This window comes from Cornus florida, unplaced genomic scaffold (genome assembly GCF_030987335.1).
Source record: "Cornus florida cultivar Cherokee Brave unplaced genomic scaffold, ASM3098733v1 CherokeeBrave_3.0.0_Hap2_Chr11, whole genome shotgun sequence".
Taxonomy (NCBI): Eukaryota; Viridiplantae; Streptophyta; class Magnoliopsida; order Cornales; family Cornaceae; genus Cornus; species Cornus florida.
In genome coordinates this window covers 78515468-78587556 of record NW_026775581.1, presented here as the reverse complement: position 1 = coordinate 78587556, position 72089 = coordinate 78515468, and the positions used below count along the sequence as shown (strand labels likewise).

The following is a 72089-nucleotide window of genomic DNA, read 5'->3' as shown; positions in this document are numbered from 1 at the left end:
ACTCAATTAACGAATATCACTTTCACGCTCCGTAGTGTCACGGGTTTAGAGTTTCAACACCACTCTAGCTGCTCCTGTGCGGCACCAAGACGTTGCTTCCACTCTCGCAAGTACTTGGTCAGCCTAACTCCCGTGCACACCTTAGCCAACACACTCCCCTCATGCGCTTACTAGTGTTGTAGTTGCCCTCGCCCTCTCCTCACTTGACTTGCACACTCACACACACTACACTCCCCTCATGCGCTTACTAGTGTTGTAGTTGCCCTCGCCCTCTCCTCACTTGACTTGCACACTCACACACACTAAGGCACTTAAGTTGGCAAGGAAAGAACACTTCTATTACTTCAAAGAATGTTTTGTACAAGGTTAACACTCAAGCTCTCTACAAGGCTCTCAAGACTCACTCTAGGACTTGTTTCCTACAAAATGAAGTCCTACCTCTATTTATAGGCATCCACATCCCTAATGAATGATTAAGATGCATTCTAACTAACGGTGGAGATCGATTCTCTAGAATCTTCTCCCACCTTCTTTACACTTCCATACTTATCTACAAGTATTTACAATATTTTAGAACTCTCCATACTACTGCACACAATTCTAGAAAAATCTAGAATATACTACACATATCTAGAATCTTTCACACAACTCTAAACAACTCCGAAAGACTCTAGAAATTTCACTCGTCATGCAGTTGCCATGCAGCATCTTTTTTAGCGTCTGCGTGTGACTTGCGTGGCACAACCTCCGTAAACAGGGCGTGACAATAGGCTCTCTTAATCCAAATTTCTCACTCAATTTTTACTTTATGCGACAGTCCCCAGTCAGCCCACTCAAGTGACTCCCCTTCTCTTTTGTATTGAGATATTATCACAACCTCATCATTTTGTGTGGCAAAGAATGAGATAGCATTTGTCACTCTCATTCCCACACAAAATTTCACAACCAGAAACAAAACTGAAAAAACCACACACACCAAAGGAAAAATAAGCAGAAACACAAACGCAAATACATTGATTACTCAATCAGTCATGGCCAACATGATCATGGCCTCCTCCAAAACCCTAATCTCATCGTCCTCCATTCCCCCAACCCCAAAACCCAAAACCCATTTACCCCAAATCTCTCTCCCCAAACTCCCGCTCCCCAAATTCCCCACACCCAATTCCCTCTCTCTCTCTATTTCCTCCTCCACCACCCTCAAATCCATTGCGGCCATTCTCGCCACCGCCTCTTTCTCCTGCCCGCCTCCCTCCCTCGCCGCCGAGATCGAAAAAGCCGCCTTGTTCGACTTCGATCTCACTCTGCCCATCATCGCGACGGAGTTCTTGATCCTCATGTTTGCACTGGACAAGATTTACTACTCCCCACTTGGGAATTTCATGGACCAGCGTGATGCGGCGATCAAGGAGAGCCTGAGCAGCGTCAAGGACACGTCGGCGGAGGTGAAGCAGCTGGAGGACCAGGCGACGGCGGTGATGAGGGCTGCGCGGGCCGAGATATCGGCGGCGCTGAACAAGATGAAGAAGGAGACCCAATTGGAGGTGGAGGAGAAATTGGCTGAAGGGAGGAAGAAACTGGAGATAGAGTTGCAGGAGGCTTTGGGTATTTTGGAGAAGCAGAAGGAGGAGACAATGAAGGCTTTGGACTCTCAGATTGCTGCTCTCAGTGATGAGATTGTCAAGAAGGTCCTCCCTATCTAAATTTTTCCCCTTTTTTTGTTTTTGTTTTTGGAAAAAAAAAAAATTTGATGGGCTTATAATGACTTGAATTTATGTTGTGTATTTAATTGCTTTGATGTTAATGAAAGGTTCTATAATTGTAACATACTTAGTTTTGGAATGTTGTCTATACTATGTGGGTCTTTGTATCCAATTTCTTCTTCTTAGCATAATTCATGGTACTTTTGTTGGTGAACTTTTAGCTGTTACTCCTTGGTCAAGTACATATATATGCATTGATGTTAATGTAGGGTTAAATTATTGTACAGTAATAATATACTTGGTTTTGAAATGTTGTCTATACTATGTGTTTCTATGTATCAAATGTCTTCTTGCTATCATAATTCATGGTACTTTGTTGGTGAACTTTTGGCAAATTCATTAACACATGTGACTTTGGACTTTTAGTTGTTACTCCTTGGTCAAGTATATATGAGTGCCCAATATTTTGGTTACAATAGAAATTTATAAGATGACATCGTGTGAGACTCATATGAATGTGTCTTTCGGTAACCTTTTTCGTGTTGGTCGTCTTATTTTATTGGTTTGAGTAGCGTCTTTGGTTATGATCCCTTCCCCGTGGACGTGAGATGGGGGCTACTAAACTGCCATATATACTGCAGATTTAGCAACTTCTCTTTTTTTGTCACCAATCACAAAAATAGACCGGCTCATTCGCTTGTGACGAATGGGTATAAGCTTTGATTACTTAGACCTGAGAATTTTGAGTGACAAAGTTGATTCTGGAAGTTTATTAGTTTTATATGGTCATTGCTACCCTTTCAATACTTGCTTCATGCCCTGATTGTCATTTGGACATCAAGTGTAGTGTCTGAATTGCTTGTGTTTGTGTGGTGTCAGATTTAGTGAGGTGAAAACACACGCACACAAACATAAAATAGAAAGGAAATCCTTTTCTTTCATTTAGTTGCCTTTGATAATAGGGGAGAAAGAAAATATGAAGGGAAGTAAGGAAGAATTTTCTACTTGTTTAAGCTTGAGGGAAAAAAAAAAAAAAAAGGGAATCCACCTTCTTTTCCTCTTCATTTGCATTTATTTTTCCTTTCCCTTTCTCTCACTAGATTTGCCACCCAAAAAGAGCCTACAACAGATTGTTGCTTACAATCTACTGGTCTTAAAAGCGTAAGCATGTGCAAGCACCTCTGCTAACTATTTGTTATGTTCATCAATGCAAGTTCTCTGACTTCATTCTTGCCCTTTTACATTGCTTTGTGCCTGTAAGTACACTAAATACATCAGGAGTCTATTGTAGATTTAGTTTGTTTGTTTATCTTGAATCAGCTGTGTCACTAAGATTGTCGTTTGTCACTGCCGGTGTGAGATCATAAAGCCTTTAGCAAGAAACTCGAGAAGTTGAATCTCAAAAGTTCCCAATCTGGAGACCGGCCTTGTTGTGGACAAAACCAGAATGGCTAAACAGACGTGTCCTCATTTGATTCAAATGATGGTTAAAGAACAATTTTAAAGAAGCATACAAGTAGTAAAAACATTTGCGTTGATGATCAGAGGCCGAAAAAAACTGTCATGTTTCTTCTGGGGTTTCTATAATTCTTCATCAGCTGCTATTCACTTCCATTTGCAGGCCTAACCCTCTTCGCAAGAACAACTTTCTTGATACTTACAACTTGACAAACAGTTCACTGAATTTTAAGCTGCATGGCTGTTCAACCATTCCATTCTTAGTAAGTGGATTTACTTGATTCGGGTATTGGGATACCTATTCATTCACTCTTTTTAAGTAGAGAAGTGTTAATTGCAGTCGCGTGTCACAGTCGCAGTTAGGATTGGTTAGTTTTAAATGCATTAATTAGTTTAAGTTTTTATTTTTATGGGACTCTACAAACATTATTTTTTGGACAAAAATATCCTTTTAAATTATCTAATCTTTCTTCTTCTTCTCTCCTCATTGATAGGATAATTCATTCACAAGAGATGGATGGATTCGGAAAAAAAATAAAAAAATAAAAAATAAAAATAAAAGGAAGAAGAAAAAAAAAAGAGCTAGAAAAAAATCCAAAAAGAATAAAAAGAAAGGTCAAAAAAAAATTGATTATATTTTTCTTCCTTCTTCTTTTTTTGTTTTTCCCTATATATATATATATATGTTTCTTTTTGTTTTATTTTTTTATTTTTACAACTATCCTTGTATAAATGGATTTTAAAAAAAAAAAAAAAAAAAGGGAAATAATTCATTCACCAAAAAAATATATATATACGCATATAAAACTAATTTTGTATATATATATTTTTAAATCTCGGAATCTATCTTGTTCTTTTCTTTTTTTTTTTTTCAGAATCTATTTCTTGTGAATGGATTATCCTATCTAATTTTTTTTTTTTTTTTTTCCTTTTTCAGCATCCATTCACATCACATTAGTTATTATTATTATTATTATTATTATTATTATTATTATATATACACACACACGTACGCATTTGAATCGATTAAAAGAGGAGATAAGAAGAAAAGCATAATTTAAAAGGATATTTTTGTCTAAAAAATAATATTAATAAAGTCCCATAAAAATAAAAACTCAAAGTAATTAATGCATTTAAAACTAACCAATACTGTGAATTGACAGTCGCTTATGTGACTGCAATTAGCACTCCTCTTTTACGTAGCGCGGCCTCACATCCTCAATCATTGGATTGAGAAACATTGTCTCTTGTTGGACTTGCTCTAAGAAGTAACCTTGTTCACATGGTGGTTGCTTCTTTCTGATCATAAATAATGATTTGAAGTCAAATTCAGGTTGACATTATCACGACGTCATTAATATTATTGATGACATCAATTTCTACTCAAATAAAATTAGTTCAATTTATTCTACTGTCCCTATCATTTACTCGGGAAACACATATGGTAATTACATGTATAAATGAAAAGAGAAGAAGAGAAGTCTTCCTCAGACTAACCACATTGACATTCGGGCTACAATCGGTTCGACTTGGACTTTGTAACAAGCTCAAAAAATAGTGGTCCGCTCAACTCAAGTTATTCATAAGTTTCCTCAACACCACAAGTGAGCTCTGACACTTAATATTTTATTTTATTTTTTGTAATATTTTATTGTTTTGCTTTTTCTATTATATTTTAAATATTCTATATCAATTAATGGTTATGAAACCAGAAAAATGGAGAAAAAGGAACAGAAATAAAGAAAATAAACCTATTAAGTTATTAATGAGTCTAAAAAAATTGAGTCCGTAACACTGTTAAGCTAAACTCAATTGAATAATTATCATTTTGAACTTGACTCATCTATTAAGAACTTGACTTGTTTACTAAACGAATCTGAAGCAGACGCAGCCTTAGAACGCAGCCTTAGAACGAAGCACTCACCAATTTATATTCTCCTTTTTATCAATTGTAATGGAAGCATAGCTCTTGGAACATAAGATTGGACACAATGAGGCCAATCTTCAGAGCTTCCAATCGCAGAATTTTATATGGGCCACTCTCTGAGGCTTCAAGTCATTTTTTTCCCAAGCCCAACTGGAAATGGTTTCTTTTACTCAATGCTATCGGAATTTTTCAAACGAGTAGTGCTAATTAAGCTATAATTCCTTGACCGAACACTTCCTTAGTTCCTTGTATCTTGCATACATGAGCGATCAATAGTTTTCGGTCAAGAAATTCTCTTTTAACTCATGTGCTTTTCAGGGGTGACAAAATGGGTCAGGAACTATCAACCCGCCCATATTCGCCCGCTTTTTAATGATTATGGATGAACCATATTTAATTTGAGGGTCAAGATGGGTTGAATATAGTTAACCATATTCAACCCATATTTCACCCATCACATAATAAACACACAACACACATCTATTTTATATTGCACTCAACAAATAATCATTTCGTCTCCCTCAACCAGAAAATCTGGTTGCATACGCTGAGAGCTGCATGTACAGCCCCAGTTATCGAAAGTATAGGTGAATCAGTGGAATATTGTGTACTTTTTAATCATTTCGGAGTTTGTCATATGGGATTGTCATTTATTATATCAACTTTTTTTCTTTTTCTTTTTTCTTTTCCATTTTCATTTCCATTTTCTTCCAACTTGTAAGTTATATAAATTGTTGGCGGGTAGTTTGAGAACCATGGAGGGTGTTGACCGTGTTGCTAGTCAGATCATTAAAGATCAATTTTAGCTTTATACACGTGTGGACTGATGAAAATTATACTCGAAATAAAATACTGTCTTAAACAGGATAGACATATATATATATTTTTAATTCAGGAATTTTTATGGTAAGCACCAAAATTAACTCAACAAAAAGTTCAAGCTACATCGGATACAACATTTTGACACAAAATTTTCAACTAGAACACTTTTTAAAATTTAAAAAATTAAAAACAATAAAAAACTAAAAACTAATTAAAAATAATAATTAATGAATTTACGGGTCATAACGGGTTGACCCTGTCCATTTTCAACCCGTTCTGAATGGATTGAATATGAATCTTGACCCATATTGACCTGTCCATTCTCAACCCAATCCGTCCATTTGCCACCCCTATACTTTAATAGCATTTTTCTTTTCAAAAATAGGTGAAGTATTCGAGCTGGATTTTTCAGTCTAATTTCAATTATAATTGTTACTGGGGGGGCTTGGATGAACTCTGAAGAGCAAAATTTGGGCTGGGAATTGTCTTCACCAGGTCGTTTTCAGCAATCTTTCTGCTAGCCCAAGCCCACCCTGGTATCTAAAGTTATATTTGGTCCTCTGACCATGTCCTGCTTAAGAAAATACTTAAAGTAGAAACTAGACTTTTATTTTATTTATTTATTTTTTGTATAAAGTATATTAAATCCATATGACTCAGTTTGATTATGAAAGAATAATATCAAAAAATTAAAGTTAAAAAAAAAAAAAAAAGGGTTAACTGAATTAAAGGAAAACTTATAATATTGCATGTAGGTTAGGATAAATTTTTTTTATAACTTGAAAAACATGAAAAATGACAAGAAAACACACCTTCCTATATCGTTTGGAGAGTTTTGGGGAAAAATAAAGTAGTTAAAATATATATATATAAAATTCAGAGTGGGCATCTTTCTCTCTCTACAATTTTTTCTCGCCTCTCTCTAAACCCGGCCGCCCCCTTCATTCTTCCCTCTGTTTTGCTCCCCACCACCATGGGCCCTCCCATGGTGGTGGAGAGGTGCCGATCATCGCCTTCCACCGCATAATAAACTTAGCGTGTTGTACGGAGTCACTCGGTGGGTGGATTTTTACGTCGTTTTGTTATTGTTTTGTTAGATCTGCTCCTGTTAAGCTTGTTTCTGGCTTGACGGGCGGGGTAGATCTGTTTTTGGTTTTCCGGCTAGATTTTCAATCTATGTCGGGTCCCCGCCTCTATGTGGGTTTTGTTGTCCCTGCCTTTTGTGCGGGGTTGATTTAGCTTCTTCGGGCAGTTTAGGAGTGTAGTTGACGGACTCTTTCAATTCAAATTCATCCCAATCGTTCGCAACAAAAATTGCCATGTTGGTGGGTGCTGGACGGTCTTTTACTCCAAAAACTGTTTAAGCTTTGATTCTCATGACGATGGTCATGTTTTAATTTTTACTTAGGTTTCTTTGGAATCGTTACTTGTTTAAGTTTTGTGGGTCTTTTTTATGTTGTTTGCTTGGCCTGCTTCTTGTTGTTTCTGTAATGGCCTTTTGACTCTTTCAGACAAATAATAATAATTATAATAATAATAAGAGTTAGTGACACTTTGACATGATCACAATATCCCTGGAGGATTTTGAAAGATTCCACAATCAACAAACCATCCTACTCTTCTATCTACTAGATAGTGTTAAAGACAATAAAATAATAATAATCATAATTTAATTCCAAAAAATGGTAATCTTGTCTCAACTGATGATTGAGTGCACTATCATTTTAATTGACTAATGAGTGAAGCTATAATGAGGTTAGCGGATAAAGCAAAAAAATAATTGATGAAGTAAGAACCCGAATAATTTAATATTTGAGTTCATCCATCTCTTAAAAGTATAGAGAATAGGGTAGAGTCTAAAGTTAAAGATTTGATTAGTTGAGCTTAGGTATAACTGATATGTGACAGTGAATGGATCAGATTTCTATTTATTTTATTTATAAAAGAAAATAAGTTGATGACATCTTCATGGTACGAGGTCACTGTTATTTATAAGGAACAATTATCTATTATCATTAGTTACATGTGGGTCCAATTTCCACATTTTTTTAATCTACACCAACAACTTATGAAGCTAACAGTAAAGTAGTATCTCATACATTAGTGTATGTATCTGTATTGTGCATGCGAATTATATGTCTATATGGAGGGAGAGAAGTAGTACATTAGTGTATGTAGTACAACTACTTTACGTCAAAGTAAGACGGCAAATCAATCGAGTCCAAGTTATTATTTTAAAAAAGAATAAAAAAATTTAAACGAGCAAATAAGTTTAGATACGTTTAAATCGGACACGTAATTTTAAAAATTGTTTGGACTCAACTCTATTTTAATGAGTTTGACGATGCCTAAGTCTGTGTTTGAAAATCTTATTTGAGTTCAGCTAATTTATATATCTAAAAAAAAAAAAACACACGAATGACAAATACTAAATGAATGGAGTCCATAGAGCTCGTAAATATTTGATTCAATTTCTGATGTAATATAAATTCAGCTACACGTGTCTTTATCGTTACTCAAACTAATAATACATATAAAACAAGTTGAATATTTCATGTGCCTGTATCGCTACACAAAGTATGTGTATTGTGTATTGGCATATATTAAACAATTATAAGAATTGAAAACCTTATCTCTTCTTACTTCTATATGCCACAGATATGTTGTTGTGTGTTACATTATGAAAATGAGAGACACCTATTCTTAATTGCAACTCATACGTTGCAAAAATATTAATCAACTCCAAAAAAAATTGTTGGTCTTAAAATAAGGTCACTGGCATGAGTTGTTGAAATGGTTTAACCTGCTTGCATATAATCCTCCTATTCTAAATGCTGATATATAATTGGAATAACAAATTGAAAATGTTCCAATTTCACAGCTAATGTTATGTTTGAGAGCACCAAATCGGTGTCTTGAATTTAAAATTGGAGGAAGTTTAGTTAAAATTTGTACTAAATTTTCTTTAATCCCAAATTAAAAGCGCCGATTCAATGCTGCAAAACATAGTATAAGCCTCATTAATTAATGTGGTTGTTGTTATTGTTTGTTTTGTATTTTTTTTTGGACATCAAGTGTAGTGTCTGAATTGCTTGTGTGGTATCAGATTTAGTGAGGTGAAAAAACACACACACACAAACATAAAATAGAAAGAAAATCCTTTTCTTTCATTTAGTTGCCTTTGATAATAGGGGAGAGAGAAAATATGAAGGGAAGGAAGGAAGTATTTTCTACTTGTTTAAGCTTGAGGGGGTACAAAAAAAAAAAAAAAAAAAAAAAAATGGAATCCACCTTCTTTTCCTTGTCCTTTGCATTTAGTTTTTCTTTCCCTTTCCCTCACTAGATTTGCCACCCAAAAAGAGCCTGCAACAGATTGTTGCTGACAATCTGCGAGTCTAAAAGTGTAAAACTAATAGCGGTAAGCGAGTGAATTAAAAAAATGAAAATAAATCTTATAATGGGCTGTAATGCAGCTTAGAGAATCTAAAAGGCATGGTTCTTACTGGTTGTGGATATATGGCCTGTGCAAGGTTTCTATAATTCTTCATCAGCTGCTATTCACGTCCATTTGCAGGCCTAACCCTCTTTGCAAGAACAACTTTCTTGATACTTATAACTTGACAAACAGTTTACTGAATTTTAAGCTGCATGGGTGTTCAACCTTTCCATTCTTAGTAAGTGGATTTACTTGATTATGGTATTTGGATACCTATTCATTCACTCTTTTTACATGGGAATGCCCATATGTATAAAAACTATCACGAGCACGGCCTCACATTCTCAATCATTGGATAGAGAAACATTGTCAGGTCTCTCGATCCCCTCGTGCTGGACTTGCTCTTATTAGTAACCTTGTTCATATGATGGTTGCTTCTTTCTGATTATGAATAGTGATTTGGAGTCAAATTCGGGTTGACATTATCACTACGTCATTAATATTATTGACGTCACAATGACATCGGTCTCGCATAAAATTAGTCCAATTTGTACAACCGTCAGACTCCTCCCTATCATTTACCTAGGAAACAAATATGGTAATTACATGTATAAATGTAAAGAGAAGAAGAGAAGTCTTCTTCATACTTAGGGCTACAATGGGTTTGACTTGGACTTGTAACAAGCTCAAAAAATAGTGGTTTTCTCAACTCTAAGTTGTTCATAAGTTTCCGTAACTTGACAAGTGAGCTCTGAAACATAATATTTTATTTTGCTTTTTGTAATATTTTATTATTTTCCTTTTTCTATTATATTTTAAATATTCTATATCAATTAATGGTTATGAAACCGGAAAAATGAAAAAAAAAAAAATTAAGAAAAGAAACCTATTAACGAGTCTAAAAAATTTGAGCCTGTAACACTGTTGAGCTAAACTCAATTGATTAATGATCATTTTGAATTCAACTCATTTATTAAGAACTTGACTCGTTTACTAAACGAACGTGAGGCAGCCGCAAGCCCTTAGAACGAAGCACTCACCAATTTATATTCTCCTTTTTATCAATTGTAATGGAAGCATTGCTCTTGGAACATAAGATTGGAGCATCTGAGGCCAATCTTCAGAGCTTCAAATCGCAGAATTTTATATGGGCCACTCTCTGAGGCTTCAAGTCATTTTTTTTTATCCCAAGCCCAACTGGAAATGGTGTCTTTTACTCAATGCTATCGGGATTTTTCAAACGAGCAGTGCAAATTAAGCCGAAGAGTTGGATATAATTCCTTGACCGAACACACTTCGTTTGTTCCTTGTATCTTGCATGCATGAGCAATCAATAGTTTTCGGTCAAGAAATTCTCTTTAACTGGTATGCTTTAAAAGTATTTTTCTTTTAAAAAATAGGTGAAGTATTGGAGTTGGATTTTTCAGTCTAAATTCAATTATAATTGTTAAAATAATTATCTAAACCTAAGTCACATAAAGTGGAAGCGAGAGTGAATTTGAGAGCGGGGGCGTAAGAGCGGTAGAATTAAGTCATAAATAGTGAGAATTTGAGTAAGAGCGTGCACGGAGCGTGAGCACAACACCTGTTGGAAAGGATTTTATGACTTAGATCTAAACTCATTGAATTAATTTCAAATTTAGTTCAAATTGTCCCACCCAAGTTGACTAAGGTTAACACCTTATATTATTAATGGGGGGCTTGGGATGAACTCTGAAGAGTCAAATTTGAACCGGGAATTGTCTTCACCAGGTCGGTTTCAGCAATCTTTCTGCTAGCCCAAGCCCACCATGGTATCTGTCCTCGGACCATGTAAACTACACTTTTATTTTTATTTTATTTTTTATTTTTTTGTATAAAGTATATTAAATCCATATGGCTCAGTTTGATTATGAAAGAATAATATTAAAAAAAAAAAAAAGTGAACTGAATTAAATTAAAACTTATAATATTGCATGTAGAGGTTAGGATGAATTTTTTTATAACTTTATAACTTGAAAAACATGAAAAATGACAAGAAAACACACCTTCCTATATCTTTTGCAGGAGAGTTTTGGGAAAAAAATAAAGTAGTTAAAATATATATATAAAGTTAGTGACACTTTAACATGATCACAATATTCCTGGAGGATTTTGAAAGATTCCACAATCAACAAACCATCCTACTCTTCTATCTACTAGATATTGTTAAAGACAATAAAAAAATAATAATAATTTAATTCATAAAAAATAGTAATCTTGTTTCAGCTGATGATTGAGTGGCACTGTCATTTTAATTGACTAATGAGTGAAGCTATAATAAAGATAGTGGATAAAGCAAAACATAATTGATGAAGTAAGAGCCCTAATATTTTACTAATATTTGAGTTCATCCATCTCTTAAAGCTAGATAGAGTTTAGAGGTGAAGATTTAATTGGTTGAGATTAGGTATAACTGATATGTGACAGTGAATGGATCATATTTCTATATTTTTATTGTATAAAAGAAAATAAGTTCATGACATCTTCATTGTACGAGGTCACAGTTACTTATAAGGAACAATTATCTATTATCACGCGTTACATGTGGGTCCAATTCCCACATTAATTTAATCTACCCCAACAACTTTTAAAGCTAACAATAAAATACATCTCATACATACATTTGTGTACTGTGTGTGTACTGAGTGTGCGTGTGATGTGAATTATATATATGGAGGACCAGTGGGGTGTTAGCTAGTTCCTTTGTTAAAGTAAGATTGCAAATCAATCGAGTCGAGTCATTATTTTAGAAAAGGATAAAAAAATTTAAATGAGCATATATGTATAAATTAGACACGTAATTTTAAAAATTGTTTGGACTAAACTCTTTTCTACTGAGCTTGACGGTGCTACGTTTGTGTTTGAGAGTTCAGTTAGTTTATATAACAAAAAAATGCATGATAAATATTAGATGAATTGAGTTCATAAAGCTCGTAAATTGTTTGATTCATATTGAAATGTAATATAAATTCACCTACTCGTGTCTTTATCGTTACACAAACTAATAATAATAATACATGTAAAACAAGTTGAATATTTCATGTGTCTTTATTATTACACAAAACATGTGTATTGTGTATTGACATGTATTAAACAATTGAAAGAATTGAAAACCTTATCTCTTCCAAATTTTATATGCCACAGATATGTTGTTGTTGTTGTGTTACATTATGAAAATGAGAGACATCTATACGAATTGCAACTCATACGTTGCAAAAATATTAATCGAACTCCAAAAAAATTGTTGGTCTTAAAATAAGATGACTGGCTTGAGTTGTTGAAATGGTTTAACCTACTTGCATATAATCCTCCTATTATTCTAAACATTGATACATATAATAAATTGAAAACGTCCCAATTTCACAGCTAATGTTATGTTTGGGAGTATTGAATGGGTTCTTTAAACTTAAAATTAGAGGAAGTTTAGTTCAAAATTTTTACTAAATTTTTTCTAATACCCAATTAAAAGCGACGATTCAGTACCGCCAAACATAACATAAGCCTCATTAATCTAACAATTGATTAGTAAACCGTGCGATAATTCTTTTTTTTTTTTTGGGTGGGGGGTGTTTCAACCGGACGACTCAATATAATTGGATGTGCAAGACCAAAACTTTAAATGAGATCCCAATCTTTATTATTACCTTTACCCTTTTTTTTATTTTTTTGTTAACCTAGGGTTTCCCGAGTCGGATAAGTCTTGAATATGATAACTGGAGCGGGATTCTAAGTTAACATAAATTCCTAATGCCTTTACCATCCTTCTTGTTATATTATTGTTGTTGTTTATTATTATTATTATTATCTGAATAACTCCTTTAACAAAGAGTTTCAAACATCATCAGTTGTATTGAAAAATATTATAGACACTGATGCAAATTACAACACCACAAATATACAAACAATTAAACTAACACAAGCTATACTCTACACCTGCCCAAAAATCTATCAACCACCCGTACATTGTATCATATTACAATAATGTTATTTTATTTTTTTACATTTGTAAGGAAAATGAAAAGTATTTAAAATTATCTTTATGATTGGCACTGACATACATAAGGTTTTTACAAGAAGTATAACTAATTATTTTTTCTTCATAATTTAAGTTAAATTCAAGATTTTATGTTTTTTCAAATCAAATACTTAAGTTGGATAGATTCATAATCCTACGTACGAAAAATTTTACATGAACAAGGAAATGACTAATTGTTCATTTGACTAAATTCTCAATTTATGTCAAACTTGGACAGCTTTCTGCCAAGCAATTTTGAAATAAAAAATTAGTACTTACTTTCGACATCCTTGTAGTTTTGGGAAACATGTTTATAGAAAATGTGTTTATAGATAACAATTTCATTGTTTGTGTAAATACAAATACGGTTTTATGTGAATAAGCTTTCAAAAGAAAATGATGAATATGGACGATAAATTATTAGGTATTCTAGGGATAGCGGTTATTAAACACCATTGTCAATCACAGAACCTCCATTCTCTATTATTCTCGATTATTAGGATGAATGTGGTGTTCTGATTGGCCGGAGATGTGCAGTACCTGTTATTCCCAGGGTAGTGTGTATTTTTTCCGCATAGAAGATGAAAACCCACATTTTTATTCACCAAGAAAATAATAATCATGTTACACAAGTAAGGTTACTAATGAACCGAGCCGAGATTCAATTTGTTTGGATTGAGCTCGAGATTTTGACAGGCACGAAAAACTAAACTCGGACTCAGTTCTTTATTTTGAAAAACTCGAGACCGACTCATTTAATAATAAAAATCATTCGGACTCGATTTGAACTTATGCTCAAAATCACTTTGACTCGTTCGTGAACCCATAGGAACTTACACAAGTCTATGTCACAAGCAAATGTTTATGAGCCATATTCATTCATGAACCTACACATATTTATGCTTATAAAAATATTCACGAGTCTAATTCAGAAAACACATGCGAGTTTACACAAGTTTAATGTTTAGAATTTTACACGTGCCAAATATAAAAATATTTAAAAAAAAAAAATTAACTCAAATTTATCTCGTTTGCTTAAAAAATTGGTATGAACCAAATTTTAAGCGGGCTGATTATAAACTATTCATAAACAGTTTGGTTGAAGGTGAAATGACAATATAATAGGTTAAATAAAAGCAAATGACCATAATTCTTGGAAAGGATGCCTAAATTCGGTAATACAATATAATGGCTAGATTTTAGAAGGCCCACGAGTCCAAAGATAAAGCAAAAAGTTATAATTTCCTATAGTTTTATATATATATATATATATATCCTAGAAATGAAGCTTTGTAGACTACCATTACTCCACAAAACAACAATACTCAAATTAAGACTCCAATTTCTACCATAATCTTTGGCAAGTGATCCTCATTTATTGTAATTGGTAAGTTGTCCATAAATATGATGGTGGTGTAGCTGGCAAAAGTAAGCTTATTCTTTGCCTAAAACTAGGATAACTTTTACTTTTTGCGTACCCCTCTATCTTTCTTTTATATATATATATAAAAGAATGTTGGGTAACATGTTACAGGGAATAAGACAGGAACACGAATTTTTAAACACTTAAGCAATTTCAACAGAACACTTTTCAATACCATTGTATTTGAACATCCGCAGATTTTTTCTTAGAAAAACACTAAGAATAAAAGAAATAAATTACATACCACTTTTATCTAAAATATAAATTTAACCCCAAAATTTGAATATAATTGCAAAGCATAGTCAAGTGACTAAAGTTTTGCTTGGGTCAAATTTTCAAAAATAATTATCAATAACTCAAAAATCAAAAATTATTTTAGATAATAATGAAAGGCACTCTTCTTTTTTAAAAGAAATCTTTTTTTTAAAAAAAAAACTAAGTTTTCAAATAACAGTTTCAAAAACCGTGGACTTGTTTACAAATTTATATTTTAAGTTCTTTAGAAATAGAAAACTGAATCAATAGATTCTTAATTTTTTTACTGAATCAAATAGGTTCCTAATTTTTTTTCAAAAAAATAATTATAGTAAATGTATAGCAAGTTACTCAAAAAATAGTAGAGATATTGTAAGTTGAGAGTAGTGAGAGTGGATATGTTTGGTTTTATTTTCTAAAAATACTTTTCAATAATTTAAAAAATAAAAAATGTTTTTCAAAAAATAATAAAATAAGTTTAATTGATTCAAACAGTTTCTATTTTTATCCAATAAAAAAATTATTATAATAAATGTATATCAAGATTTTTTTTTTTTTTTTGTTAAAAATGTATATACATATATATATGTATGTATATCAAGATTATGCTAAAGTGCGTGTGATCATAACTGTGCCCTTTTCAAATTGACTTTACAGAAGTGGCAAAAAGAGGTGAAGATCTTGTATTTTCATTGCGGAACGCCATTTTTAACGGTCCAGATCTCAAGTACCTATCCAAAGGCTGATCAGGACCATCAATACCGTGTACCCCACTTGAGGTCAGAAACATGTGATGCTGAAAAATCTTGAGATGCGAGATGTGAGGCTTATCTACATCGATCTTAATGATCATGTTATCATGTTCTCTTTTACAGTACACGCGCGTGCATGTGAATAGTGGTCTCGTAAGTTGATTTTGGTTCTGTGGGACCCAATACACTCGATCACCCTCACGCGCGTGTTCAACACACTTGGGAAATTATAGCGTGAGCGTGTAGTCACGTGCTGTGATGAGCCTGTGGTAGAAGTGGTCCATTTTAATGTGATGTTGTCATTCGTATCTTGTGGGGTCCACCATATTAAACTATAAATATATTGTCAATAGAGAAGACGACAAATTTATAGATCTTGTATCCGTAACGTGGCTAATTACTATTAAGCCCTTTTTACTAAGCCCCTTAAAGGGGTGTTCAGGTGTGGAACGCACTTGCTATATACACACATCAGGTGGCAGGGGATAATTTTGGAAAGGCCACGTGGACGGCCGCGATGGGATGCAGTGCCACGTCATGAGGGTTGAAAAGTAAAGGACGTCTTGGGACCAAAGCCAAATCCCAGAAAGGTCCTGCCACATGATTCTCTGCAATCAGTAGCCGTCAATTTCAGTTAAAAGTCCAAAATGCCCTTACCTCGTTTTTATCAAAAGTCCATGCTCGGGTGAAGTTACAGTGTGATCATACTTATTGTATTTTCATAAACTGTGATATAATCTCTTAATTGATGGTTAATGCCTTAATTCATGATTATTACTATTATTTTTATTATTAGGTTATAGAAATTATAATTATAATAATACTCCTCCCTTCTCAATTTAAGTGTCGTTTAAGTAAATTGTAAATCACAATTCTCAACACTTAAATTAGAACGGAGGGAGTAACTCTCATGTACATGCAGATTGTGTAAAAAATTTACCTTCAAATAACTTTTTCGTATTTTTTTAAATTGAGTAAATAAAGATATTTTATCAATTTAAAAATTAAAATACCTAAAATAACATTAAAGGAAATCGGAAAAAATTAAAAAATTGGAGAGTTCTTCTTATCAATTTTGGCGTGGACCACTTGCATTAAATGTGTGTTTGCCATGTTTGTTGGGTAAATAATGTGATACTAAAGAATCCAATACATATTGGGTTTTAATGAATTTTAATTTTTTTTTATTAAAATTTTAAAGATGATTTAATATAAGTAATTACTAATAAGCTTTACTTTATTTTTTAGTTGGTGCAGTATTACCCATAAATGCTTAATAATTTAGACTTTTTACTAAATTGATGAGTAAAAATAGACATTAACAATATCGTGCTATATTTAGTTGTTTAGGTGAAGAAAAATAATAAAAAAAATATAAAAACTCACATATCAAGTCTTGGAAAAAACATATTGACTTAAGAGAGAATGTCGGTAAGGTGAAGAAAATTGACGAGAAAGCTAGTGAGGAGAAGAAATAAAAGATTTAACACGTGTTTTATAGTGATAGTTGTTGACTCCGCCAGGTCGAGCCTGACTCATCCTGATCCCCCATTTTCATGGCATTAAATCTTCTTGCCATTCTTAAGTCTTCCCCTATAATAAAATGGATCAAAAGTCTAATATGAGATACATTTAATTAAAATTTTATGTTATTACGATCAAATTAACATAAACACAGTATATTTATAGATCACGTGAATTATAACATGAAAATGACAAATTACACAGTATATTTATAGATTACGTGAATTATAACAAAAAAAATGACAAGTTAAACTAACACGTTCTATTAAATTCATTCTTTTTAACTTTAATTAAAGGGTTAATTTTGCTTTTCTCTTTTGAAGTTTGTCACTAGACCCTCTATATTTTATAATCCCACATGCCTCATTTGTCAGTGACTTCTTTTATCATATTGTCCATGAATTTGCTGTCATTTCATATATTAGATGAGTAAAATGATTTGCAAAAAGAATTTATTACATAAACTAGAACATTAGGAAAAGTAAGTAGAATTATAAACATTAAGAGGTCTACATGATATACTAACAAATCTCAAAAGAGATAAATGGGATTAACTTTTAGAATACGTTTGGATATGATAGATTTGAGGGGTACAGAGAAAACAAAAGAAATGATAGTGAAAGTGTGTTTGATTAATTAAAAAAGAGATTAAAGAAAGAATATGGAAAAACGTAAATGAAAAGATAAGAAGAGAAAAGATAATGTTTAAATAATATTTTCATAATTTTGAAACTACCCCCGACAATTAAAAGGAGGAAGTTATTCTTCCACTTACATCTCATATATTTAAAAGGATATGATAGTCATTTTATTATTATAATTTCTCTTCTTTTTTTTCTTTTATCATATTAAAAAAAAATATTATCATTTTTTCTTATTTTCACTTTTATCTGTTTAAACATTAATAGAAATTATTATTATTTTTTCTGTCCTACCATCTCCTGACTAATACGAAATACTACATACTATGCTTTATTTTCTTTCCTATCATGTGCATCTTCCTATTATGTGCATCCAAACAAAACCTTAATTAAATCGACCCAATTAAATTATAGTACATGAATTAGCATATGAAATAGTACAAAAACCACACGTTTAGCAACAATCCCGATTAAACCAAACTCAAATCAAACCGTGCAAGGCTTGTCATGAATTGCCAGCCCTCTTGTCTGAATAGGAATGGACAAAAAGTGAGGGTGATAGGAACAAAGTGGAGTAAAAACAACTTCATTGGACAAAGCATTGGCATAAGGGAAACACGCCCCACGTGTTACACAACCATTGGATCACTTGGATATTAGTAAGCTTGGTTGGATCTCCTGAATTTAGTTTTGGATTTGTTCGTGGCAGTATTTTACACGCGCCCAAGGATAGCGTGATCACAGACTCTTTCTCTCTCCCATCTCTTGGCCTTGTTTGGGCAACTGAACAATGTTACTTACAACACTGTCTCACACTGTCACACACAGGATATATAGAACACACAAAAGATTTTGATCTTACCTGTGAGTTTAGTTTGGGAGGGAAAAAATAAACCCATCTGTTGCAACCTGGGACTTAGAACCCAAAGCCATTGAAGAGAGAGAAAGTTCACAGCATATAGAGAGAGAGAGAGAGGGGGGGGGGGGGGGGTTGTCACAAAATTTAACTCAACACCCAATAGTCCAACAACCTGAGAGAGAGAGAGAGAGAGAGCAAATCGAGAGAGAGAAGAGGGAAAGATGTTTGCAGCAGAGAATGGACTCAAAGGGGACCCAAGGCTTCAAGCCATCTCTGAAGCCATTACAGTCGTTCCTGACTTCCCAAAACCAGGTTTTTTTTTTTTTTGGGGTCTATTTCTTCATTTTTACTCCTATTCCTGTTCATATATATACACATATATCTATTACCCACTTCCCAAAACTAGTTTTTTTTTTTTTTTTGGGCAATTGCTTCATTTCACTACTATTTAAGTCTTAATTAGTACATATATATCTATTTTTTATTTTTAGGAATAATGTTTCAAGATATCACAACTTTGTTACTAAATCACAAGGCCTTCAAGGACACTGTGGACATTTTTGTTGATAGATACAGACACATGGACATCTCTGTTGTTGCTGGTATTGTGCTTCTTTTTCTCTTCTATTCTCAAGAATTTTTATTTTTTGTTTTCAATTTTTTTATTGGTTGTCTCTGGCTTTAACACTTATTCATTCATGTGTTTGATGTGTGGGATAAGATTGAAATGCTTGGAATTTTTTTTCTCAAGATTTTCACTATATTTCTTTTTCTTTCCCCTTTTCCTTCCTAGATTGGAAAATGATTGTGGGTTGTTTTATTTCATTCTCTTGGATTATTTGGGGTCCATACAGAGAGGGCCGGTTTAATGCTTGAAATACAAAAGTTGGGTCATCTGGTCCGGAATTGTTTGATGTCCCTTTTCTTATTTGGGATTCATTTGTGTGTGTGTGTTGTAGCAGAATTTGAACTGGTTATAATGTCTCTTTTCTTATTTGGGGTTCTTATATATACGTGTGTGTATATATATATATACTGATTCATTTTTACCATGATATTATGGATTTGTTTGAGAATAACTTTTTTTTTCTTTTAATAAATTTATTTTGCTAATGTGAAATAATTTGTTCAAAGATTCAATGTTTCATTTTTCCAAGAATTGTTTTTTGAATTATGATTATCTTTCAAACTTACATATTTATTTTAAATCTATTAGTTTCCCAATAATTTTTTTTCAACTGAAAAAAATTAATATATTTTTTTAAAATTTTAGGACAACAGTGTAGCCTTCTGACTTTTCATTCTCTTAGAAATTCAGTCTATTGCCATCCAAATTTCTTGGTATGATTGGACAGTATTAACCTTTTACCCTGACAATTCTGCTGACGTTAGTCAATTTATTGCAAAATGTTCCTGTTGTTTTCTCTTATGATTATTTTTTAAATCTTCTTTCTTTCACTATTTACTTTTTACTTCATTATTTTCCCTGAATGGAATTGTGTTTCATCTGTTTTGTTACCTGAACTTCTCCCCCAAAAAACTACTATTATAATAAGCTTGCTTCATAAAAATTGTTTCTTTTTCCAAGGGCTCGGGCATATTGGTTACATTTGGCCAATTTTGCTTGTGTATTATCGACTTTAGATTATGTGGTATGGCCAGTGTGTTTGCAATCTGATTCTTTTACCTTGTGGTATGCCCTGTCTCCCATTTGATGTCCCACTATTTTATTTTCTTCGTTTAAGATGTTTTGACTAACCATGTCTAGACACTTGACTAATCTCACACTCTTTGCTTGACGAAGACCTCAATGCAAGCTAAAACGTTCTTGCTTGGCAAAGTGACTGGGGCCTAATGTTGCCCAAGACATGCTTTAACTAGTTGTGTTTGCACGCGCAATAACTCAATTTGTAAAGTATATGTTGTCCATTGCTAAATTGACTTCCATGTCCATAAATTTTCCCCGGTACCTAAGTTATTCTTCATGTATTTTTAACTCTAAGATGAGGGATAGCAGTTTTGAGTAACAAATTTTTATACATTTGGCTTTTCGGTTTGAAGTTAGGTAATTTTTCGTTGTTCTTTTCCTTTTAGGAACTATGCCATCTCCATATCACACAGTAGTTTGTAAGGCCTTTAGTGTGTTGTGAGGGTATCTTGGTAGAAAATGAACTCTCAGTTTGTTAGGCCTTTAGTGCATTGGAGGGTTCTTTACACGTAGAAGCCCTAAAACTATCATGAAGTACCTTCCCGTTAACAACTCTATCTGCTTAAGCTATTAGAGAGGGTGGAACTTTAATATTTAAATTCTTCAACTCAACCTCTCACGTGGCATTCTTGTTGGTCCAACACATGTTTCAATTTTTAATTATCAGGGTGCCAGTGAGGTTTGAAATCAATACTTTTATCTCTGATACCATGTTAACAACTATTTACTCTAACAACTTAAGCTATCAGAGAGGGTGTAACTTCAATATTTAAATACTTCAACACATACAATAGGGTCACCATTACTAATAAAATTGTAAAGTAGGACGATAGTGATCTTTGGATTGATTAAGAATTGATTCTTTTTGTGGTTTGTTTGAATGCTTTCTTACTTTAGCAAATTTATTTGTAGGAATTGAAGCTAGAGGATTCATGTTTGGTCCATCTATTGCCTTAGCGATTGGTGCAAAATTTGTTCCATTGCGTAAACCTAGAAAGCTGCCAGGTATGCCTATAACATGTTGAATTTTGAAGTTGGCTATTGTATTCAGACTTATGTGATTGTTGTTTTTCCTTTCTTTCCTTTACTTTTATTTTTTATTTTTTATTTTTATTATTAAAGAAACTGAAACTTTTGTTATTGTCATTTCTCCTTTCTTTCTTTTGCTTCTTTAACAAAGAAATTGAATAAGTATCTCTTGGTGCACTCGGTCTGATCAATACTTTTTGCTGGTTTAATGAATTTATCATTGAATTTAATCTTAATCGAAGGATTGGTAAGTTGGGCAAATAGATTAAAAAAAAAAATTGCATATAGATAAAAATCAGGAAAAAGATTGCTTATGGGTTCCAAGGAATCATATAAATATACTGTTTATCAAGTCAAACTGATATAATTGATAGAAACACTAGAAGTATCTGTTAGAAACTTACACGATGAGTTATGTTTAGCAGAACATGTACTACATTTTGGTTAGCATTCTGCATTTCTCAACATGTGGCACATTTTGCAGAAAGTATATGAGCATTTCTTCTAGGACTCGTGTTTCTTCCCTAAAGGAAAAGGTCCGGTAATCTAGTTGCTGGAAGGACAAAGTAGCTGTTAAAATAAGTAATAATAAATTGAAATAGAGCAATGAAATTGTACTTTGAGTAGATATAACATCATGCTATATATGTATAACATCATGCTATATATGTGAGACATACATCACATCTTCAGTAGGATTTTTACTGCCAGAGAGTACAAGAGACGGGTGTTAAGTATTTTGGGTGTCAAAATGGAATCCACTTAATCAACATTTTTGTTTGCATAAGCAATAAAAATACTCAGGCATGTTGGTTTTCGGGTCTTTTGAGGGAACACAAAAGGGAAAAAGAAAAAGGAAAAGTGATCTCCTTCACGTTCTCTTTTAGATAAGATTTAGAAATAAAAACTTTTCAAAAAGTCACCAATTATTTACTTACATAGTAGCCACACGGCAACTTGGTAATGGATACATGGAGTTTAGTCAGACTCAAGAACAGAGAAAGTCAATCTGAGGTACAAGTGTCGGACCAATGACAGTTTCAGGGCAGAAAGAAGTCAAGGAAAATGTGTAAGAAGTGATGAAGATGCTTATGAAAGTGGGTGCAGAGTTCTATAGTTAAGCATGAGTACTGCAAGGGTATATGGTAGGATATGGTATACAAAGTAGTTACTAAAGGTGTCCTGCATGGAAAGGGAAAGGAGTTTTGTGCGCCACAATTGTCAAGATGTGATCCAGAGTAAGTATAGTAGGCACCCCTCAGAAGGAAATTCGGCTCATCATTCATGAACCTGTCCTTCATTTGCTTTTCTGCCGTATACCTTTTCAATTTCATTAATTCATAGGTCAATTCCAGCCTATGCTTTTCAAAAGGTTGGCAGTAGATCCTCCTATGCCGCCTGTACCACAGATCAACCAGCAAAACCACTTGCATATTTCTCCTGTTCCACCACCTATGTTACATGTACATGGGTGCGTGTGTTGTGTGTGTGTGTATCCAGACGACATATCAAATTCCCAAATGAAGGACACAAGGACACTGCTAAATATTCATAGTATCTAATATTTTTATTTAATTTTGTAGAGTAAACTAATTTCTTTATGTTACATAGTGTTTAATACGGACATTCACTCATTTTGAAGCAATAATATTTTATTGAATAATTCAATGTGCTTTTTTGGTGCATGTCTAACCAAAAGTGTCGGACACATATCCCATACACATGTCCGATTGACACAGACACTTCAATTACTTTCAAAGAGTCCATGTAACATAGTTTACCACCACTAGGACAGACTTCAGTTCTTGCGTTGGCTCCACCTCCTGCTGTTCAACTAGAGCCACAAACAAGAAATGGGATGAATTTTTCAAGGGAATGGTCCGTGTGAGGTTCAATAGAGAAGAGAGGGGGGGGGGGGGGGGGGTGGTGGAGGGGAGATTCCACTAGAGTATGAATTGCAATTTCATCACATTAATAGTGGAGGATAGGGATCAGTTTACTAAATTGATTTAAAAGCAACAGGGTCCAGCTGCGAAGAAGAGATCAACCATTGTTTTCTCCCATGTTTTAGGAGCAATAGTGGGGAAGAAAAGGGAATTGATGAAAAAATATAAAAAATGTCATTCACTTCCTCATATTCTGTTTTCTCCCTTTTTTCCACTTTTACAAAGCAAGAGAATTCTATTTCCTTTACAATATCTTATCCTTTCCCTTGCTAAATCCCCACCAAATGGAACCTACTTGTTTCACACTTCACCAAATAGATGTAATATATAGTAGATAAACGTCTCTCTCTCTCTCTCTCTCTCTCTAACATAAACACATATACATTCCTCACTCATACTGGTGGTCCAGAACTGATCCAATCTTGGTGACTGAATTTTAAAAGCGCCTTTTTTTCAATTGAAAATTTATTATTGTGTTTTTCTTTCTTCCTTTTTCTGGCTGCATTTTATGGAAATGCATGTGGTTAACTTTGTGCTTGAACCTTCGAAATGATGAAATTTTGCAGGAAAAGTAATCTCGGAAGCTTATGAGCTAGAATATGGTACTGACTGTCTAGAGATGCATGTTGGTGCTGTTCAGCCTGGGGAACGGGTAGTGGTAATTGATGATTTGGTAGCTACAGGCGGGACCCTCTCTGCAGCCATAAGACTCCTAGGTAAATTGAGGCCTTTTCTTAAGTCTGCAATCTTTCTCCTTCACTGTGTTCTCTCCTCCGCTGGTTACTATCTTACCCTCACAAGTTATTTGTCTATTTCATTTCTAGAACGCATGGGAGCAGAAGTGGTTGAATGCGCATGTGTTATTGGGTTGCCTGAGGTCAAGGTAAATCCTGAACTATGTCAATTGTGCTAGTTTCTGATCTCACAGCCTCATTAGGCTGCCATATCATTGTTTCATTATTTGTTGTCACGTGAGCCAGCGGTAAGATATCACAAATATGTTTCAAATTATGACTATTTTTATTTGTAATCATTATAGCCTGTGGCTAGAGTTGCCCTTGTTAATGTAGGCTTTTAAAAGATTTTGTTATGGGCTAATTGTCTCTCATTGTCACAGATAGCCAAACAACTCTGAAGGGGGAGGTTGCTAACAGACAATTGCTTTTTTTTTCTTTCTTTTTTTTTTTCCCCGGCAAAGAACTCCCACAGTACTTTTGGGAAGACTTTGCACCCTCTACCTTTCCTTTTGGAAGGAGAGGAGATACCATTTGACCACAGGCCTTGGTAAAGAAGACAGTTGCTGTTGAGGGGCTCAAATTGTGGCTGCATTGTTGTTTTTCCCTTTTATTTTATTTTGGTTTCGAAGGAAAGGTTAAAGCATTAGAGATTTTGCTTATGATCTAAATTCTAATGTTATATTGCTATGAGCAGAGCATCTAATATCTGCTGGTGGTGTTACATGCTTGCTTTATAGTTGAGCTATTCAAGCTCTCAAATTTCATATGTATTATTATTATTATTTTTTATATTTACTCATTATATGCTATCACTGTTGTGTACTTCCAATTTATTTTATACTTTTCTGCATATATACCTTTTTATTTTATTTTATTTTATTTTATGATTTCACATTTTCCAGGGACAGCGCAGGTTAAATGGGAAGCCGCTTTATATTCTTGTGGAGCCTCGCGATATAGAAGATTGTTGTTAAGGTACCACTAACATATATCCTCTTATATTTGAACACTCAGAGATTAATAATACTCAGAAAAGATTTTCCATTACCTGTCCTATGCTTCTGAGTCCTTCACAGTGAGTTTGGGGGACTAAATTTCTGAACATGAATTCAGTTCATTCTCTTTTGGATGCTATATCATGTTCCAATGGGTGTTTCCCATTTCTTGATATTTTTGTTCAGAGCAAGCTGCAGATCCTGCGCGTGCCGCGGGCTGAATTCTATGCAGAAAAGATGGTGGTACATGGGTGACCATTTCCAATGTTCTTCAGCCAGAGTTGGAAGTTTGTTTCGGTTACCCTGAGTTCTGCCTTTTCAGGCGCTTCCCTTCTCTTCCTATTTTCTCTTTTTCCATTTCTGAATTTTTTAACAAATGCTGTCATATTCCATGAACAATTTCGAACAAAGGACGGTTGAAGAACTGCTGATATGACCGCAATTTGTATCCTTTTCCATATAATCAATCAACCTAGTTGAGCATTTTGGAAAAGTTCGAAACTGGCTTTCAGTGACCTTTTGTGCCAATCAGTTTGTTATAAGAATTTATGTATTTTTAATAAATAAAAAAAAGGTAATAAAGAGCAACAGAAACTAAGGGAAGAAGTACAGACCTACCTTTGAACATATATTAGACACATACAATTATACATCTGTCCTTGGGGAAGCGGATCAAGTTGGCTCTTACAAACGGTTTGATGTGCTATCTCCCTTCAACCCTTGTGCGAAATGCGGCAAAAGGAAAGCTTCTCTCATTCCTTTCATCAAAGCATAATGATGCATGCAAATCGGGGAAAGCTTCTCTCATTCCTTTTATTGAGCATAATGATGACTTTAATGACACAACTTAAACGGATGAATTGAATTGGGAGACTTCAGGACCTGCTTTTGCTTTGTGTTTTTGGATTTTGTTAGTGTGCTATAGCAAAACAAAAGCATGAAGCATGTTTTGTAATATTTACTGTACTTTTGAATAGTACTGATGCACTTTCAAAATTGAAGCTCACTATTTAAAAAAAATAATAATAATAAAATCTAAAATAACATTTTTAATTAACCATTCAAATTTTCAAACTAGCAACATTTGCTTACTAAATTTTCATGTTTTTGTTTCTGAAAATTTTGTAACAAATTTATGTTACTAAACAAACTTTTAAATAACGTTGAACACACTCTAAAAGCAGAAACATGGACTTCTGCTTTGGGTCCAAAAGCACAAAACAGATGTTTAACAAGTAAGTTCTACTCTTTTATTTATTTATTTTTTTTTTATTCCAGTAATTTGGTGCCTAGAGTTCCAGTACTCTGGTTGGGCTGTTTAGGCTCACATTATGAATCAATCATTTCACTGAACCCAAGTCAACTCTATCAATTCATTGGTGCAATGAACAAAATAATTCGCTAGAGTACAATACAAATTCTGTTAAATTGGATTTGCTTCTTTAGTCAAATTGTAGGCTTTAAGTGAAACATGCCAATCATTTTCATTATTCCAAGAGTACAAATTAAAATTAGACAGGTTGAAGTTCAATAATACCTTTCAGTGCGTCCACAATAATGCTCTTGGACCTCAAACCATAAGTAACCAAGCTTACATAGCATTAAACTGTATCACTTCTCTAGCCACCTTATCAGACTAAGGCACTCGTGGATAAAGGAAATTGATCTGATTTCTTTTCCCCCGTTATTCCAGGTCAATTGGATATGAATACAACTCTGAAGGGCAATCCTTCTGAGAGAACTCATACATGGATCCATAGAATTACATGGGCAACTGTTTCGTGTATAAGGATTCAACTGTTTGAAGCACTAAACATCTGATTACCCACAATGGTGATTAAGGGCCGCCTTATACTTCTATATGACAAAATTTACAATATTCACCTCAATTTTTATCTTCCTAAAAAGTTATTTAGTACAATTTTTAGTGAAGGAGCTTCCACATCTTTCTCATCGGATGAATTATCCAATTTGAGAGCACAGCGGATCAGAGAGTTGACCTGTTTTCTCAATCTAGCATTATCAATGAAGATATCTGTTAGCATCTTCCTCAACTCATCATGCATTGTCCTTCTGTCATCATCAATGTCACCATTTCCATTGTCTACAGCGTAAACAGCATTCCCATCATCTTGAGCTAAGTTTTGTGCCTGATCAAATTTTCATAGTATGAGGTACAAACAGTTACAATGGGAATAATAATAATAACAATAATAAAAATAGACTGAAACAACAATATGTAAGGGAATGAATCTAATCAAGAAGCATATGTTACATACTGCATCAATTACCGTCAAACTGTCTCATTGTACTCATACTTTGCCACTATCTATATGTATGTGTGTGTGTTGTGTAAGTGCCACTGCAGAAAATAAGTGCGTCAGTTCGGAAGAGTGACATAGTCTACATTGAGGGTGATACTAGGGAAATAGGAAGACCAAAGTTAACGTGGGTAGAGTTAGTAAGGATGGACATAGCATTGTGGATTGACCAAGGCTATGGCCTTAAACATAGTAGAAAAGAAACATATGATTCATGTAGTCAAACCCAAGTAGTTGGGAAAAAGGCTTGGTTGTTGTTGTTGTTGTATACAAGTACTACTGCTACATATATTGAGTTATGGTCACTAAACACATCTGATTATAAAAAATTAAGAGGCTGTAGATTTTATCTAGTATCATTGAAATGCATGGACATCTGTAACTAAACTTGGATGAATAAGTATGGATGCATCAATTTGGTGTATATTACTCCTTGACAACGATTTACACCCAACTATTGAATTCAAAGAAAGTACTTTTTGCTAACAACAAATCACCAGGCAAGCCAACAGGGATTTTCTGTATTCTCCACATAGGATTCACATTCACTCTCTTCAGGAATTTGTGGAGGACGACGTTTTTGCATCCTTTGATAGTCAACAATTATGTTTTGTATCTTTTGCTATAATTGGCTTCATTCTGTGAGCTTGAAGGATTCCACACCATTCTTCTTGTATTTTATTATTTTTTTGAAGGATTCATTATCCTTCTTATTGTATTTTCTTCTTTCTATTTGTACCAAGATCTTCTTGGTTTAAGATCATTTAATAATTCTGAATATACGACCCCCTCCTTAAAAATTTCTATTTCTGTAGGAACTAGTACACACTATATCAGCATGCCATTTGTCCATAGTAGCATATAATTATGCTGTAGTTCATCCATACAACTAAACAGGAGAAACACCCATACGCTATCAAAAGTTATTAGTTAAAAAATATATATATCAAGTTCAATTATTTTAGAAATACTATAATATGAATACAACAATATTACATATTTACTTTTAAACATAAGATGACCGTCCCTTGGTATAGTCCATAGTCTGTACAGTAAATTTGGCATTTAAAGTAATTATGTTTTTCATGGAATCATGAAAATTTCAAGGCCTTGAATGCTAGGCTAATAGCTAAACACCTAAAGCATAAATCTAAAGTAATGCACTTCAGCTTATCTAGCCTTTTTGTTGACCTAAGAAACATGAATATATTACGCCACAGATCCATCAACAACAAATCATAAAAAAGTAGATTACAGACATGCAAAAAGATATATTACACATGGGAAATAAATATTTTATACCTATAATATGCGAATACAATTATAATAAAATGTGTAGCATAGAGAAAGATATAAAAAGCACAACTTCTAGTTGTATGCATGTAGAAATGTATATGTATATATAAGCGAGTACCTTGATGACATGTGGTCACTCATTCAATAAAACCTTCCTATATATTTGCTTTTAGTTATCCTCAAACTTTATATAAACCTTTTGTCGAGAGATATAAAAAATTGAAGTGAGAAATTAAACATGAAGAACACAACGAAAGACACACAATCACCTTTATTATATTTTCTCTTAATATTGTTTACAATCAGCACCTCTATGTATGGGTGAAAGAACACAAACGATAAATATGGAAAATACATTGATGGAGGATTCCTAAAATCAATTCCATAAATCACTCTAATCAATATTATATCATAGGTAGTGTTTAATAAATTTCAGCAATATGATGGTAATTACATAATAACTTAAAAGTTGTAGTTTTGTAAAACAATTTTATACCTAAACAATTAGATATTTATCCTTATATTTTAGTTCAAGTTCGAACCCTTGGACGATCATCTTTGACTCTCTCCCACCAACCAAGCTTCATTACCGGTGGATGGTCTCTCTATCTATCTCTCCTCTTTTTTCTTCTTCTTCGTCCTCCTCTTTTCTTTCTTTCTCTTGTTCTTCACAGATCTTAAATGCTTCTTTTTTATCCTTCACAACAAATTTATTTTTGCATTTCTTTTTCCTTTTCCCTCTATTCCCCATGAACTTTTTTCTATTCTATGGATTCTTACCTTTATTTTTAAGTAAGGCCTAGTTCTTTTTCTAACAAAACCCTAATTCTCTTTGTTTCTTTGTTTTTTTCTCTCTTTCTTAACCGTCGCATTCTTTCTTTTTCCTAGCAAAACAATTATTATTGTTTCTTTGTTTCTTTGTATTTTTTTTTTATATTTTTTATTATGAGGTTGTAACAACTAATATTACTCTTAATTTCTTAAAGTACAACACAAATATATAAAAAATACATTTATTATTTGCCGTGTCTGTGTCCTAATTTTTCTGGATTTGCCGTGTCGCCGTATCCGTGTCATGTCATATCCGTCGTTTCCGTCACCGTATCCGTGTCATGTCATATCCGTCGTTTCCGTGCTTCTTAGGTACACATAGAATTTTAACTTTGTCTGGTAAAGAACAGTGGCAGCAAGTAGAGAACAGTGGCAGCAAGTAAAGGATTTTAGAGCTCAACCCTTAATTTGGCACATGTTAGGTGAAGTGGGGTCCACTTGCAGTCTTGCATAATTGGAGGGATTGGGTCAAATTGCATAATTTTGGTAAACTGCATCAATTATTGTGATAAATTGCATCAATTAGGTCAAATTGCATCAATTAAGTTATTTGTTACTTTTATTATACTAGAGTCAAATTTTGATTACCTCAATTGTAGGGTAATCCAAGGGTCATCAGTGTTATACAAAGGATACTATGTACTCTGATTACTCAGTCAATGAATGAATAAAAATATCTTTGAAATTTCTTTGTGAGTGATTCACAGATTATGAGGGTGAGAGGCCTTCTCTAGGTGTAATGCTTAGGCCCGGTTGGGGTGATTCCAATAGGTTTTTGTTTTTTGTTTGTGTGATGCAATAGGCTTTTTCTTATTTTCAAATCCTTTCTATCTCTTGAACCATAATCTGTTTCTCTGACCCTGTTGGTGTGATGCCAAGATGCAGCTCTTATTCTGTTCTCCTTGATTTCCTATATTTCTACTATCAAACCTCCTTCAGCCCTAGTTGTAAGAACTTTCAAACTCTGAATTCTTTGAGTTCTTAGCTATTTAAGGCTGCTCTCTTGTCCTACATCAGTTTTTTGTATCAAAGCTAAGTAGACATTATGTTTACACGACCGGGAAACGGAAGTTTGGATAGCAATCAGGAGATTGAGTTGTTGCAACAGATTTTGGAACAACATAAAGGTCTGAATACTCGATGCATTGAGATATGAGCTCAAATTTTGCGGCCTTTTAACAAATCGGTAGCCCTTGAACAAGAAACTGCGTTCAGCACTAACGATGGCAGAAAACAGGAGCAACACCAGCCTTTAAACTCTCAGCAAAGGCCTAATGTGAAGTCCAATCCACCACTACCTCCCATGTTGGAGTTTCCAAGAAATCCATTAGAAGTGAATCATCATGAACCACATGATGCCGCTGGAGATATTCCAAAGAAGTCGAGTGATGGAACGTCCAGCACACCGACAATAACAATGCTGCCAAATGGTGGATCAAATGCATCTTTCTATAACGTGGCTTATTCTAAAGGAAAGAGTATGATGGCTAGCAAGGATCATGAAAACCTGCTTGATGATGAGACTTGCAACACTGATCATCTGAAAGAAGTTGGAGAGAATGTTTCCTCCATCTCCGTTGTGACGCACATCCTTGAAGACTTTAAAGTTGGTGGCAAAGATGGGCAGCAGACATCTAATTTTCAGATGCAAGTTCGTCGTGGAAATGGCGGAAGTTGCATGAATGTTGTGTCCGCAGCCACAGTTGAGTGCCTCAAGCCTTCGATCCAACCACGTCCACAACCATTCAAAGTAGCTTGGATAGATATTACCTCTACTCTGAATCTGCCAAAAGATGCAGCTATTGGAGTAGATACTTGGTGTATATTAGTGGGCACTGCAAAGAAACAGGAGCATTCTTGTGCCAAGAAGCAACAAAAGCTGGTTCAAACATCCACCAACTTGGTAGATGAGGTCTGGAAAAACCAACCACCAGAAGAAACTAATCCTGTAACTAATAAGCTAGAGGGGTCTTGCGCATCAAAAGAGCATTTTAGAGGGTTAAGTTTTCCTACTATTTCCTCAGCTAATGCAACAATTATGCATTATAAACTAGAGGAGAAAACATGTTTAGGACTTGATCCAAACAACATTTGTCTATACGATTCGGGAGCACACTACCTAGATGGAACAAACCGGGTTGCTCTTTTATGTTCTTGCTCGAATACATTCATGGAAGGACAGCCTTGATTTTCGACATGGTACTGGCCATGGAGTTGGTATCAGAGGTGATGGGTGGGGTTGCCTAGAACTAGTCGAGACATGATGCTATAATCATTGTTCTGGATCGTTTTTCAAAAAGGCGCATTTCCTCCTATGTTCTACGACCTCCAATGCTGTCCACAATGCCAAACCTTTTTTTCAAGAAGAAGTCCGACTTCATGGGTTGCAACAATATTGTTTCTAATCGAGCTTTGAAGTTTATGCATTGTTTTTGGTGCAAATTATGGAAATTGCTGAATAGAAGGCTGAAATTTTCTTGCTCTTTTCACACTTATGAGCAATTTCATCCCTTTAACTCGTCGGAGCCGAGTTTTTTCAAGCCGGAGAGAATTGGTAGAGAACAGTGGCAGCAAGTAGAGGACGGTGGTAGCAGCGTGTGGGATTCTAGAGCTCAAGCCTTGATTTGGCACATGTTAGGTGAGATGGTCCACTTGCAGTCTTGCATAATTGGAGGGACTGGGTTAAACTGCATAATTTTGGTAAACTGCATCAATTATGGTGAAATTGCATTATTGTGATAAATTGCATCAATTATATCAAATTGTATCAATTAAGTTATTTGTTACTTTTATTATACTAGAGTCAACTTTTAATTACCTCAATTGTAGGGTAATCCAAGGTCATCAGTTGTTATACAAAGGATACTATGTAACTCTGATTACTCAATCAATGAATGAATAAAAATATCTTTGAAATTTCTTTGTGAGTGATTCACAAAATTATGAGGGTGTGAAGCCTTCTCTAGGTGTGATGGCTAGCCCTGTTGGTGTGATTCCAATACGTTTTGTGTTCTGTTGGTGTGATGCCAATAAGCTTTTTCTTATTTTCAAATCCTTTCTCTCTTGAACCATAATCTGTTTCTCTGACCCCGTTGGTGTGATGCCAAGAGGCAACACTTATTCTATTCTCCTTGATTTCCTACATTTCTACTATCAAACCTCCAAATTTCAGCCCTAGTTGTTAGAACTTTCAGACTCTGAATTCTTTGAGTTCTTAGCTATTTAAGGCTGCTCTCTTGTCTTACATCAGTGCCGAACTTGAAACTTAATACGAAGGTTTTTTTATTTTCCTGAATAACCAAATACGAAGTTGTTGAGAGCCCGAGACGAGTTGATCCGGAGATCCCAAACAAGTTGATCAAAAAATCCCAGATGAGTTAAGTATAGAGTAGGTTATGATAAATCTGCTTTAATACCATGTTAACAACCATCTACTCCAAAAGCTTAGGCTATATATATATATATATTTATAAGTAAGATTTTATAAAAGGCGCTTAAAAGGGGAGCGCTCCCAAAGAAGACAACAGCCATCCAAGACGACACTATAGCTTCAAGCTATCCACAAAATCCAAAAGGGAATCCATTGAATTACAGTCCTGCCCATTTATCCAAAAGAATAAAGAAGTAAGAATACTGTATTTAATAACCCAAATGGGAGACTCCTCTCCCTACAAAAATCATATATTTCTCTCATGCCACAGGCCCCACGAAATACAAAGGGGAGTGGCCCTCCAAGCATCTCTGACTCGGCTCTCCACTGTACACCATTTCCAAGTCTCTAACAAGTCTACCGTGGATTCTAAGAACACCCATGGAAGACCAAAAGCAACCAAAAACAAAGACCAAACATCCCTAGTCACCGAGCAATGAATAAGAAGATGGTTGACAGATTCACCCGTTATCTTGCACAAACAGCACCTGTTAACCACAACATGACTCTTTTTTCTAAGATTATCAATAGTTAGGATGCTTCCCCAATCAGCGGTCCATGAGAAGAAAGCAACCTTCAGTGGAGCTTTCGACCTCCAAATGGCCTTCCAAGGAAAAATGGGGCCCGGACGCTCCAACATACAATTGTAGAATGACTTAACCTCGAAAACCCCTCTTGAGGTACCCACCCACAGCATCTCATCCATGCCCACCCCAACCACCACCTGGCTACAAATGAAGGCTAGGAAGTCTGAAACTTCCAAAAGTTCCCAATCATGGAACTGTGTCACCCTCCCATTATCGAGACGATAATAGTCAGCAACCATAGCATCTCTAAACACAGCAGTCCGGTAAAGATACGGGAATTTGAAGGCTAAAGCCAAATCCCCACACCATCTGTCTTCCCAAAACCTGACATAACTCCGCTTCTAACCTTGAACCGAATAAGTTTAGAGAATTCATCCCACCCTCTACGTATTAGCTTCCAGGAGCCCATTCCTGCTGGGGTTCTAGCCTCGTTTGAGTGCCACCCTCCATCTCCCTCCCCATAATGACAAGCGATAACGCACCTCCAAAGCTTGGTCCTCTCTCTTCTAAACCTCCACAACCATTTGCCCAACAATGCCTTATTAAACACATCCAACCTTCGAATACCCAAACCCCCCTTATTAAAAGGGGAACACACTCTCTCCCGTTAACCAAGTGGTACTTGAACTCATCTCCTAACCCGCCCCACAAAAACTTCCTCTGATAACTGACTTAGGCATCGGAAAGAACGACATAAAATAGGTCGGGAGATTTGAGAGCGTGCATTTCATAAAAGTAACCCTCCCCCCTTTGGACAAATATTGCTTCTTCCAACATGCAAGCCTCCTCACGAACCTCTCAACAATTGGATCCCACACAGCAACTCTCCTTAACGAGACTCCCAAAGGGAGTCTTAAGTAGGAGATTGGGAGAGAGCTAACACCACACCCCAGAGTATCAGCCAAAGCTTTAACATCCTCCACCTCACCAACAGGGACAATCTCACTTTTCCCAATGTTAATCTTCAACCCGAAAACAACTTGAAAGTAGGCTAACACACACCGTAAATACCTCAACTGAAGGAGGCTAGAATCACAAAAGACAATAGTGTCATCCGCAAAGAGCAAGTGGGAGATGACTAACTGATTTGGAACTCTGCCCACTGGGAATCCCTGAATGAACCCAAGCTGTCCCGCCCTTCCCATCAGTCGGCTAAAAGCCTCCATAACAATGATAAACAAGAAAGGGGAAAGAGGGTCCCCCTACCTCAAGTCAAGAGAACTGGCAAAGAAACCAACTGGGGATCCATTCACTAAAACCAAGAAACGAGCAGTTGAAATACAGAAAAGAATCCACGCCCTCCACTTCAGCCCAAAACCCATTATCTCCATCAAATACAACAAAAAATCCCAACAAACATGATCATAGGCCTTTTAGATATCCAGTTTGCACACAATACCCGGAATCCCACTTCTTGCCCTTGCGTCAATGCATTTATTCGCAATCAAAACTGAGTCCAGAATTTGACGCCCTCCAACAAAAGCATTCTGGGAGTCCGAGATCACCCCATTGAGGACTCTCCTCAACCGAATGGCCAAGACTTTCACAATAATCATAGAGAGGGCGTAACTTAAATATATAAATCCTTCAACACCTTTAAATTGAATTTTCTTACAATCATCACTTAAAAGAAAGTTCATATCCAACATTCAAGGTTCATTTATCACATTACCGAGTGACCAAGAAATATTGGCCATTTTCCGAATTCAAACAAAGATTATGGATATGTCCAACTGTCTAAGATGTAACAGACACGTGCCCAATAGCATCCGTGAAGTGTCAGTTTCTAACATACACAACTCCCTAGAAGTCAGAAGTCTCTGTGCTTCTTAGTTGATGACTATATCCACGATATTATGAAGTAATAAAACCCATATGTAAGCAAATACCTGAAAATTTGAGTCTTCTCGCTCTATTTCAGAAGGCAAGTACGCCTCAAAACTCAAATAAGAAGGGAAAATAACTCTGCAGAATTTGGTGCAACTTAATGTTAACACACAGTATCTAAATCGTGTAATCATAACACAAATGCTACGTGACCATTGCATAAAGATACAAGGAAACGAGAGAATATAAACTTTGAGTATCTCAAATAGACTACTTCCTAACAAAGAAAATGCAACTATTGGATCTTCATTGCAAAAGATAAATCTGGAGAAGTGTGTCAAGTAATGAGAAGCAGCGACAAAAATCAAAGGTGACAAATGAAAAACACAAAGAGGAGGCAAAAGATCACCTCTGCAAGAAGGACGCCAATCTGGTTGTCAGACGTTGTTAGGAGATCCAAGGCATCTGATACTGATGAAGAATCCATGACTAGTTTATCTTCATTTTCAGTGAGGAAATTGTTGCACTCTTGAAGCCGACTATGAAGAACCGCACATTCATGAAGCAGCTTCCTCCAAGCAGATTCCACATGCTTGGTTCTTTCTTTTTCCTGCTGAAGGAGTCTCTGAAGGTACACCACAAATTTCAGGAACACAGGATAAGTTAAAATCTTAATATCACTCACACAAGTTTCTAATGTGAAGCAATTTTACCATGGAATGTGAATAGATTTGAAATTAAATAGTAGTAAAATTCGAATTACTTTTTTATATTTCCAGAAGTGACAGGAGATATAGAAAGACAATGATGAACATATGCTTTGGAGGTAATTTTTTACCTCCGCCTCGGCCTTCTCTTTCATTGATTCACTATGCTCCTGCTTCAATTGTACTTGAGAACTTCTGAGAGATTTAACCTCTTTAACAAGGACTTTAATATCCATTTTTGATTTCACTTCTAACTCTTCATGTCGCTTCAACAAGTTCTGAAGCTGCTGTCTAGTAGCATCCAACTCCTGCAGCAGTGCATCTTTCTCCTGAATGACGGATACTTTTGCTGGCTCAGTATCTAACTTTGCATCCTGTAAGGTTTCAACATCAATCACAAAATCATCGTAGTACTTGACCGAGGAGTCACACTAACAGGATAAACAAAAAGATAAACAACCTGTTGAGAATTGAGTTTCAACTCCATTTCCAATGACTTTCGTCGAAGTTCCTCCATATCCCACTGCATCTGGGTGAATCCTTCCCTTTCAATTAAAATAGCTTGCTGAAGGTTTTCTTTACTTTTCTGTTTTGTAGTTTCAAGTTCCACTTCCAAATCCGTCACCTGGGCAGAAGAAATCAGTTATGGCCATCTATATTACTATAATTCTATTTAGGGACAAAGAAAAAAAATCAGTTATGGCCATAGTATAATATAGTATCAATGTGTAATTTCATGATTCTAGATCGTCCGTAAGGACATTACACAAAAAAAAATTTGAATATGTAGACAATTCAAAGGCAAATCAGATACCATGTTTCGCATAAAGACAAAATTTCAAAATTAATTAAAAAATTTTGCAGAATCCAAGCGACTTATCCTAAATATGAGGATGAAAATTAGATAACATAGGACAATGATATTCAGTGTTATGCTTTGTTAGGTCAATAGGATTTTTTTTCCTCTTTAGGTAAATAGGATTTAAGTGGACTGATTTTGTACACAACTAGAGTCTGTACGTTTTATTTTTAGCTTTTGATTTTGGGTTCAAAAGTTGGTTAAAGTAGTGGAGTTGCCTCACTACAAGGGCAACAGAAAATTCAAAGCTTCAACAAGGATATTAAGAGGTAAATTCAACCCTCAATTTATGCACTCGCTAAAATTAGGGTTCCAATATATGTGTTTATATCACCAAACATAGTAATTTTTGAATTTGCATTTTTTTTCATTAAAATTAAGTTTTAAAATGCTTATTGTTTCAGAATTCCTAATTGAACTAGGATAGAGGAGTTCAATCAATCAAAGCCCACTGAACTAAGTTCAGCAGATCGAACTAGACTTCGTTACTTGGGCACAAAGAACTTTCACTCTGCCAACCCTAATCTCTTTCAGCCTCCAAGATCTATGAAAAGACCTTATGCTTTCAGGAAAAAACAACTTAGCATCTTCAAGCATCCATAGAGCATAAACAGGTATTATAAAGTAATTGAGAGTGCCTTCTGGTAAATTAATTCCTTGATTTTGTTTCTTTTATACATTATCAATTCATTTAGATGACGAGTGTGGGTTGAGTGTTGACAATCAATAATCCTAGAGATTCAAGGATATCAATGTCATGAGCAAATTTCAAAAGCAACAGAGACTTGGGTGTTAACTAGTCTTGGAGATCAGCGCATGGATTGAAAAGTGAATCAAGTGAGGAGCGGGATTGTTGACTGGTAGTAGCAGAATTCGAGAAGAACATCTGGCATGATTCTGGGTCAGAGGTAACTAGGGGATTCTTGGGTTTAAAGTTAGTAACCTAGTTTTTTTCCCCTGAATGTGGGGATTTTCCGACTTTATTGATACTGAAAAATAGTACAAGATACAAAGAAAGAGGGCAAGAACAGCCCTCAAAAGAGATCGAGAAGATTTATAAAAAAATAAAAAGAAAAAAGAAAAAAGAGAAAGAAAAAAGCAAATATGCCAGATTTCCAGACTGCTGAAGAGAATGCATCAATAAACTTTGGATCTCAGTTTTGTTGCTGTTGAGAATGGCAACACCAAATGCACCAAATCCGAGAAGGTGTGAATATTCTGAAAACCATTCCAGTGGCATAGATCTGCAAACCACTTCCACACTTGCTGTGCATAAGAACATGACCACATCAAGTGATCAAGAGTATCAGCACCTTTGTAGCAGTTGTGACAGATAGAAGTGTAAGTCCTCTTCTCATTAAGTTGCAGACCTTTCACTAGTGAATTTGATCTACCTAGATTAAGTCCCATGGTTTTACTGTAAGAGGTTTTCCACGTAACAGTTTAGTGCTTTTGTGTGGATGTTTTTTATGTTTCATTCTTACAATTCTGCACTATGCCTATTTTGCATCTTGAATTTAAGTTTTTAAGTCGGGTAAAATTTCAGTATTAAGTAGTTTAATAGATCTTAAGACTAATTCACTGTCTCTAGGTCTAATTTGGGGCCTTTGTGTACTCTTGCCCAGGCATACGATCCTTATATACCATATATCTTTATCAAATTAAAGAAAAATGATGTGAAATTTGATTTAAATTGTCAATAAGTAGGTGCAAGATGCAAAATTTAAAAATCAATATTATTTTTCATGTCACATGAATGAATAAAAAATTAGTATGTTTATAATTGGGATAAAAGGGTTTCAACAGAATCAATGAAGTATTTCTCAGGTGGTGGAGTTGAGGCATGGTTTCATAATTCCAGGGGTGGACAGATTTAAAAGTTTGACATGACCAAGATTTTTTCTTTTTCTTTTTCCCATAACGAGGAACCGTTCTTAGTAGGTGCCCTTTGGACTCGTGGTTACAACATAAACCCCAACTCTCTGACGGGTTGACCAAGATTGTCTATGATTCAATGAAAGATATATCACAATTACTAGTCTGTATGTATCACTATATTTTGAAAACAAAAGGAGGAGGGGTGAAGATCACACAAATAAATAAAATATCAATATATCATGGATATTCAAGGTTGTCGAAACTCAATACTTAGGAGACAATTTTGGATTAATGTAGGCTGTGGGAGTCTTCAGGATCCACTCTAAGGATCAGATTGAGATCATGAGATTCTACAGAATAGGAAATATAATACCTAATAATACTTGTATCTTAAGAAAAATAAGACATGGACAAATCTAAAACTCATGTAAGTGAAAATAATTTTGGAGCACATTAAACCTCACAAAAATTAATATTGTTAGAATAAAAATGTTTGATTTAGATAGCACTTTCCGTAATAGCACATTATAGCATTAGATGAAAATACAAGCAGGGGCGGAGCAGGGAATATTCATTTGTTGTTGTGTGGGGGGGTTTTTTCTAATTCATTTTTAATGTATATGTTTTAAGAGCATATCTATAAATGATATGAGAAGAATAGTTGACAACAGATAAATGAGGTTGTCAAGTGTCAAGCATTCATTTTCTTCTCTCTTTAATTCATTAAAAAAAAAAATGCATATACATATAATTATATATGTAAAATAACAAATAATATGCATATACATATAATTATATATGTGTACGAATATACATGTAAGGATTTATGCATATAAACAGAGTTATAATATATATGTTATAGCTAGCAAGGATTACAATAATAATTAACATATTTTTATTAGATTTAAATTTTTTAAAGCAAGACCAAAAAGGTTCATTTAAACAGGAAAATTAAATAACCAGAAAAAGGGAATTTTATTAAAAATTTTGGGGGGGGAACTTTAATTTTCCTACACAAATTCATCATTAATAACCATTAACAATTAGCATTAAAAGAGTTTGTGAAAAAAAAAAAAAAAAAATTGGAAAATCATTAATAACCATTAACAAGAAGTTGAAGAATCATTATATATTACGACTCATAAATGCAAGAAAAGAAGTTCTATTTTAAAATATCCAAGCCACTTGGTCAGAAATAAGTTCTATACCAGAGTGCGTAACATACGGAGGAAAGAACAAAAATGAGCGTTAAGATTTATGTAACTAAAATATACATTAGCCTCAATCAAACTTACTAATTTTCAAGAGAGGATGAACAAAATTTAAGGAATGAAGTACAGTTTTTTTTTTTTTTTTTGGGACCATTGCATAGTATAGCAAAACAACATTAATAAAATGAAAATGAAACAGCACACACTACTAAAATAACAATAATGATGATAACAACAATACTAACAACATTATTTTAAGGTTAAAAAGTAATATCTTTATAATAGGGAGTTATTTTGGGATCTCAAAATTTTATAGCAATTCCACTAGGATTAGACCCTCCTAAATTCTGTATTTTTGGATCGTAAGACCGCAGGACCGAAGGATCCAGATCGAAATTTTAACAACGCTAAAAAAGTAGATACTGAGCACCTGAGAAAAAAGGAAATATTGCAAATATGTTTTTCAGTAGGTAATAGTTTGGGTGTTTTATTCCCTGCTTTTCATGTTTAAAATAGTCTCCAAACGTTTCCTATTTAGTGATGGATCTGTTTCTTTGGTAATGGGAATTTTCTTTGAATCCCCTACAACTACTTATTAGTGGTCTGATTAAAAAATATATGAAGATCTTGCCAGCATGCGCACATGTAAAATTTTGTCCATGTGTCTATCCCATTGTTCTACATATCCGTCAAGTTACAACTTGGTTCTAAGTCCGATGAACACCGATATATTGATGGTAAATAAGAATCACATCAGACTCGTCCAAAGTTCCTAGTAACTAGGCCAAGTCTCGTCTGAGTGTCTTTCGAGTCCATAGTGACACACCCAAGTCAGATGGCGTGCAAGGTCTGAAAAAAATTTCACAATCGAGTTTTCAGATACCATTAAGTAATGCCCGTTACACTGCATTTGTTGGACAGAAACCATATCCGCATATTATTCAGGGTTTAAAGTAATGGTCATTGGTGTATGTAATGACCATTACATAATGGTAACACCAGGATTCTGTCATTATTTTCAAGACCATAATGACCACAGCAGTGGCATAACAGTTTGTAGCAGACTGTAATAACATCGTAATGGCTTCTTGTGCAATAACAATCAAGAGAAACCATAAGCACGAAGAGCACTCTCTTCAAATTCATTTTTTTCTTTTTTCCCCTAAAAAAATTCAGTTCCTATTCTATCTAAAAACACATACACATAGATTTACTTTCCACAACAAGCAATTCATAATCTTGAAACTAAGAACTTGGATCAATAGCTTGATACATTTCATTCAATCAATAAATTTTGAGCTTTTATTTTCCTATTTTCACTTTATTTTTTGCTTCATTTAGTTAGTCTTACCTAAATTTATTAATTGTTTGATATGATATCTAAATTCTTAAGTGATTGTACGTAGGTCTCGTTCCAAATCTATCAATCTACACCCCTTTCCACAGGTTTATGCAACATTAAAACTAGAATGCTGATCAAGCATGCTTTATTGAAAAAATATTACTACTATATTTTCATGCTTAAGTGCATTTATGGCTATTAAAGTAACGAGATGTAAAAATAAGTAGGCGCTAAATTTAAATTTACTATAAAACTCACAAACCATATTAAATAATTTTTGTTAATCAAAAAGTTCATGAAAAATAATTAAACCCAAATTTATGAGATTTGAGATGAACATTTTTACCATTACATTTTACTAGGAGCAGGTAGGGCAAAAAATATTCAACACCTGTTACGTTACACCATGGTATTTCCACCATGACTGTTAACATTACAACAGTCATTACTGTCACCTGAAATGATGGTCTCTGATGGTAGATTCCATCAAATAGAGTAGTTTAATGGACTCTATCATAATTAATATACTCTAATGGATTCTATTACATTCAGTTTGACACAACAATATATGGTAGAGCATGGTGAATATAATCTGGCATACCTTTGTCGTGAGGTAGTCTTTTACAGCTATTTCTTGATGTAATCTTGATACAAGATCCTCCATGTCCGTTTTTGCCGTGACCAGTCTCCGCTGCATGGCCACAAGAAGCTTGTTCATATTATGGCGCTGATCCGATGGAAGAAGTAATTGTGCATCACTTGAAAAATGTGATTCTGCGTTGCTAAGAACATCCACAGTTCTAGAAACCTCAGCACCTCCAGGAAGGTCGAGAAGGCCATCACCAAGTGAGTTAGGAAACCCCAAATTTGATGATTCACTACCTCTTAAAGAACTTATGTCACTTCCGACACTCTCAGTTGAGAGCTTGCGAGCATGACCAATTACCTTTCCATGCTCTGACTCAGACAGAAGTCCCATCCTGTTCCCAGCAAGATAAGAAGCTTTAGAATCTCCATTATCAATATTATTCCTTATAACACTGTTAATCTCTCTGGCATGCAATTTATGCCTAGGAAAACCTTCAAGCTCCTCTAAAATCGCCTGTCCCATAAACAAGCCTTCATCAATATTGGACATGCCATACTTCATAAACTTTTCTATTGGGCTAGTCAAATCTTCATCCAGTGACAAATCTTCAGTACCAACTTCAGAATTGTTATCCCGACCAAGGCTTGCTGTTCCAATATCAGATGGTTCATAAGCAGTATCACTACCATAATCCGATGTGAGTGATGTACTACCAGCAACCATGGATAAACTTGAACTGGGATGAACTTGAACAGAAGAATTTGTGCTATTGATGGAAGTATTCGCTTCTGAAATGTTCTGGTTTTCATTTTGGAATGCTGATAAGAATTATAGTGTGGAATCAAATGTTAAAACTCTAAATTAACTATTGAAGAAACCTTAAATACAATTTGATATTTTAGCATGATCTATATTCTATCAAATAATCCATTTAGATTAAGTGATAAACAATTTTCAAAAGCAAGCATAGGGCAGCAAAATGAGACATACAGGACCTAGCAGCAGCTTCCAGTTCAAGGAAGGATGCCACTGCAACACTTCTAGACAATTCAATATCTGATAGTAATTTTGCCGTCCACTCTTCCAAAGAGCACCGTCTCTGCAACAAAATTAAGCCTTTTGTGAATCTTAATCATCCATACAAAACTGCAACAGTGGAGATTTAGTTACCTGAAAGATTCATTTAATGTAATGAGAACAAATAATACCACCTCATGTCAAACATATGTGCGAGACTCACACATGATTTTACATTTTCTACAAACTTCCACCAATTACTTTAACTTACCTAGTATGGAAGTAAATCTTGCTCAGAATCTCTATGATACAAATAAGAAACTATATTAACCAAAGGCCCTCTAAGTGAGCGTTTCCTCCAACTCCTGTGAAAACTTTATGACAAGAAAGTAGACTTAAAAAAAAAAAAAAAAAAAATCCATGCTTGTCTTTGCTAACTAGTCAGCTCATTTTCATTGTTGTGTCTGAAACAAGCCTTCACTTGATTGGCTTTTGGGCAGTCTAAAATTGGAGCAAATCCACTCCAAAGTAAAATGATGTAGCACATCAACTTCCATTTTGAATAGGAAGGAACAGACATTCAACGATGATTTATCACTACGAGTATAATCATGTGCTAGCATTTAAAAAACTCAGATGAGGCATTTCTCTCGCAAATTTATAGTCTTCTTACCAGAAATTTCCACTATAATTAACAAACCACCCAAACTCCCATGGCAACTACCTTTGTTGGTAAATTGTTGACTTGTTAACAGCTCTTGAATTTAATAGGGGTGGCAATACTTGACACAACATGCTAACACAAGACAGAATAAGTGGATTTGACTTTGGCTTAATTGTGTTTGTGTCGTAATCGTGTTGACCCGAATTGAAAAGCTAATTAAACGTGTTGTGTTTGACCCGCCAACCCGTTTATAACCAGATTAGACCCGTTTAACTAAACGTTCTTTATTCATGTTAGATATGACCCACTTAACTAAATATGTTGTGCATGTTAGAAATGACCCTAGTAGTATGAAATTTTAATTATATATGTCTTGTCGTGTTAAGTCTTGACCCCTTTATTAAACAGCTTATGCGGATAGTGTCACATAAGCTGTTTAATAATTGTGTCGCGTTCATGTCAAGATTCCTTGACATGAAAAATAATAATGTCGTGTTTGTCTCGACCTATATAACAGAATATGAATACCCATATCATGACATAACACAATACAACACAAAAACACAAATTGTCACCCCTAATCTTCTAACTCATCTAGTTGGGCTTAACGGTCTAGATAGTAGCTTACAAAAAGATATCTTAATGCAAATTAACCAAAATAGTTCACCCAGGCTAGGTATTTCTAAAATATTCAAAAAGTCAACCAGTATAAGGTGATTTAGACCAGTTCCAATAAATTATTTTTGCCTAGACAATGCTCACATGAAACTAGGCTCAGGTCATACACACAGTCCACCAGGCCATATATATCATAATCAGGCAAGTCAATAAATATGTTAGATGGTTCACAGAGAAATTTAACCTATGATGATCCCCACTAGGACTGGACAATGTGGACATGAACCCTGCTCAGTTTGCCCAAAAACCACATGGCCAGATTACTAGGCAAGCTGATTATGAATCGTGAGCAATTTGATAACCCAAAATTAAGAGTATCTAGGAAAAAAGAAGAGTCCAGATTTAAAACTAGAGTCCAGCTTATGACCATGACTGTGGAAGATTACTTATGTATATCATGAAGAAGGGACTTACATGGAATTGGAGACAATGGAGTGACTTTTGAATTTCGACACTGAAATTCTTTCTTCGCATCAAGGGCACTCCAGCTGGTTTCTTCAGTAACGAGAAAAGGATTAAGCAAGAAGAGCCATTCTATCCTTTTCTCTTTATCATGATGGAGGCCTTCACCTGATGATGAAAGAGAGCTGAGGTGGGGACATTTAATTCGTTTCTATATCTTGACGATGAAATTCTTCATTCTCATCAATTAAACTCAAACTGGCTTCTTTGGTATCTCAAAATAGCTTAGACAGAAGACCCATTCTCTTCATTATGGTGATTGAGGCATTCGGTAGTACAATGGAGAGGGCCATTGTTTGCAGGAGGATTTCAAATTAGGGTTATTACGAATCAACCTTGGTGGTGCCTAAGGCTCACTTATTATTTGCAGATATGATGGTGTTGTGAAGCGGATCAGATCACCAAAAATACTTGACAACGAGATAAGCTAAATTACTTCAAAGTACATTTGTCTCTAAGCAGAGACAAATGCATACCTTGAAAATCGACACGAAAAAGTTCGGCTGATTTTGGTGGGTGTTAATTGTTAACAGTTGATAGGTTGATAGGCATTTGAGAAAGAGAGTGGGAACTTTTCTTGCTTCTTATTTGGGTCTCCCTTTGGGTTCATTCAAGACCATTAAGGTGAGGAATCCAATTGTACAATGATTAGAGATGATTGATGGGTTACAAGATGCAGAATTTATCTATGGTGGTGGCTTTACCCTAATTAAAAAACACTTTGTCCAGCCTTCCAACATACTTTCTCTTCTTTCTGTCCCAGCTTCTATTGCGAATATACTAGAGAAGCTTCAGGACTTCCTGCGGAGAGTTGGAAGGGATGAGTTGAAATACACCTGGTTGACTGCAAGATGATTTGTTCTCCAATGAAGGAAAGAGGCTTGTGCATTGGAGACAAGAGGAACAACTCATGGATAAGAATGCTGGAAAGGAAATACGAGCGTGAGAGGCAACTGGTGTACTAAGGATATTATGATTTCTTAAAGAGTACAAGATCCCTAGTCGGGAGTGGACAACAAATTAGGTTCCTGCGTGATAGTTATTATGGAGAAGGTCCCTTGCATGAGATCTTGCTGGATTTTCAGGATTACAATTAAATGTAACGCCTTGCCAGTCAGGTTATTTTGGGAATTTGGTGTGGATGGACACTCGATTCCATATACCATTACAGTATTGGGAGTAGGAAGAATTGAGGCCTTCTTTGGTATTGTTATATTCCCACACTATGATGAGGAGGATGCCATGAAGATAGGGATGGCAATTTGCCCCGCGGGGACGGGTACCCGCCCCACCCCGCCCCATTTATAGTGGTTTTGGGGGACCGTTTAGCTTATATGGGTGAGGATGATTTTTATTAATGAAAACCCGCGCAGGTTCGGGGCGGGGACGGGGGAGGTCACCCAACCCCACCCCGCCCCGTTTAGGTAGGTAAATTATTAAATTACCCTTATTTTATTAGTAGATATAGTTAGCTCTAGAAACTTTAAATCATATTCACTACTTTCTCAACCGTTCTAGTGAGCGGCAGAGCCCTACGAACTAAGAACACTCGTACCCTTCAATTTTATGTTAAATTATTGATTGCTCATTTTTTATGATTTTTTTCAATAGTTATATAATTGTATTTAAGGAAAAAAATTTAAAAGGAGGAGAAATTCTGGAACTAAACGGGTGGGGAAGGTGCCCGCAGGGGTAAAAAAAGTTAAACGGGGTGGGGATGGGGTGGAAAGGTCCCTCGTTTAGGCGGTTTTGGGGTGGGGACGGGGCGGGGGTTTCTAAACGGTTATGAGGGTGGGGGAGGGTACACCCGTCCAAAAGCACCCCATTGCCATCCCTACATGAAGTGGGTGGAGTTGAAGGAGGCAAAATGCAAGGTGAAACCCTTCTATAGGGTACTCCAAGGATAGGAGCATCATGGTTTCCTTCAGCCTGCAATTTGCATGCTAAAACTCCACATTAATATTGCATCTTCGGGATATACAGTGCTTTCGGGAATGATTTCGACTATTGACAACTTGCTAGAGACGAGGCACACTGTAGTTAATTTGTATTGCATGTGCAAGTCTGCAAGAGGGACAGAAAACTGATTAGCATTTGCTACTGCAATGTCCAGTGGCTCAAGATCTGTGACCATGTTGCTTTCCCTCTTTACAGTTCAGCTGCACTCGTCTTTGATCACGATTTGGGCGAACAGAAATACTAGGTGCTTTGAAGAAAAGAATCACCTATGCTGATTCCGAAACATAAGATCATAAGTTCCTTACTTTTTTTTAAGTGAAACTGTGCTCCCTCCTCTCTTGGAACACTGGAAACTCTTTTATTAAAATGTTATGTAGAGTTTGGGAGAGGCAAGAACAGTCTTTTATAGCAAACTTGTTAATATATCATGTGTCTATAGGTGTACCCTTAAAAATGATAATATTTTCAAATGCATATATGTAAAAGCTATTGAGATGACTTGGACCACATAATTTTTCAGAAATTGCTGTTTTCATACTCTCACACCTGCTCTTAGTAAACTAGATCTGATCATAATCACTACCAGTTTTATGTTCACAAGGCCTGAACTTTATCATTACCAGTGTTATTATCCATTCCAGAAGACCTTTGTATATCTCTTCATGTTACATTCTTTAAGCATCATCCTTTTATGCTCTACAATCATCTCCTACTCTTCTTCCTTCAGTATTGATAGTCTCATTTTTTGTGGCATTGTGCCTCTTCCTACAATTAAGATTCTTTTGATTGACTTAGCTCCATCAACTCATTTAAGTGAACTATCTTTACTTCCTCAGCCTCTGATCGCTCAAGTGCATCACCGTAGTAAACAGTTAGCAAAGACAAGCATGGATATGCCTCAAGATGCGCCTAGTCAGGTCCTGGCTCACCATCGGAGTCCCAGGTACACAGACAATTCTTGACAGTAACTAAAAGGTATCAGAACACTCTTTCTGAGAAGCATTCACGCCATAGGCTTGATTTCACTACCTTAAACATTTCATTATTCTAGCTAGTCTTTTCTTGTAAGTGTTCATGCTTCCAAAGGGCAGAAGTCTTGAAGTTACTGTGAGGTCTCTGAGATTTCTCCTTGGCAGGATTGGCACATTAGTATTTGTGATCTTGTTCTTTTTCTTAAATGCAAAAATTCTATTAGATGAGTCTATGAAATCAAGGCTAGGGAAATGGTTCCTTGGAGCGTTATAAGGCTTGACTAGCAGCTAATGGCTTTACCCAAGAACATGGGATTGATTAGACTTGTGCTGTTTCAAGATGACTACTCCTCATCTTATTACTACTGTGGCTTCTACTTGTCAGTTGTCACCAGCCAATTTATCAAGATGATGTAAAAAATGCTTTTCTTCATGGTGATCCTCGTGAGGAAGGCATGCAACCACATCAGTCCTCCTCATAATTCTCAACATTTTGTTGTCTTCATTAGGCTATCTACAATCACAACATCCACATGCCTAGTTCAAGAAATTTAGTGATTTTGTCAACAGTTTCAAGTGTAATGAACAGAACCTGTGCTATGATTCTTCACCCTTCAAATTTTTAACGTACTATAGTGCTGTTATATTATATGTTGATAAAATGAATACCATGGGATATTATCCTTCTTACTTTTTTTCAGTAAATATTTATCCTTCTCACATTCAGTCTACTCAGAAGCACTTGCAGTTGTGGTTTTATATGAAGAATCTTGACTGTCCTTGCTATTTTTGGGTGTTGAAGAATCTTGACTGTCCTGTCTATTTTTGGGCGTTGAGTTTTCTTAAAATCCATGTGGCGATCTGCTTATCAGCGGAAGTATATCGTTAATTTTATTTCTCAATCAAGTATAACAGACACTTGTTCTACTCTCGCTCCAGATAGCTTTATGTAAAGTTTCATTCTGATGGTAATGAGCCGCTTCTTGATGCTACTCTGTACCGTCAATTGCCAATTGGTTGGTACTCTTGTGTATATCACTGTTATTCACATGATTAGTCAAGTAGTTATTGGTCCGCCATCCATTACGCTGCCATCTTAACGGATTGATCATTTCAGTGGCAAGATACCTCACTGCATTGCTACTACCATCTTCTTGTTACTGTTAGCTCCGGGCTTAATCAGATTCTAGGCTATAGATATCACTAATCCACATTCTATCATTGACTCCTGTGTTTTCTTGGAGGCTCTCTCCTTCCTTGGAAGACTTAGGAGCAAGGCATCGTCTCTTGATCTAATGCTGAAACCCTTGACATGGCTACCCCTGTTGCTAAGATTGTTTAGCTACGACATTCATTAGCCAAACCTTTAAAATTTAATGACCAGATGATGTCTAAAAACAACAGTTTTATATGTTCAATTACCAAAAAGAGGGGGAGAGAATAAAGGAGTGGTGCTCATTAAATTAGATTGTAAAGTGAGATAGATCGATTTCTAGTGTTCTATAATTGACTTGCACTTATCAAATTTAAGTGAGAATTTTGTAACAGAATTACATAACAACCCAAATCGAGAGGAAGGGAGGGGGGGGGGGGGGGGGGGGGGGGGGTGGTTGGTTGACTGTGCAGAGTAGATGCAACCAAGCAAGGAAGTAGAGATAGATAAGTGGCACACAAGGGACTGATTAGGAATAAATACAACAGTGAAGAGGTGGATCAAAATGTGGAAGACTAATGACTGAGCTAGTAGAAAAAGTAAGATGGTTCACATTGGAACTGTTACAGATCCAAGTGAAGATAAGAAAAGATATAGGTAAAGGTTGTGAGATGATACATGTCAAACTGTTAGTATAATACAACATGGCACGAACAGGGCAAAATGGTAAAGTAATTTAGCAACCAATCGTAATAATTGAGATAAGGCTTTCCAGAGTTCAGTGCAGAAACAAGATCCAAATTCATAGCCAATTAAGTAAGTGACGTGTGCGTTTCAATGAAATTTTATCGCTATTATTATATTTTACACCTTTATCCTGATATAGTTGGAGATTATGTTAAAATCATGCACGATGATTATGGTTGCAAACATCAAGCAATCTCATAATACTTTGTGACTCCTTCACAAGAAAAGTAACATAGTGCTACATAAAGGAACAGAATCATTAATTTTATATATATATATATATATAAGTTCTGTAGCAGCAAGATGCCATCCTACAGGTCAATTAATACAGGATAAGTAATACAGTGACTACCTCTTCCAAAAGTTCCCTGCTTTTCATACGCAAGAGTCCTTTAGGTGGAGCCGGTGGGACATTCTTTCTGGGAAATGCTTTCTTAAGCTGCAAAAGAGGATAACAGTATGAGCATGTCCTGGGAGCAGTCTGCCATTTAACAAGATAAATAACAAGCTTGTTCACTCAATCAATGTCCAGAGAACAAAGAAAGTTACCACATTGGTGGTCAACTGCCAATTATATTCAAAAAAAAATAAATGATTAATACTTGTACGAAGAGAATCAGCCTTACAGCAGCAAATAATTTCAAGAAATCATTAAATCTTCTTAAAAGTCCTCGTGTAGTTGTGATCCCTTCTGGTGATTGTATGCCAACCTGAACCCTGTAAAACTGTCCCTTAATAGTGTTAAAATTAAACATACTTACAACTGCTGTAGTATAACCAGAAATAAATGCACATAAATGAGTTGGGTTGAAACTAAAAGTTGTCAACTCCACCAAGTATAGCTTTACATTCTTGTTATCAACATCCCATGAATTCCAGAATGAAAAGTAAAAATGAAAGCAAACTAATCAATTGAAAATACTTTTGGTATTCTTAAAAGCTAGCAATTAAGACTATTTTGGACATTCTTAAAAGGGTAGCCACATTTTGCCCAGAAATGGCAATTAGATATACTGACTTCATCTCCATGCAACTAAAGTATGCAAGATACAGGTGGGCCAGAGATCATGCGTGCACTAATGCATGGTTTGGATGGTAAATTGTCTTTCCTATACGTCCCATATACTTTAAAAGAAACCTGTCACTAATGTATACAAAAGACTCAACCCTGCTAAATTCAAAGCATGAAATTTCTCAGATAAATGATAATAACAACTAAAACATCCCCTTAGCATAGGACAGAAGACAAAGTCTCCTGCTCCTAGATAATATCCACATATTGTCATCGGTATGCAAAACAGGAAAAGAAGTAACAGAAGAAGATATGTATACATCATTTACTGGTACAAAATAAACAGAATTAGAAGTATTATTTTTACTCAAAACGCCGAAATGAATAAACTGGTAATAGATAGCTATCAACTGGTAATAAGCATGTTAAATTGGACAAGGCAACATGATTTTTTTTGGACAAGGCAACATGATGCCCTTAATGCCATTACAATAACATGGTAAAAAATGGTTATATTCATCTAATATTGTTATATTTCTAGAAAATGAAGCCATGTTAGTTTAGATTCAGTAAAACAAAAAATAAGTAACCAACTACTCAGAAATGATAAGTAACATAAAAAAATATATGCCCACATCCATATCTTGCAAGTGAAATCAATACATAATTATGTCAGATCCCAAATGATGGTACTAAAACAACAGCTAACCCTTAACATAGATAAGGACTGAGGAGTCATTCAATTTGAATACCACGACAGGATCTGAATCTCTTGTTTTGGGTCGGACAACCCAGGCTGGAATAGTGACACAGTAACTCCATCCTGTGTGAGGATCATGTGGCCAAACAGTGTCCCGCCCATTCTACACAGTCAACAAAAACTAAATCAAAACCTCGATAGAGAGAATGATAACTTTAAAGAAAATTTAGAAAAAAAGGTTCAGCTATTTGGTCATTCAAATAACATTATTCAGAATGAAAATCAGCAATTAGCCACCTAGAGCACTAGCCATCTTACAAAAGAGAACTCAGTCAAGGAAACAAGTAAGGTCCTCTGTTTAATTTCCTTTAGAATGAGGTCTCCAAATAAATATTGCAAAGATCCCCACAATGAAATTTAAGGGAAACCAAACTGGAAAACTCAATAAACAATCTATCGTGATAATGACAAAAAATTCATATAATACTCAAAGTTACAAATGAATTAAAGAAAAGCAGATGCTTGCTATTCCAAGGTAGCTTCGATCAACCTGCACTCTAGAAACATGCAGTTGAAACATGATAAAGTAGAATGGCACTCCATTCTACTTTACACATATGATATAAGGGATGGTCCAATAAAAACCGTGGTTCACTATCTGTAGATGCTGATGCATGTAACTATAAATAATTCCTTTTCTGAATTAAATTCAGAAGATTGCCTTAAGAACTGGAAGTGATAAAGACAAATGTGGCTTCAGAAGAGGCTAGGGGAAGATTTAGAGAGATGAATAAAATGGCATGCCGTCACTTAGTGAGGGTGTATCAGTCAATTCAACAACTCTCTTTTGATTTTCTTGCCCATCATTTACTTTCTAAACAAATTTTAAGGAGATATATTTGTATATGCTGTGTTATTCTTTATACCCCATATCTTTAACACTTTAAGAAAATTTCATAGGCAAAGATTTTCTCCTTGCTCACAAATTAACTTCAAACCTGGTTGAACTACGAATCCAGTTGAATGAACCCACAACTACTTAAATCCATGGACCCATAGTACACATGGTGAAAATTGTAGCACTAGAAAGTCCTTTAGGTTTGAACATGCTCATAGCTTGACTTTATCTCTTTTCTTGACAAGTAAGCTTGCAGCCACACTTATCATAAAAGAAACAGTATTCTTATCAGCAGTGTTTCAGTTTAGGAGTACATATTCTCTTGTTTATTTAATTTTGTCAATATCTTTGTAGAGCACTAGTGAAATTCATATAGATATAGTCAGGATAGCTAAATGTAGACTATACATTTACAAAATACTTCTAGTGGCCTATTGTTACTTTGGTTCCAACCATATGTGCATATTAAGTAATGTACCATTGGTAGTTTACTGTTGGGCAATAAGCCTATGCAACAAGAAAGTAAATGTACAAGGGAAGACATTTCTGGTTCAATATATTGAAGAGCTATAATTCTTTGCATTCATACTCTTCTCCTCCTTACCTCACCATTCATCATTTTTCTCTTATAATGTCAACATGCTTGCAAGACTTGAGCAGTAGCAGATTCTTGTTGAGGGAAAACGTTCTTTGAAAACCAAAACTAATGCTTTAGGCCCCACTCCAATCAATAATTTGTCTTGGTCCAAGAAAACAGTGTTTTCAGTTCTTCTAGATCATTTTTATATTTGAGTCAGGTTAAAAAAAGTACCTTTTTTTTTTTTTACAAGCAATAAGAATCAGCTATTAACCACCCCTCTCAAGCTGCCATGCCAGAATTCCTTGCCAGTATGCTAAAACAGTGACTTTACATCAAAATTCTCCCTAACTTTGACACATTAATGTAATGGAAATTGTTTAATCTAATTTAGCAATTTGTTACTCACCCTAGTGTAATAAGTCGCTGTTTGAGCTGTGCTTTAGCAGTGAACTTTTTTTGTTTTTCCCCTTATTTTGACTTCTAGGCTTCATTTTACTATGGCTTATGATATCAACAATTTACAATTTATAGAGCTGGTGAAGAAACATATATGTAAAGGAAGCAAATTTTCTGGCATCTTGTAAGTTCTCAATTTGAAATTTTGACATGGGTGAGTACTAGTTCAGCAATCAACCAAGTTCTCTAGCATTTTCCCAGAAGAATTAACCTAATAGTCTTGAAGTTACTACAACAAGTATTGTTTACACATTTACAAATGATTATATAGAAAATCATTATATATAATGAATAAATAAATGAAGTTTGTTCGCAAAACAAACATAGAAGTGGGAGAAATACTAATAACAAAAAATAACCAATTCCCAGCACTTGGCCTAACTTGTACTCGACCTGTTAACTAGGACATCATTGATCATCAGAGAGAGAGAGGGAGGCATATTTATTAAGAAAATGGAAGACACGAAGAAGAAAGGGAACGGTGGATGAAAATTGTTCATGAGAGCGGGAGAGATTGCTATAATGATAGGGGGATGCCATGTGGCAGCCTATGGAGCTGATTTCTGAACTAATGGAGAGACAAACTCTCAACTTGAACTTTCCAAAATCAAGGTATGATCAAGTCAAGATTAAAGTAACTTAATGTGGTCTACCAACAGTGGCCTAGCGGTATCGGCCTCTTACCTCCCAAAGGAAGGTCAGGGGTTCAATTCTCAGAAGAGACTTATGTGCGAGTACCAACTAGGAAAAAAAATGTGGCCTACTAGATCCATTCAGAATTATACTTTCCGAGCTCAAGCAATTCAAATTATTCAATGTATAGGCACTGAATTGTATAGAAGCAGTTAAAATTCCATGAGCCCTAAAACTCAATTTTCAATATCACACGGAAAATTGATCAAACAATTAAGAACGAACTAAATTCCGATTGCCCAGACACAAGTTATCAATGAACTCAATCACAAACCCAGTAAAAGATCGAGAAACATGCAAAAGAAATTCAAGTTCATCCGAAATCCACATATAATCTTTTTGAATTTCAACGAACAAATCAAAAACTTAGTCAAGCGATCAATGACCTCGATTTCCAAGCTCCTTATAGTTCAAAATCAAACAAATTGCAAAAGAGATTCTCAAATTCATCAGAATTCAACAATGATCAAAGAGAAAACAAACCCATTTCCGAGGCGGAGGACTCCAATCCATCCCTAGAGGCAATGGCGAAGTCCCGTCGTGTCTGTGCTTCGGAGGACTATGTCTCTGCATCGTTTGATCCATCTCACTCTTATCTCTAAAAATCACTTATTTTCTCTAAGCAACTTTCTCTCAACAAGACTCTTATTCTCTCTCTAGAATTGAAGGTGAGATCGGGGTGAAGGAAAGAGTATTAGGGTTCCGATGATCGGATCAAACAGACCAAGCGTCAAGTCTTTGAAAGCAGACAGGTAAAGTCCGTACAAATTCATACTCGGCTTTGGTCGGTATTAAACATGACGCGGCGCATTATAAGAAGAGAAAGGGGGACGTGGCTAAACCGAGCACTGAGTGTCGCCTGCTAGGATTCTCTCTTACCTTACAAGAGAGAGAATTGTATCTTGTTACTCTCACCAAACTGTCCTCGATTGCAATTGCATATTGTTCACGGTAAGGATGAGAGAACAGGTAACGAGATTAAAGATTAATTTTGACCACTTTTGTGTTGGTGAAGACACTGCTTGAAAATCATAAGGGTATAAGGGTAAATTTCGAAAAATACCCTTTAATGTTTATATTTTGGGTACAAAAGTAAGTTTAAAAATATATAGAGATCATTGTTTTGTTAAAATTTTAGTCATGTGCAATTAGGGATGGCAATTTGTTCTACCGGGACGGGTACCCGTTTCACCCTGTCCCGTTTATAATAATTTTGGGAAACCGTTTATCTTATTTGGGCGGGAATGATTTTTATTAATGAAAACCCGCGCGTGTTTGAGGTGGGGACGAAGAGAGGTTGTCCCACCCCACCCCGCCCAGCCCAGCCCCGTTTAGGTAGAAAAATTACTAAATTATTCTTATTTTATTAGTATATATAGTTAGCTCGATCTCAAAATCTTATATCGCATTCACTCACTTTCTTAACCGTTTTAGAGAGCGGCAGAGCCATACGAACTAAGAACGCTCGTACCCTTAAAATCTATGTTAAATTATTGATTGTCCATTTTTTATTCATTTTTTTAATAGTTATATAATTGTCTTTGAGGAAAAAATAATAAATAAGGAGGAGAAATTTTGGAACGAAACGGGGCGGGGTGGGTAGCCGTGGGGGTGAAAAAGTTAAACGGGGCGGGGATGGGCTGGAAAGGCCCCCGTTTAGGCGGTTTTGGGCACGGGAGGAGGTTTCTAAATGGTTGCAAAGTGGGGGAGGGTCCACCCACCCAAAATTGCCCTTGTTGCCATCGCTATGTGCAATACACTTTTAAGATATAAAATTTCAAAAAGTCATTATTTCTTCCAATAATGCCCATATATATATATATAATACACACACAAAATCACAAACAACCTGTATGATTCTCCAATGACAAAATTGAGAGCTCTGGCAAGTAGCTGAATCACAGTCTTCTCCGATGGGTTTGTCGCTGGCTGAAGCTTTCCGGTTTAAACGCTACAGCTCTATGAAGCTTTCTGATTTGAATATTGGACTGATGTTTACTGTTTTACCACCAAAGATAACACAGTCTTCTCTGATCGGTTCGTCACTTGTTATACGAAGTAAAAACGGTTGTCAATCAGGCCTTAAGTGAATAAAAAGGTAATAAAAAGAAAAACTTAAATTCAAATGAAATAAATGAAATTGAGGTATATTAACCTCTCTTTTTTATTTTCTTTTTTTGTGCTTAAATGTTGCATGGATTTTGTACAGGTAGAGAGAGAGGACTTGGGGTCTTAAATAAGATTTTTGCAAATTCAATAACATGACTTTTGAAAAAAGTTGTGCAAAACTCTAGTAGTAGTACTCAGTTATATTAATTAATGGTCATTTTTCTATATAAAAATTAAATTGCCCCCACCCACCCCCTAAAAAAAATAATAATAAAAATTTTTGCAAACGTAACTTGAAAATTATAAGGGTATAGTAAGAAAAACATCCTTAATATTTATATTTTGGGTAAATAACACCCTATTTTTTATTTTTGTTATATAAGTCCGTCAAGTTTGAAAAAACATGGCAAACAATGGCTTAACGTCATTGTTTTGTTAAAATTTTAATCATGTGCAATGCACTTTTAAGATATAAAATTCTGAAAATGTCATTGTCCCTTCCAATAACACCCCCCCCCCCCCCCCCCCCCCACACACACACACTTACACTTGAACCACAGACGACCTGCGTACTTCTCCAGTGGGTCCGTCGCTGCTATAACTCTATAAAGCTTGTTGGGCAGCGAAAGCGCGTGAAGACAAAGATCTAATGAAAACCAACGAAGCAATCACACACAAACAGAAGATATACATAGTTCACCCAAATTCAGGGCTACGTACATAGATTATAAGAGATTCCACTATGATTCGTAGAAATTTTACAATAATATAGTAACAACACTACGTACATGTTTTTTCACCATGTAACACTCCACTAGCCTATTTCCTCGCTACCAGTGTCACCGGTGTTTTTCCTACACTACCAACCCGCATACTACCTCTACCCATCAACTCCCTCATGAGACTACATCTCTCTCAATCTCATAAGTCTCAGCCCACAACATAGGTATCTATTTATAGAGTTACAAACACAATTCATTGTTGGACTATGATTACAATTCTTTAGAGGCCAAGACCTGCCAAACAATAAGTCACCTAACAAAATACAACTCTAAAATAAAATTCTAATTAGAATAGGAATTTGAGACACAATTTCCAACAATCTTCACCTTGACTCAAATTTTATCCAGCCAATTATCGTTTTCAAGGCATTGATTAAGACAATTCTTTTGCAGTTTTAATTTCGACGATACTCTTGCAAAACTCCGATTGTCCACATTATATGTTACTCGATCAATCAAACCTCCAAGGCTCCACCTTGACTACTCAAGCTCCATGTTATGTAACCAAGTCGATTGACTCCACTTATAACTGAAGCCCATTGCAGCACGTGTTAAAACTTTCTGTGTTTTCTAGATCTCCTTTACCTTTGGCGCTGATACAAATTTGTTAGGGTAACGGAAGTGTAATGACCCACTCCAGCACATGGTATGATATTGTCCGCTTTAGGCCTGAGCCCACACGATTTTGCTATTGGTTTTACCCCAAAATGCCTCATACCATTTAGAGATAACACCATCACATATCAACACTTCACCTTTTCCTTACCCAGGCGATGTGGGATTACATATAAGCACTTCACCTTCTCTTACCCAGGCGATGTGGGATTGTACACACATAAATGGCTCAGTGCTGTAGTTTGCCGGTAACGACCCTCACCCTATTCAGACATAATATTATTCTCTTTTGGCTCCCCCGGACCATAGACTTCCCAGGGGGTCACCATCCTGATATTATTCCGAGTTAAACACACTTAACTCCGGAGTTCTGGTGGGTTCACGACCATTACGGCTTTAAAACGCGTTATGTTATAAAATGGTGCCCATCCAGACCCAAGCGATATGGGATTGTGCACTTATAGCTTACCCAGTATGGTAGCCTACTGGTGCCACTTGCACACACACACACCCACCCACAAGGTTGCCACAATCACCCTTCTTTGGGCCCAGCGTCCCCGTTGGCCACACTTCCGGCTAGGTCAAACTTGATACCATTTGTAACGACTCTCACCCTACACAGACATAATATTGTCCGCTTTTGGCTCCTCCGGACCAGAGACTTCCCAGGGGGTCACCCATCCTGGTACTACTCCAAATTAAGCACGCTTAACTCTGGAGTTCTGGTGAGTTCATGGCATCACGGCTTTAAACATGTTGTGTCATAAAAGAGTGTTGAATATACATATAGCACTTGCCCCATCCACACCCCAGGCGATGTGGGATTGTGCACCTATAACTCGCCCAGTGTGGTAGCCCATTAATGCCACCTGTACACGCTCACACACACATACCCACAAGGTCGCCACACTGCTAGTACCTCACACCCGCTCACGAGGTCGCCATAAGAAGCGCACAAAGATAAAAATCGCATAAAAGCCAACAGAGCAATTATAGACAAACACAAGATATACATGATTCACCCAAATTCAGGGCCACGTACATAGATTATAAGATATTCCACTATAATTTGTAGAGATATTATAGCAATAGAGTAATACCACTATGAACATGTCTCTTCACCATGTACCACTCCACTAGCCTATCTCCTCGCTACCAGTGTCACCAGTGTTTTTCCTACTCTACCAACCCACATACTACATCAACCCATCAACTCCCTCCTGAGACAACATCTTTCCCGATTTCATAAGCCTCAGCTCACAACATAGGTACCTATTTATAGAGTTACAAAAACAATTTCTTGTTGGATAAGGATTGCAATTTCTTAGATGCCAAGACTTGCCAAACAAGAAATTACCTAACAAAATACAACTCTAAAATAGAATCCTAATTAGAATAGGAATTTGAGATGGGCTTCAGTTATAGGTTGAGTCAATCGGCTTGGTTACATGACATGGAGCTCGAGTAGGCAAGATGGAGCCTTGGAGGTTTAACTGATCAAACAACGTATTATATGGACAATCGGAGTTTTGCAGGAGTGTCGTCAAGATTGAAGCTGCAAAAGAATTATCCTTATCAATGTTGTGAAAGTGATGATTGGCTAGATAGAATTTAAGCCAAGGTAGAGATTATTGAAAATTGTGTCTCAATTTTCTATTCTAATTAGGATTCTATATTAGAATTGTATTATGTTAAGTAATTTTTGTTTGGCAAGTATTGGCTTCTAAGGATTACAATAGGAATTTGAGACATAATTTTCAACAAAGTTTTTTTATTTGAACGTTGGACTGATGTTTACTGTTTTACCACCAAAGATAACACAATTTTCTCCAGTTAGTTCGTCGCTCGCTATTGCTTAGGGCTCGTGAAACTTAATTAGAGCTTTGTTGAGGTGGGTCTTAATAGCTTGAAGCTCATCGTTTGATAGTCTGAGTTTCACCGGACTGAACTAGGTTTCGTTGAGATGGGTCGTGGTTGCTTGTAGCATCGTCGGACTGAAACACTCCAGTGGTTAAACTTTGTTTGATTCCTTGCTGTCAATGGAGCTTTTCGGTTTGTTCTATAGTCTTATCGGAACTGTGGTATGCCGGACTGTGTAATCCTAAATAGAGAAGATGAAGAAAGGAAAAATATTTTATTGGGGTCCATTTTAGTATTTTTATGATCCATTTTAGTAATTTTACATTTAATTAAAAAAAATTATCTATTTTTTATTCAATTATAGAGGGGTACTTTAGTCTTTTTTATATCCAGGTCCTTATTTGCACTAAAAATTAATGTTAGGGATTTTTTAGAACGTATACGAGGTTATATACTCTATATGCATACCATATAGATGTTTTTCGTTCGCGACCTAAATTATAATTATCATATAATTGAAAAAACTTCACTTCAAATCAAATAGAATCAATGTTTTTTTGGTTGTCCTTTGATTTATTTTCAAAATTATAAAAAATAAAATTAAAAAACTTGTTTTAGTGATTGTAAAAAAAAAAAAAAAAAAAATGATATTTATATTATAATAGTTTTTTAAAAAATAATCTCTATAAAATTGCTTAGTTACAGTAATGAAAAGTCGAAAACAATTGAAATTATCTTTTTCTTGTTTTCATACACGTTTGGGCTTTTTTTTTTAAAAAAAAAAAAAAAAAAGAAAAGAAAAGAAAAAAAATAACGTTGTACATACTTTTACCATTTGTTTGTATTTCACTAATTTGATAATGAATATACGAAGTAAAAACGACTGTCAATTAGGTCTTAAGTTGCTTCCAAACTCTTTCTAACTTTCCACCCTGTCCATTCCTTTGGAATTTCAACGGGTTTAGGGCTTCCACGTTGCCGTCAAGGTTCTCTTATTGCAGAGGTTTTCTCGTTTCCATCGAGAGCTTGCCTGATCGGCTCCTCTAATCATGGCTCATCCCGAGGCCGTTTGTTCTTGGGTAATTGGGTGTGCGTTGTAGGGGTCCAGTGTTGTCTGCTTCCCTTTTTGTGTTTGTGCTTTCGATCTTGTATATTATCATATCTGTTGCTTGTGGATTTTCTTGATTCCGAATAGCCTTTGTTAAATTGCTTATCTTGTGGAAGATTTGGTGGTGCACTATACCTTTAGTTAATCTCGTTGCTTATGCATATCTGTTTTTCTTTGTCTGTGGAAATATTTTCTTCTCTTATTATCGTGGGTTGTAGGTTTGTTTTGCTGTTATCCTGGGTGTTCATATGCTTTGTTTATTTTCTTTTTTGGGTTTTAAGTGTGCGGGGCTATGTAGGTGCTCTGGTGTTGTAATATTTCTGATTTTCACCGTTTTCATTTCTTGGAATTTTTTATTTTTGCAAGGGCATTTTCGTATTATTTCGTTTTTCGTGCCAGACACCATGGGATGTGCCGGGTGTGTCCGAGAGTTGATTGGAGCATTTCCTTGAGTTCAGGACTCCTAGAAATGTAACGGTTGCCATTTCAACATTTTTCTCATTTTTCGGACCGGAAAGTCTTGTGTGGGACCTCGCTACCAGAATTGTTGCGTACAGGGGTTTAGTTTGGGTCCATTTACATCACATTCATTTATTATTATTATTATTTAATGTGTTTTATGAGGTTATGAATTAATATGTATATGTGTGTGTGTGTGTGTGTGTGTATGTGTGTGTGTATGTGTGGTGGAGATTAAAGTTAAAAAGAAAATATACTCTCTCCGTCCCGCAAAGAGTGTCGCTTTTGGGGAATACAACTTTTTAAGAGTGTTATTTTTTATGATTTTTTTTATAGTAGCATGAGATGAATTTCCTAATATGCCTTTGTAGCAATTTATGAATACAGTACAAAAATAGTTTGTCTTGACCCAACCTAGTGAACTTTCAAATTTGAATTGTGGGGCCCACAATAGCTTGTTTTAGAAGTTTTAATTACTTTTATAATTTCAAGACAAAGGGTATATTAGGAATATTTAAAAAATAGTGTATTGAATTTTGAAGTATGACACTTATATTGGGACAACTAAAAAAGGAAAGTAGGACACTTATTTTGGGGACACTTATTTTGAGACGGAGGGGGAGTATATATTTAAGGGTGGGACCTACAAGGATTTTTTTAAAAAAATGGGCCAAAGGCCATTTTTGGCCTTATTTCTTTCTTCCCTTTCTCTCTCCACGAAAATCTCTCTCCCTCTCATTCTTTTTCTTTTTCTTTAAAACTTTAAATTTTGATTTCTCTCAAACCTTTGGGAGATTCTTGATGGCGTTTGCGGCAAATTAAAGAGCTCGACATGATACATGATTTGATCGGAGCCAAGCCCCGTTTGGTGCACCTTGGGATTTCAAAAATTAGGGTTGGATTTGGTCAATTTTGGGGCTTTCTACATCTAAATGAGGTAGGGGTTTCTAATTCACATATTCTTAGGCTTTTATGAGTTAATTTCTCAAAATTTGAGTAATTGCATGCTTAATTTGTGAAATTTTATGTAAATCTTACTTGCTTGTTATGTAAAAATTGTATTTATGTGTTAGGTGATGTATGATGATGAAATCATGCCTAATTTATGATATTTCATGCTCATTGTGTCTAATTACCATGTTATGTGATTTGGAAGCATGAGTTGTTTTTTTTCTAAAAATTCCTTACAAAGTATGTTTGGTTTATTGAGCATGCAATTTGTTTATTGGCATGACATTGAAAAGTATAAAACATTCATACATTCATTGGAAAGAAATGGGAAATAGATCTTTAAATAAATGAAAAGGGGTTTTTGGTGAAAGTCTTGATAGAGTTTACGAAAACCCGGTTGCCTAGGATTTGCCTAGGGATAGTGGCGTTGGTGTGGCCTAGAGGGGATTAGGGAGATCGCCCTAGCGTGGTTGAGTTACCTGGGCCCCAAATGAAGCCATGAAGATGCCATAGGTCAGGGACAGTTAGCTAATCCTTCTCTCGTGCCGCCATGGAGTTACCATGGGATGGGTTGCACTAACGGTTTGGAAATGATGACGAAAATGATTTTGGAAATAGTGAGCAACATTGCACCCATTTCACGGCATTTATATTCATGATTTGGATTTATTGGTTTTGCTAAATGGTTATATTCTTCCCGGATGTAGCAAGATCCCAATCCCTTATTCCCATTCATTGTGTGGATTCACGAGGTCTCAAGAGGTGTGTCTTAGGCACCACCTACTGAGCCATAGTGGTCACCCCTTTATTAACATTTTTCAGGTTTGGGAAAGGAGGTGGCGGACGACAATCCACCACAGCCTTAGCTTGTACTAGAGGACTGATTTTTTTTGTACCTTTTATAATTAGACTCTATTTTGTAAAGTATCAACTGTACATGTACCATTTTGTAACACATGAGGTATTTACATTCCCTATTTTGTATATGATCATTGGGGAAATGTAAGAATGACAATGTTGTATATTTCTGGTGAATGTAATGTATTTGAATTTTCTATTACACTTATGATGATGAGTATGATGGAGGAATGGTATAAAACTATTACCGTGAATTTGGGATTTGGTTGCATAGCAGGTTTTGTACAGGTTGGCTTACAACGAGCCTAGTCATTCAGATGATTTTGCTAAAGATAGCAACTTCCTAGGCCTGTCGGCCAGCTAACAAGGATTATCAGCCGGCTGACAGTGCACATCTTGGCACTCAAGAGAGTTAATTGGTAAAAAAAAATCTTATTTCGGCCCACTTAACCTCACCATCAGCCAATCGAAACTCCTTCATCAGTCGACCGATACCCTCTCATAAGCCGGCCGACAGTTCATTTTGGCAAAGTCCCGAGATTATGCATTTTTAGAAATCATTTCAGCTGGCTAATTATCTCCATCAGCTGATCGACCCTGCCCTGTCAGCCGGCGCGACCAAGGGCCATCAGCCGGCTGATCCTTCCCCTTTGACTTACTCACTTGACCTATTTGCAAAGGCTGTGTCTTAGAGTACCCTGGGCCCTGGACTGACTCGTGTGCCATGTATTGATATAGGAATACGGACCCGTTTAATGGTATGGACCCACGGATTCGGGTCGTTATAAAGTTGGTATTAGAGCGATGGTTCGAAAATCATTAGGACGACAGGTAGAGGCCTACCTAGGGTTGCATAGGAAGTTATTTGCATTGTTTATATGATTGTTTGCTAAAGTGTTTTGCTATGTGAAAAAGCATGTTTAACTGTTTACTTGCTTAAGTGTTTATGGGTTTATGTTTATATTAATGTGTTAATTGCATAGTTGTGCATGATAAGTGTTAGTGTAGTATCATTTTGAGTTGAGTCATTCTCGGTTGGGCCTTAGCTTCATTGTTGTTGAACCGTTTTCTCATTTTGTAGCACGATGCCACTACGAAAGGAACCGAGGGGTGTTGGCCGTAGACTGACAAGGGGTGATGTTGGTGAAAGTTCTAACTCCAATCCAGCAGAGCAGGTTGATGAGGATACACTTCTTAGGGACTTGATTCCCCCTAGAGGTGTTCCTACAAAAAGGGACAATGTTGAGGCACCCGTTGAAGTGGGTGAAGGTTTGACGAAACTAGCATTGAACCGCTTGTTGCAGAATGCCTTGAGGGCAACGATTGCTTCTTTTCCGCAGCCGGTACCATAACTGGTAGTTCAAGTTGAGGAGACGCAAGCACGGAAACGTTTCAAGTTGATTACTGGGTTTTTAAAGTTGATGCTGATGATGTTTGAGGGCGATGCGGATCCGATGGAAGCTGATGACTACATGGACCAAGTGGAAACCCACTTGACTTCTATGGATGTGACGGATGATCACGTAAAAATCATCTTAGCTACCTATAAGTTTTCCAAGGATGCCAAGCTTTGGTAGAAGTCAGTCACTAATCAGCACAAGATTGAGGAGATAAATTGGGAAATGTTCAAGGAGCTATTCTACGAGAAGTACTTTCCAGTTACCAAGAGGTGGGAGCTAGGGAAGTAGTTTGATGACCTCATCCAAGGTAATATGTCGGTGACGGAATATGAGAACGAATTCACGTCTCTTTCTCGCTTTACCCCAGAGATAGTAAGAAATGAGGCTGATAAGACTCGGAAGCTTGTTTCCGGTCTTCATTATCAAATGAGGTCGTTGATCACGGCTCAGTATTTCAAGGTCTATGCAGAGGCAGTGGAAAGGGCATTAATGCTAGAAGCGGAAGCAAAGGACAGAAATGAAGGAAGGGAGCAGTGGAAGCAAAAGAGGAATGCCAGATCATCTTCTGAGGGACCGTCATGGAAGAAGAATAAGGGTGGTCCGTCTCAGTCTTAGGGACAGCAGTCTGCATGATCCGCCCCTGTAATACCCCGTATTTTTAAAGAGTTTATTTAAATTAATTCTGTATTGGGTTAATTATTTAATGTGTAGATTTATTCACCTACTAATTGTGTATGTTAAATTATTCTTTATTTGTGCATGTAATATTAATTGTATGTTCTTTTTATTATAATGTTAGTTTATATATTTTATTGGTTATGTTTTATATTAATTAATATTAGTTATTTAAAGTATTACATTTGTATTGTAGTATAATAATAATAATAATAATAATAAAACAATTTCATGATGTCAATTTGATCTTAGGATAGAATTTCATTTACTATGGTAGAATTTTAGGTCAAATAACTTGACTTAGGTTGCATGGCCTTAAAGTAATGTAGGTGGGAATGTTTTGATAGTTAATATAACTTAGATATTTATATTATATATATTATATAAGTTAGTGTATATATATTAGTTAGTTAGCTTTCCTTTGAGGGAACTCACGTAAGTTAGAAAAAATTAAACATTACAGTGAGCTATTTTATAAGAATGAAAGGAAAAGAGAGAGAGAGAAGCTTGGACCGGTATAGGTGATTTTACCTGACTATGCACAACCAGCGGATTTGTTTCAAATCCTTAAGGCAAGTTATTATCTACTTTTCCCCTTTGAATCCATAAATTAATTATTTAATTTATTTAGATTATTTGGAGCATAGAGAGCATGCTAGGATTTTAATAAATTATTATTTTAGTTTATTAAATTAGTGAAATATTAATTATTTAAGGTGTAGATATTATTTTATTAGCCTATGTAATTAAATATAGCTAAAAAATAATTATTAAAGGGTTTAGGGATTTTTTTTATAATTTTCTGGAATTTTTGGGAATTTCCGGCGAATTTTCTGGCGAGATTCTGGCCACCGGCAGTGAGGAAAATGACCGGAGTGATCCGGCGTGATGCAGCGCACAAGGGTTACCATGCGCGTGCATCAGCAGCTGTTAGATTAAATATTGATCATTAGATCAATCCGGTACAGCGCGCCCATAGTAAGATAATGCATCCGACGAATCAGCACACGCCACGTCAGCAAGATGCATTAATGCGCGCGTGCGCGCGCGTGGCTGACTCTAAACACGTGTGGAGGCGCGTGTAAGCGCGTGCGCGTGTGAGAAAAGTGGCGGCGCATGTGGGAACCTCTGGGAGGAGCGTGAGGGTGCGTGTGGGACCCCTACAGCTGCTGAAAAAGTCCAAATTACCCCTAGGGACTGTTTTGTAATTTCCAGAACTTTCAACTTGCATTTTTGGGCCTCGGGTTGGTATTTTCGGGATTAACGGGACATTAAATTATTATTTTGTTACTCGTTAATTATTATGATGTTCAATTAATATTTCTAAACAATAATTGTATCGTTTACAGTACGGATCGCTATTAAATGGATGTAATTAATTTAATGACATACTTAAATATTAATTGTGTTATTATTTTAAATGGTACTAATCATTGATGTTAAATTAAATGTTTACATGATTTTCTTCATATAAATTGTCCATTATACATTATGGGATTATTTATGTTGTTTATTGATATGTAAATCATTATTATTATGCTGGGTGCATTTCAGGTAGTAAATGGACTGCTTAATAAATTATGTCGCATTTATATTATATGGATGTGTTGCCATATAGAACCATGTGAGCTGACTAATAAGTTAAGACTCATTTATACCTTATGCATTCGTTGCCATAGACAGATGTATGGTTGTCGGGGTATGTGGTTTAATATTATTGGCATGTGTTGCCTAAGTGATATGCTCAGTATATTCATTAGTACCTTGAGATGCGTTACCACTGTGTAAGACTTATAGTCTGTGTTGTCAGTACCGTGCATCATGTATTAATAGCTGATTTCCTAGGTAGGGAAAGGAGACACTTAACCACCTTGTGTGAGTCTAAGTGATCACCGTCTATTCTGGTTGAGGTCATATTATACATTGTGTAGTTTCATTGGGGTATATACAGATATAGTATTCTTCTGAATAATAATGATTAATTTATTTGATTCTCTAATTTGGGTTATAGTAAAGAGGACTTGCTCGTGGGTTTGACCCACCATTGATGTTATTTCAGGACACGGTCAGTACCCGTTTCAAGGTTGAGGCTTAGCAGTGTGGGACCACCATCCGAACTCATCTACTCTTACGGTCTTATTCAGGGCAGAAGTTTTATGTATTATTTTGATTTCAGTTTTATGTACTTCCAACGCTGAACTTTCAGGTTTATATTTAGGGATCCTTAACATAGGATTTCCAAGTTATATAAAGAAGTATTGTTTTTAATAAAGGATGGATGAATGTTTTAATATTTAGCTTTCCTTTCCGATCTAAGTTCTTCTATTATTATCATTTTGTATTCCATGCTTGTTTATTACCAATTGTTTTTGATATCTCTCATTTTTCGTGTATAAGCCTGATCAACTTATGTGTGGAAAATGTGGGGTGTCACGGCCCCTACTACCCCTATGCTAGCAAGGTCTACAAAGAGTGGTGTAGTCTATTATTGCTGCAATTAGCCGAGTCATTACAAGACAGAGTGTCCATAGATATCGGTTAATTCTGGGGTTTGCTTTGGTTATGGCCAACAGGGCCATGGGTTAAAGATTATCCAAATTGGGGAGCAGGCACAGGTAATGGCAGAGGGTGACAGCATAGGCCGTCACAGTCGGCTACAGCTCAATTAGGTTTTAAACTACCGCCGCCACCACAGCCTACCATGTCTTCGCAGGGTTCACGACCAGTTATGAGGGATACTCCTACTATGTTAGTGCAGTAGTCAGGTGTCCAGGTTGGCAGTTCACAGGCACAGGTATCACAGGGATGTGTCTTCGCACTGGCACAGGCCAATGCATCTTCTAGACCATTAATTCTCCGAGGTATCTTTCTAGTGTTTGGTTCTTGGGCCCATGTTTTGTTTGACTCTGGTGCATCTCATTTCTTCATTTCATCATCATTTGTACTTGTATCGGGGTTAGAGGTCAGTTTCATGGAACGGGCGTTGTGTGTTGATACGCTAGTTGGGGTTTCAGTGTTCTTGAGACGAGTTGTGAGGGATTGTTCTATCGTGATAGCCGGGCGGACTTTTGTGTTTGATTTCATCTTTCTCGAGATGATAGGGTTTGACGTCATTCTTGGGATGGACTGGTTGTCGTCCTTCAGAGCCGTTATCGACTGTTTCAGGGGTAGAGTGTCAGTTTGTACCCCGGATGGGGATTATTTCTGTTTTGTTAGGGATTTGTGTAATTCGCTTACTCCTTTATTTTACGGCGTTAGAGGTTGGGATCGACAAAAGTTCTTTTTGGCTAGCCTTTTCGCCGATGATGATGTTGAGTTATGTGGGGTTGAGTATCCAGAGGTTGTACGTGATTTTCTAGATGTGTTTTCGGAGGACTTAACAGAGTTGCCTCAACACTAAGAGGTAGAGTTTGTTATTGATTTGATGCCGGTACCACGCCAATCTCTATGGCACCATATCGCATGGCACCGATTGAATTGGAAGAATTAAAAAAATAACTTGATGATTTGAGGACGAAAGATTTCATCTGACCGAGTATGTCACCGTGGGGTGCACCGATCTTGTTTGCTAAAAAGAAAGATGGTTCTTTGAGGTTGTGCATTGATTACCAGAAGTTGAATCATGCCACCATCAAGAACAAGTATCCTTTGCCAAGGATAGATGATTTGTTTGACCTGTTGAAGGGAGCCAGTTGTTTTTCGAAGATTGACTTAAAGTCAGGCTACTATCAATTGCGGGTTAGGGATAAGGATATCCCAAAGACGGCGTTCCGTACTCGATATGGACATTATGAGTTCTTTGTTATGCCCTTTGGCTTAACTAATACACCAACGGCATTCATGGACTTAATGAACCGTGTCTTTCACGATTACTTAGACTAGTTTATGGTAGTTTTCGTAGATGACATTCTTGTATATTCACGGACTCGGAAGGAGCACAAGATCCATTTAAGTATTGTATTACAGATTTTACGAGAGCACCGTTTGTACGCCAAATATAAGTAGTGTGAGTTTTGGCTACAAGAGGTGAAATTGTTGCGGCATTGTAATACCCTCGGATTTCCGGATACGGGTTGGCCAGGCCCACGCTCGATTACCTGAGGATATCAAACCAATTAGCAATAAACGAACACAGAATACAATTAAGGAAACAGGAATAAATAAAAGTTTGCTGAAAAGAAACTAGAATGATAATCCAAATACTGAAACCTCAGAATAAAATTAAATTAATAAAGAATTATTCTGATACATCAAAATTCTCCATTTCTAATACAACTCGGGAATCCATCTGGTGGACCCCTAATAAAATCATCACTGAGAAATGAACCACTGGAAAAAAAATCCAATACTAAACCATACAGGAACCGCCTACGTCGTTGGTAGAGTGAGTAGTCGTCTTTGCTCATCACGAACAATCTCTAAGACCTGATATCGTCCGTTACCTGAAAAATAATAGTGGGTCAGGCCCACGAACAAGTTCTATCCTAACTACAATCCAAACAGAGACCCGATACGCAGATACATCCTAGACGTCTCAACCATATCTATATAGTCCGTAAATAGATATATACATATAACCACACTACAAGACTCTCACTAGGCTATGCTAAGGGTCTTAACCTGAGTAGAAGGCAACATGCAAAAACGCACCTGAGTGGGAATGACTACTTAAGCCTAACAGGCTATACCTCAACCAACATAGCTAACTACGTATCCTACTGCATATACGCACCCTAACCGTCGACTATGAGACTCAAGCTCAAATCGCGGTACCATAATTTATATATATAAATTCCCATCCAAACCAATGTAGTACCGTTCAACAGTTCGTTGCCATGACACGATATAAAATTAGGATTTAAATGTTTTAATTAAATCCCTATCCTTCCTATTAATAGAAAATATAAATAACCATCCAACATGTCGTTCAACTGTTTTAGTTGACAGGACATGAAACCATGTAGGATTTAACTGTTTCAGTTAATCTATTCCATATGTATGAATGGGTGGGAATTAGCATTGTGACCTAATCCATCATTCCGTATGACACCGTTACATACCGGTGTATACATGCAAATGATCCGTAAATGATGCAACATTATAAGTAGTACATCAAACAAAGTCCATAGTATTCATATAGTTGATAAACACAGAATTTAAACAAGTCATCAACTACAAATCCAGAATCCATTCACGTAATCAAACGAGACAAAGTTTACTAATTCGTCAAGTTAAATTCCAGCATCCATCCAAGTAATTGACAGAAAATATACATTTATTTCTTCAATTAATTCCAAGCCAACATCCAATTAGAGTGACAGAACCTAAGTACTAGTTCAACAATTTAAGTCCAAACCCTAATCCAAATAATTACAGTGTAATGCTTAATATTACAGCCATTTAAAATTCCAAGCTTAAATCCATGCATTTGTAGAAAAGTATTAGTACTTCAACAATTAACATCTATGCATAGATCACACTTGTATAACCAGATTTATAAAGATATACACATTCCGTTAAATTGCTAAAAATTAAATTAGGCAATTAAACTCCTTCCATCCGTTAACAACCTGCACTGCTGTATACCTTCCTATGATTAAATCTCTGAGTACAAGGACCTTAATTTATTAAAAATGGCTCTAGTATAGCATGATACAATGTTTGGAATCCATGTTCCAACTCTTTTTAATTTATAGACACAGTTTGCACAAATAAATCCTTTCGGTTCGTTAAGTCCGTAAACAACCTGCGACTTGATTCAGATTTGCCACGGTTTAACCCATTAGCATACAAATAAAGTAATACACCCTAGGCCTTTAACACTCCATGAATTAATGTTTAAAACCATCACATTAACCCAAACACAGTGGAGCAGAACACAGTTTGAACCAACAACGCACAAACAAGCTTCAGTACACACTTAAGATTACAGAGCCTACTCTTAGAAACCTGAAGCAGGCTCTAAAACTACCTAAAGCCGGCTCTCCTTGCCTAGAGCCGGCTCTCTCCATGGGAGAGTCGGCTCTCTCTCCTTTAAGAGCCTCTGTTTCATTCCTTCGCCGTTTCCGATGATTTGCTTCATCTACGCCCCTTTCCTACCCTTCTGTTCCTTCTTAAACCTGGTCTTAAGAGTCCTAAAAACACCCAGTAGCTTTCTAGGGGTTTGATTATACCAGTTGGACTCAATTACAGAGGTTAAAAGTGTTACCGATTTAACTTGCTTAATGAACAACTTGAAACCCAGTTATGCACAAACCATTACAGAACGTATTGAACACTTATAGAACATCAATAAAGCATGTAATAAACATGTAAAGTTCAGTTAATAATCAGTTTAATCCTAGAGACTATCTAGGTGCACAGAACACAGGCCAAAGGGAAAGAGGAAGGAAAGAACTTGCCTTAACCGTCTCTGAATTTTCCGATGAAATCTCCGACGACCGTTCCACCTCTATTGCTCTTGGTTTTACCCACAAGCCAACCTTTGCTCCTCCTCCTCCTTGGTTCAGCCCTAGCCTAAGGCAAAACCCTTGACCTTCTCCCTTTATCTCTTTCTGTAATTCCCTCTGTAACTCTCTCTGTTTTACAACCATTATGCTCACGTCTCTAAAACCCTAAACCACTGTAATGCTTATATTTATAAGCTTATTACAGTAACCCCAGTCCATATCCAATTAGAGACTAAGCCCTAATTCTAATCCCAGTCGGCCCATAGAAACCAAACCTCAGTTATAATATACATGGCTTCCTATACGTGAATAGTTTTCCAAAACTATAACTGTAACTTAAATATACTACCCTGACTTTTACAGGAATCCTATTAAAACAGTGAATTAAATTAAAACAAATAAACAAGTAAGCCAATGAATTTAATAAAACACAATACTATTAAATTAAAACAATTAAACAAGAAATCCAATTAATTAAATAATACAAAATACTTCGTTTAAACAATTAATTAAAAATACTTAAGCACACATAAACAACTAAAATACAATAAAATAAACTAATTAATTGTCAATTATATCCTTTTGAAACTAGGGGTATTATATTCTTCCCCCCTAACAAAAGGAATTCCGTCATCGGAATTCACAAAACTCTGAATTATTTTCATTAAAATTCATTTCCATTTCATTGTGGACGTTGTCTCTAC

At 35.7% G+C, this 72089-nt stretch overlaps 3 protein-coding genes across 6 annotated transcripts; 2 read left to right on the top strand and 1 right to left on the bottom strand.

Moving 5' to 3' along the window:
• The first annotated feature begins 909 nt into the window (after positions 1–909).
• On the top strand, positions 910–1827 carry LOC132287085 (ATP synthase subunit b', chloroplastic). Its single transcript, XM_059789582.1, has one exon. The coding sequence runs from the start codon at positions 1032–1034 to the stop codon at positions 1701–1703; it is 672 nt and encodes a 223-aa protein (XP_059645565.1). The 5' UTR covers positions 910–1031; the 3' UTR covers positions 1704–1827.
• Positions 1828–18750: 16923 nt separating this feature from the next.
• Positions 18751–25744, top strand: LOC132283505 (adenine phosphoribosyltransferase 5). The gene is made up of 7 exons (XM_059785451.1): positions 18751–19148; positions 19328–19438; positions 21457–21549; positions 24086–24235; positions 24344–24402; positions 25159–25231; positions 25438–25744. The coding sequence occupies exons 1-6, from the start codon at positions 19058–19060 to the stop codon at positions 25228–25230; spliced, it is 576 nt and encodes a 191-aa protein (XP_059641434.1). The 5' UTR covers positions 18751–19057; the 3' UTR covers position 25231; positions 25438–25744.
• A 972-nt stretch (positions 25745–26716) lies between these two features.
• Positions 26717–55044, bottom strand: LOC132280787 (PX domain-containing protein EREL1-like). 4 transcript variants are annotated; one of them, XM_059782542.1, is made up of 11 exons: positions 54603–55044; positions 51545–51655; positions 50407–50505; positions 50133–50219; positions 43120–43228; positions 42142–42947; positions 36711–36875; positions 36382–36624; positions 35953–36168; positions 35606–35681; positions 27300–27401 (listed from the first exon to the last, which is right to left on the bottom strand). In XM_059782542.1, the coding sequence occupies exons 1-10, from the start codon at positions 54702–54704 to the stop codon at positions 35652–35654; spliced, it is 1968 nt and encodes a 655-aa protein (XP_059638525.1). In that variant the 5' UTR covers positions 54705–55044; the 3' UTR covers positions 27300–27401; positions 35606–35651. The 4 variants fall into 4 exon arrangements, with proteins under 4 accessions (XP_059638522.1, XP_059638523.1, XP_059638524.1 ...); XM_059782539.1 differs by lacking the exon at positions 35606–35681 and having other exon boundaries at positions 26717–27401; positions 54603–55042; XM_059782540.1 differs by lacking the exon at positions 35606–35681 and having other exon boundaries at positions 26717–27401; positions 50407–50497; positions 54603–55041.
• Positions 55045–72089: the final 17045 nt, after the last annotated feature.

Coding starts and splice junctions, on each gene's coding strand:
- LOC132287085 (XM_059789582.1), top strand. CDS start 1,032: ATGGCCAACATGATCATGGCCTCCTCCAAAACCCTAATCTCATCGTCC.
- LOC132283505 (XM_059785451.1), top strand. CDS start 19,058: ATGTTTGCAGCAGAGAATGGACTCAAAGGGGACCCAAGGCTTCAAGCC. Junction 19,149..19,327: donor TCCTGACTTCCCAAAACCAG/GTTTTTTTTTTT, acceptor TTTTATTTTTAG/GAATAATGTTTCAAGATATC. Junction 21,550..24,085: donor TAAACCTAGAAAGCTGCCAG/GTATGCCTATAA, acceptor GAAATTTTGCAG/GAAAAGTAATCTCGGAAGCT.
- LOC132280787 (XM_059782539.1), bottom strand. CDS start 54,704: ATGGATCAAACGATGCAGAGACATAGTCCTCCGAAGCACAGACACGAC. Junction 43,229..50,132: donor GCAGGGAACTTTTGGAAGAG/GTAGTCACTGTA, acceptor ATTTTGTTGCAG/AGACGGTGCTCTTTGGAAGA. Junction 36,169..36,381: donor AAGAGAAGGCCGAGGCGGAG/GTAAAAAATTAC, acceptor GTGTACCTTCAG/AGACTCCTTCAGCAGGAAAA.